This window comes from Prunus mume, linkage group LG3, assembly GCF_029339155.1.
Source record: "Prunus mume cultivar Tortuosa linkage group LG3, ASM2933915v1, whole genome shotgun sequence".
In the NCBI taxonomy this organism is placed as follows: Eukaryota; Viridiplantae; Streptophyta; class Magnoliopsida; order Rosales; family Rosaceae; genus Prunus; species Prunus mume.
This window is the reverse complement of record NC_142700.1, coordinates 4123216-4191994: the sequence shown is the minus strand read 5'-3', so window position 1 is coordinate 4191994 and position 68779 is coordinate 4123216. Positions and strand designations below refer to the sequence as shown.

Genomic DNA, 68779 nt, shown 5'->3' with positions numbered 1-68779 from the left:
TTTAATTCTCAAAAGGCAACTGAGAAAACCTTATTTCACTTTCCAATGTGCAATTTCAAGTTATCAATTTTGATTCTATAATCATTTCAGGGTGAAACGCCATACAATTTCGGTGTTTGTTGGTGATGAGAGTGGAATAATAAACCGAATAGCAGGGGTTTTCGCCAGGAGGGGTTACAATATTGAGTCCCTTGCCGTTGGTTTGAACAAAGATAAGGCTCTCTTTACCATAGTTGTGTCTGGAACTGAAAAGGTTTTGCGGCAGGTTGTTGAACAGCTCAACAAGTTGGTGAATGTGATAAAGGTTATGATTCAAACTTATTTATTTCTAAAAATATTCCTTACAGAACGGCATTACTTTAGTATTTTGTACAAAACCTTCTGGCTGTTAGGTGTTGTTCCAAAATGATATTTGGTAACATATATAAATTTGATGCTGATGTTTGGAATAAATTGAAAGAGATTCAACATATAATTTTTTTTTTTGTGCTTGTATCATAGATAACATAACTATTCATTTTTATTTCTTCTCCTGTGTACCATGAAAGATGTACTGGATGTTTTGACATGATAATCTAATTCAGACAGATCCCAAGGCATTGATTCTACTCGTCAATTATCCTTCCAGTAAGAGTTAGTTCAGTACATATTTGCATCCAAGTGCTGTAGGGTATCATCATATGGTTATGTTCTTCAACATACTACTAGAGTCCATCAGACTAGGGCGAGCTGCCTCTGCTGACCGACCATGAAAGAGAAAATTTTTACACGAGGGCGAATAGAATTTTGTTTACAGTTTATCTGGGTTCTTTATTAACTCTAATAAGTCCCCTTTTTCAAGAGGACGAATAGAATGATGATTTACAAACTTCCAATAAGGTTATCTTCATATAATTGATTCCAGGAATTGTGATCCCTCACATCTGCTCCCTATTCCATGTCCCCAATGTAAATTTTTAAAAAACAGGTGCATGATTGCTTCTGCATTATCTTCGCTTATGGTTCTACTCTATCAGGTTGAAGACATATCAAAGGAGGAACATGTAGAACGTGAATTGATGCTTATCAAACTGAATGCAGATCCAAGTACCCTCGCAGAGGTAAACATTTAAATTAAATCCAACCAATGCTTGAATAAACTGTTTCCTTTTGATACTGTTTACGCATCAGCCTATAGATAATTAAGCATGATTCCTTCCAAGAAACTTTGCCTCACTACTTCATTCTCCAATACAAATTTTCTTCTCATTTGATTTTTGTTTTAGTTTATCTACAAGATTTCTATTTTTCAGGCGTGTATGAGTAAATGCTCGACCCCCAAGATTAATTGTCAGTGATATGTGCTTTCCAAATGATTGTGTACTCTATCTATATGAAATGCCAAAATGTGTTTTTTTTTCCCACAGAACATGATGATATGTTAACAACCTGGCTTGATTTCGATTGTGTGTGTATATATATATCTGATTTTTTGGCCCAATTGCATTTATACTAGGCTGTCATTGTGCTATGCATTGGTGGTGTATTGCAGGCATTCACCAGTGAGGTTACCTTGTATTTGTTGTAGGTGATAATTCTGGGGATAAAACGGAGTTATTTTCTAGTTTGACGGTTATGAGCACTGTTTAAGATGCTCTTTTATTGTTTTTTAGTACATCCTTTTACTTGATCTTGTTTGTCTGCTCTAATTTTTCAGATCATGTGGTTAGTGGACATCTTCAGAGCAAAAATTGTTGATATCTCTGAACATTCACTGACAATTGAGGTGAATTTTGTCAGATTTTTTTTACTCTTATAGTTGTGTGTTGCAGTTTCATTTCCTATGGCTGTGACTCTCAGCTTTAATGTGATCATTTTAGGACATATAGGCTCTAACACCTACCTGTCCCAGTATATATCTTAGGTGCCTAGGCACACAAAAACTTACAGCTCTGATTTATGTGGCAAGAAGATCATTGCAGTATGCCATATTACCAGAAAATTACTAGTTCTTGTCGGTGGTTGTATAATGAAATTATTATTTTTATCTGTTTTCTTATTTTCTCTGAAAAATCTGTTTTCTTATTTTCTCTGAAAAAAGCAAGATACAACTGTTTCAATCCCGATGGAAGTATAAAGTCCACATCATTCAGCATTATATACAGTTTTTTTTTTCTTTTTCTTTTTTGGACTTTCAACATGTTTGTCCACTTCCTCCCCGACCAGCTGAGTGGACATGAGAATATTAGAATCCTTTTACAATTAAAAAGGAGACAAGAAAAAACTTGTTCCATTACATCCAGCAGTGCCAAATCTTTTGTTTATGTTATGATACAATTACATTACAACACATACTAGATTGGTTATTTCACGCATTTTATCAGCACATATTAGATTAGTTAAATTGGTGAAACCATGAATTTTATTTTTGGTGTGAGTTAACCCTACTTCATGAGCATTTGATATCTTTTAGTAGTTTTGTTCACTCAGCCTACATTTGCAGGTCTTGGAAATTTTAAAAATTGTTCTAGCTAATATACTCTATTTAGTGTATGCAATCTTTCATTTGCCTCTGTGGCCTCTTATAGTCTTACTGGTTCCAATTCCACCTACGCTTATAAACTTAGTTCACTCCATGTGGATGTCTCAGGTTACTGGAGACCCTGGGAAGGTGGTTGCTGTTCAAAGAAACTTAAGCAAGTTTGGTATCAAAGAAGTTGCAAGAACTGGAAAGGCAAGTTGTATATTTGCATTCCAATGTTTATGCATATACAAAGATGTACATTTATGTATGTGTTAATGGGTGCACCCTCTAAAACAACGCATGCAAAAGGCTGCATAATTTGATAGGTTGAAACTAGATATCAAATTTGATTCATTAGACCATAGAACTACAAAAAGTGATAATGCCTGTAGGATCCCAATACGAAATGAAATCATATTTAAAATTTGTCAATTCATATGTGTATGATATGCAGTAAGTAAATGGTTTATGAATGGCCAAATAACTTGAACTGCCAGGATGCTCACTATCAATAAAATGAAATAGTATTCCCAATCAGGAAGCTACGTACATGTGCTTCTTTTCAATTTTCAATGATGCAATCAACTTAGGGTGGTAAGTGTCATCTAATTGAGGTTTCAATTTGACTTTACCAACAGATTGCTTTGAGACGAGAAAAGATGGGTGAGACAGCTCCTTTTTGGAGATTCTCTGCAGCTTCTTATCCAGATCTTGAAAAGTCAATGGCTATTGATGATATTGCGGTGAAAGCAAACCGTTCACTCAATGTTGATGCCAGTACTGCCTCAAGGGTATGTATGTTTGTTCTATTGAGGAGATTTTATATGCTGTTAATTTCTCTCCCTGCATGGATAATTATCTTTTTCTTGTTTAGATGGAAACATTTTATAGGGCCAAAAGGGATTCTCCTATAGTGTGTGCCTCGTACACATGTAAATAAATCAAATAATGATATGACTTCAATTAGTTCTTTATTTGTTGCACAAGAAGGTATGCTGTTCTCTGATAACTGTTGTCATTTATGATGATAACATGTATGTGCTGATCTAAAGAAAATTGGCTTGAGCAATCTCCCTTTTCAGTTTTATATACATTGCACAACTTTTACTATTGTCTTGGTCATTTCGGATTGAACATAAGTGAATGTCATTTTATTATTGAAGGGTGATGTTTATCCTGTGGAGCCCTATGATGACTTTCGTTTGAATAAAGTTCTTGATGCTCATTGGGGTGTTCTCTATGATGAAGATGTAAGTTTACAATCCTAAAATGCTTCAAGTTGTATTTCACTTTTAGTCCAAAAATTGCCTTGTACGCGATGTACAAGGTGCACAGATTGATGTAACTACCTAGGAAGTAAGTTTTTAATTTTTAATTCATGTTTGGTGTCTCTACAAATCAGTGCCATTTTGACTTAGCCTTTGTGCCATGCAATTTAATATTTCAGCCAAGTGGGGTTCAATCACACACTTTGTCTATGATTGTGAATGACTGCCCTGGAGTTCTAAACATAGTTACAGGAGTCATGTCTCGAAGAGGTTATAACATTCAGGTTTGTTGCCGGTGATTTGCGCTCATCTTTTTATATTCGGTTTTCCTTGGCCTTTGCTCATGTGATTATTGGCTTTCACTTCATACTCCTAGAGCCTAGCTGTGGGGCCTGCTGAAAAGGAAGGGCTTTCTCGCATTACAACTGTCGTTCCCGGTACTGACGATTCAATTACCAAGTTGGTCCAGCAACTTCACAAGTTAATAGATCTTCACGAGGTGAGGGTTGCACATTGACAAGTTTTTTGAGAATATGCAATATCTGTTTTGGGTGATGATCGACTAATCTCTGAAAGAAAAAAGAAAAAGGAAAATTGTTACAAGGTGGCTATATATATTTGCAAAGTTTGTTTGTAGTTATGGAGTTGACAATCTTCAAACATGCAAATTAAATGCCATTGTTTTGTTGGCAGTCAGGTCAATGTGGTAGGTTGGGGTTGATGCCTAAATATATATAGTAGGTCTATAACCCAGGATATTTTTAATTTTCCTCTCCCTATTTCAACTAATCAAAATCTGCTCCTCTCTATTAATAATATGATCCTTCCCCAATTCAATATTTATGTGCAATGAGTTCAATTTAGAGATGATGAATTTTTTCCGAGGTTATTCACAAAATAAGATTTGTTCATGCCTTGATGGATGATATAAAGCTGGTTGTTTCTGCAGGTTCGGGATATCACACACTTACCATTTGCAGAGCGAGAGTTGATGTTGATAAAGATTGCTGTGAACACTACTGCTAGGAGGGATGTTCTTGATATTGCCAGCATTTTCCGTGCTAAAGCCGTTGATGTATCTGATCATACAATTACCCTTGAGGTTGAAACCTTTTCCTGCATTCCTGTCAACTGTATTTGTGATAGTGTCTTATACTTGAAAATTCTACAAGTAGGATAGAAAGTTCTTTCCCTCTGTTGGTCATTGGAATTTGGACCATAACTCATCTACCTGAGTAAGACTAGTAACAATAGTGGTGACAATAGATGAGTTGTGAACTTTAAAATAAATCTTGGCTTACTAAACTGTTTCATTACACCACATTCGGGATTGCATCTTTGACATAAATAATATTTTGAATTTACCTGCTTTTTGGTTAGTGTAATGGAATCTGTTGAGAAGTGCCACCTTCAAACGGGATCAATGAGAGCATGATTTTGTATTTAGTTGTACTAATCAGTCCACTGAAGTCAAACTATACCTGAGCTTTATCTTTAATCTTACCCAACTACCCGAAGGATTTGGCTTCTGCTATTGCTTTTGTTTCATAATGTCTCGCTAATACTCTCTACTCAATTTGTTTTTCAGCTTACTGGTGATATAAATAAGATGGTTGCACTGCAGAAGTTACTTGAGCCCTATGGGATTTGTGAGGTCTTGTCTTCTCATTCTTTGATCTTGTTCCCAACAATTGATTTGCCTATGAATTTCCTTTTGTTTTTTAGAAAAGAGGTGTTTGAGCTAGTTCAATATTAGTTTAAACTAAATTCTCAATAATTGGACGAAATGCTGTCCTTTCTTACCTCCTTAATCAGACTGTCAGTTTATTGCATTGCATAAAGTTATCGATAAGCAGGGTAGCCGAATGTCGGATGGTGAAATTTGCAATTATAGACACCATTAAGTTTCAATTCAAGTGGGCATTCATATTTTATTGTTCAGCACAATTATGTATTCTAGTCTAAAAAGATCGCATTTTTTCTTGGCTGATTCTTACTTCTCATATCTTAATATCTTTCTTCCACCTTGAAGGTTGCACGAACTGGGAGGGTGGCGTTGGAGCGGGAGTCTGGTGTGGATTCCACTTATCTTCGTGGATACCCCCTTCCAGTATAATTCCTCACTTTTTGCCTGTTGACTTGTCCATCTAGAAAGAGGAATAAAAATCAAGTTTGGCTTCCCATCGTTTGTTTTAGGTCTCAGGGAGAATGAACCGACATGCATGGAAGTTCGAATCTCTGTATTTTTCTTTTCCTTTTTATGTGATGAGGAGGAATCCACCGTCTTCTTTCGGAGGTCATCGATAAACCTTTGATAGATGACCCTACTAACAAGAATTTTGTTGTACTCCGGGAGGGATGTAGGAGTATGGTGCTCATGCAACCATGCAGGTTAAAATTAAGAAATGAGTGTATTAGTGTTTAAAGACTTTAGGTTATCAGCTTCATGTTGTATCAGTGTTTAAGACTTAGGTAATCTCAGCTTTATGTTGTATCAGTTGAACAAGTAGATATATCAAATGAGGGATCGACACGTTGTTATCTAGCCAAAGATAACATGGATTTAATCTTCTCAACTATCCCTTGAAGCTGTCAGAAGGAGAATTAGGACTTGGCATGTATTAATCACAAAATACCATTGATGCACAGAAAGTAGGACAAACCAACAAAATAACTGAACTTTGAATCACAAACCAAAGTGCATGTATTAATCACAAAATTTTGGAAGTACCCAAGAAAAGGAAAACCCAGTTCGCTAAGGTGTGATTTGAGACTCCCAGAGGATGAGCAAAACAGAACCAACTTTCTTGAAAATTGAGAAAAAGGAATGGCCCATGCAGGTCTCGAACCTGCGACCTTCGCGTTATTAGCACGACGCTCTAACCAGCTGAGCTAATAGGCCTGTTGATATATCCTTTGTTGTTTTACTATTTATACGCTCCATTTACGAGAGTAGAAGGCCATTGGTACATGAAATATAATTAGGAAATAACAATAAAAATTTTGTCACATAATAAAATCATACCATTAAAACCCTTTTTACTAGAAATTCTCCTGAAGCTGGCCCACTGGAGAAGATGCTCTTGTTAGGTAGGGTTTACTGCTGCGCTTCGGTTGCATACTCCCCAAAAGCATGTGATGTCATCAACTCATCCCAAAAAAGCATTTGAATTAGCCCTCGTTCTTGAATTTGGTTTCAAAAAAGCCTTCAATCAACTCATACCAAAACCAAAAGCGCATCAATCTTGAAAGTTCAATTAATGTATGAACCAAATCATTTTTGCAATCTGTCCCTACCTTGGATAAAAGAAGTTGGTAGCCAAAAAGCATGTAATTAGAAGGATAACCACACTTTATAACTTTTCCCAAAAGCTGATCTTCTATGAGTTGGCTTTTACCAAAAGTTGAGGCTTATATATATCAAGAAATCCCTTTTCATGAGCACTTTTTTGTGTGAAAATAGTGGGGGCTTAATTTCAATGTCGAAATTATGGTTAGTAGGATTCTTTGAGTAGGCAAAGTGCTATGAAATCTTATCATTGACAAATGACAAAGAAATGCACATTGGGTTAGATTCTTGTAATTGTGAAAGATGAGCTATAATTCCGGCTAAATTCAATGCCTATTGCTAGGATTGCAACAAGAGCATGAAATTCATGGAGGAAAAACAAAACAAAAATAAGCTCGCCGACGAAATTAGATATCTCATAACTCAAATTTTTTTTCAAAAGTGTCATCATTTTTATTCCACGTTAACATATATCCAAAAAGTTTTAGGTCAAGTCACGTAAAGTTTTCTATTTGGCTGGCTCCCATGCATATAAAAGCCACCAAACCATGCTCTCATGTCCTCACTACCCAAAGCCCTTCAAATCTTAATTAATGCCTGCTATCTATCATGTTCTCCTTAAGTCAGAAACCATCTTTCTTCTTCATGACCATCACAATATCTCTCACAATTTTGGCAGGTATAGCATCTGCATCTCGAACCTACCCGGGGCCAAATATACCGGATTCTAAAGGCAAAGGCGCTTCCGAGACGCCTGAAGCTGTGCATAGGGTGGTTCTGTCAGATTTGCATCAGGTGACAGTGGCTAATTCTCATAATGTTGTTCTTAATAAGCGCCCTATCCCACCTTCTGGTCCAAGCCATAAGAGCAACAAGGCACCTAATTCCTCAGGGGATTTGTTAAGGCCATGAATGATTGTAATTAGTTACAGTTTTGTTTTGGGCCTGTGGCCCCATTTACCAAAGACGAACATACCCATGTTCCCGAGGCCCAACATGGTGTCTAAGAAAGGCCCATTTTGTTCAATCCTTTTATAATTTTTTTATTTATAATCTAGATTTTGAACAATTTGAGAGTTTAATTAGGAACTTATATCTAGATTTTGTTCAATTCTTTGCCTCTTTCATTTTTACTTGTAACAAAAGGAAATTTCATATGAAAAAGTAAATTCAATTGAAGTTGCCACGTGACAAAGAACCTTTTTTTTTAGTATAAGCACTAGTGGACTCAGAATTTTTTTCACGGATGTGCAATTTTGGCCAGAATGACTAAAGAGTTTAGAAGCTCAACAGACTAAATTAATGTTTCAATGGTAAAAGCCCACAACTAGTGGCGGAAACATATGCATGGCAGGTTAACTATGTAATCAAATTTGAAAAAAAAAAACTACATAATCTAAAATGAAAAAAAGAACTTTGATTGAGGGAGAGTTTATTTCATCTTTCGCATTACTTCTCTTTACATCACTTCAGACCCAATGTCAGGGCCTCCATTGCTCTCTCCCTCCATCTCTCTTTCTCTCCATTGCTCTCTCTCCTTCCATCTCTCTTCAATAGCCTACACTCGCCCTTAAATGGATCTATCACTGTGCGCCGCACAACAAGCCTTGGTTTTGGTTGAGGCAATTCATCGAACAAGTTGAGTGCACCACCCAACCTCACTAGAGGGGCAAGATGCAAGGTCTACAGAGGCTATTCCGGCAAGGGGAGGTGCAGCACCTGCACCTCATTGCGCTTTAATAGGTTTTTCAGTGAGTATAAGCGATAGTCTAAACTAAAAAAGAAGGAGATTTCTCACACACACACAACTTAATAAGATGCAATGGAGATTCGAACTTAAGACCTTTCGTCTGCAAGTTTTAAATTAGAATTCTTGCACAATTTCACATTATACAGTCACATGATATAGCTTATACATTTACTACAACATGGGTGGACGACATGATTCTATTTCCCCAAATTAAGGAAGAGTTTTTCAATAAAGATCAACTTATATTATAACATATATTCAAATTATACAACGTGGCAGTTCGATTGTACTACTGTATAATTACGACCACACCGACACGTGAGGTCCAACTCCCGATTTAAAAGTCAAACCGTCAAAATATCTTGAGGTGGCGCTGCCGAACGCAGGCCGCTAAGTAACCAGTCAATGGGCATAAGCAGCGGGTGAGTTTGACAAATATTTGGAACCATATTCCTTGCACCCACATTTTTCTTTTGATTTTTTTTCTCTTCTTATTATATATTTTAATTATTTAATTGGAATTGGAAACATAATTAATCTGTAAGCCCAAAACCGCAAACAGAGTCCTGTGAGTTTTAAATTAACGACTGGGCGGTTTGTGGAGCCCTTGAGAGTTGAGTTGGCTTGGAAGAGCCAAAGTTGGTTTCCAGGTTCGATGTTCTTGTGCTTTTGATTAGCGATCACAATTATCAGCCCGACTTTGACAAAGACACAAGATTTGGTCATAGGGGTTAAACTTTTGCTAAGCACAATTAGCATATGCCATTGATCTCTTAAACCAAGTCGGGGTTTTCACATTGAGGGCTAAGAGGATGGTCCAAATGCACTAACTTGGCCCGGTCAATCAAGTAATTTGGTGTCAGTGTTCCAAGTATGTATATGGACTAATACCAAAAGATCCTTTAAAGATTTGAAGTCATTCTCAATATGAATTCCCGGATTTTAATTTCATCAATTTACTCATTTGAGTATATATATATATATGTATGACTGAGATCTTAGCGCCTTAGTCTAATCAAACTGAAATTGAAAGTTAACAGATTTTTCTTGTTTTCCATTTACAAGTGAAGTAGACTTCACACAACATGACCAGAATGAGTCTGCTAAAGTTGGATTTTGACTTGTCAATATTCCTCTTCTTTTGTGGTCATTTTCCAAGAAAGGCGGAAAGGACTTGAGAAGCGACCTACCTTTGATCTTAGAATTTATGATGCCATGAGTTTGAAAGTTATTGTGGGAGAAAATAAGAAAGAGGTGGACTCTGATATCTTGCTTATCTGGTCCTCTAGCTAGCTAGCTAGCTAGTCAATCTTGATGGTTGGAATATATATCTACGTACCTATTTCTCATTCAACGGATGATTTTGTCTTTACAAGTAGGCAACTCTAAAACCTAAATTATATATCTTCCTTCAATTACGGACCTGACTGATGTCTTAAGTTACAAGGACATATGTTTGGTAATCGATCACGTCCTTATAATGTACCCGCAAGTTTTGAGGTCATGCATTGATAGAACATAAACCCCCTTAAATTCCGACAATAATTTGTGGAATAACCTAGCATATACAAATTAAGTTTGAGCAAGAGATAATGATGTTCAGTTTAAATTGTTCTAGATAAAGTGAGAACTAGTGGCGGAGCCAGTAATTTTTCATATCAGCAAAAGGCTAAAAGCTTCAAAATAAAATTTACACAATTAACCAAATACCTTTAGAATTTAAACAATATTAATGTCATTCATAATAATAATAGCCACTTAAAGTTGGCAACATACCACCAATCATCCTTGCTTATTGTTAGTGTCACTTGTAAAGGAGATGTGATTGCTAGGATAGAATTAGGAAAATGGAGAATTTGAGGAATACGTCTAGGAAGAGGAAACGTGCGTCTAGAAAAAGATACTTTGTCAACATATAGTCTATTAAGATAGGTCGCGAATCGAGTTCTTTAAAAGAAGTATGTAATCAATTATAACATACGCCTTTTCAAATGATCTGAAGCATTTAAAAAACGGGTGAAATTATAATTAACATCACATACTCTCAAAAGTATTATAAAATGGTTTTTTTTTTTCATCATTCGCTAGGGAAGGAGAAGGGAGAGTATTATATTAGGTTGCTTTAAGATTGTCTCCTATGTGAATCGAACCCGAATGCACTTGGGGAGTATTATAAAAGGTTAAAGTCACGTTTAAATTGAATTAAGCACATTAAAAGGTTTTGATCAATACCACATTGACGTCACTCCAATTAATATACTTTTGATGTAAAGTGATAATAATTTGTTATACCAATCAGGTGACGAGGTAATTCGACAAAGTTAACCAACTTCATCCTGTCAACAAATCCAAGTACAAAACCCATAAATTTGTGGCCTTAAGTAAACTAGCTAGCTAGCTAGGCACATTTTTCTTTTCTACAAAAATGCTATTTCTGAATTTTCTACTTGCTCATCTCATGAACGTGACCCATATGGATCTCATCTTCCTGGCAAATGCCATTTTTATTATCAGGAGGAGGAGAGCAACCAACAACTAGTCGGCTTGTGACGCTCCCCTAAAACGCGCTTTTGCTTTTGCGGCACCTTTTTTCTTTCACCACCTTGAGCCAAATGGCATGCCATTTCTGCATATCCTACGTTCCTTCCGCCATTCTTTTATTTATTTATTTAAAACAATATCTAAGAATATATTTGATTTTAATTCCAACATTCAACGAAAGCTTCATTGTCTTGTGTACCCACTTAATTTTTTCTTTTTAAAAAAATAAAAAAAAAAAAAAAAACTCTATTTTTGGACGGTTTTTTTTGGATGAACATGCTTAAATTTTTTGCTTTTTAAAGCCTCGAGAGTTAAAGATCCCTAACTCCACCACCAACTTCTGAAGAAAAACAGATACAGCTAGAAAGTTGAAAAATCATCAACAAATCTGGAGAGCTCTTAATTAGATGCCAGGTCAACCAGAGCATACAGGGAAATGTTGTTTAAGACTCTAGAGAGAGAGAGAGAGTAGACCTTTCTTTTTGAAAATTCATAGAACTATTTTCCTTAAACAAAAAGATGAACATATGTTACCAAAAAAAAAAAAAAAGAAACAATCTCATATCTAGCTATGAGAATTCTTGCATCTATATATATAAAGGGATTGTACAGATTGCAAAATGAATCCCAACCATAACTGTCTATACATTTCAAGTTCTGTTCTAAATTCTACATCTAACCCCAAGAAGAACCCAAAATTGTAGAGGGATTATAAAATTATTGAAACTAATGAAAAAATATAAGAATAATATTGCTGGTATATATGCTAGCAATGAATCAATGGCCAACACCGGGGCTGGGAACAGCCTGCGCCAGAATCCGATCGTTGCTGCTGAGATGGCGAGCAATGAGCTTCTCGTTGATGACAACGGCGTGGCCCTTCTTGCTGGGTGTAGAAGCGGGCACTGTGCCCTTCGGAAGGGCACCTAGAAACAGAGAAGCCACTCTCTTCCTGTACTGGCCATCGCCATCCTGCTTCTTCATGTCCAAAAGCTTTCTGCTTTCTGAAGCTGCCGCAAATGAGGCCAAGACCACTAAGAAAATGATTGCCAAAGCGCTTAGACGAGGCATTCTGATTGATTCTCACAGATTAACAATGCAAAACAGAGAGAGAGAGAGAGAGAGAGAGAGAGAGAGTTTGTCCCTTTTGGTAAATGAGAGATTTGGGTTTGTGGGTTTTCACCAGAAAAAAATGGAAGGGGAAGGTTGAAGAATGCTATGGGGGAGTGGGCTCATTGGGTTAGGCCTGTATTTATAGCAAGTGGGGGGGGGAGAGAGAGGGAGACAATATGTGTACCGCGTGGCGGCTAGAGAGAGACAGAGAGAGAGGTGCTTGGGGCTCAAGTTAGAAATAGAGGTGGCCAAGTCAAGATCAAGTTGGAATACAGAGAGGTGATGGGGGGGATGTAGGGTCAGATTAGTCAGAGCAATATGTGACATTAATTTCAAGACTCAAAAAGAGTGTTGAGAGAAGGCCGCGTGGAGGAATTGGAGGCTGGGTTTGGTTTGGTGAGTGTGAGTGTGAGCTAAGCCGCCGGCCACTGTTTCCCCCGTTTTCTTGGCAAGTTTCATCTCATAAAACATATGCACCGTCAAAATCTTCTTTCCTTTCCATTTAATGCGCTTCGACTTGGCTTGTGATTGGCTCATACTTGCGGCTCGCCAGTTTTATTTCTTTGAAATTGAATGAAAAGAGGAGGAATCAAATTTGAAATCTTTATATTTGAATGTGATGTTGATGAATTCAATTCAATTGTATATTTATCTACAGTAAGTATTGAAATTATTTTATCGTTTACTTTTAAACACATAAAGAATAAGAAATTTAGTGAATTTCATTCGAGTTCATATCACCTTTTCTTATATTACTTTAGAGTATTCGTAATTCGATACATGAAAAATTAGATTGACTGATGTAAGTAGTTAATTCTATTTCATATTCCTCACTTCCTCATTTTTCGATATTCCTAACTTCCTCATTTTTCTCCAATATTCTTAACTTCCTCATTTAATAGGAGCGATAATGGAGAAAGAGGAAATCAAACACATGACCTCAAATGCAAGATAACTGCTCTACTTGCTATGAGCCTCTTGCCTAACTTCCCCATTTTGAGTAAGTAAATATGTCAAACTAGTCTTCCTATCTCATTCTTTTGAGTTATTGTGCGTGTAAATAAATAGCCAAGACAGGTTGGCATATTCTATTCATAACTCATCCCAAGTTGAAATCTTAATTAGACACGTACGATCTTATCTCAGGCTATATGAAGAAATGCAAACCTTTATTACCACATATTCACACCAAACCTGATTTTAAAGAGAGAAATAAATAAATATATATTCAACATTTCCCAGCGGCTTGAACTGCGAAGCTCAGACAAGCCATTTTGTTTTGGAAGATGAAGGTGGAGCTGGGACGGTGGGAGGTCGTGGATAGGTAGAGAAAGTCAAAGCCGTGAAGTTGAAGAGTAAGATACAATGCAAGTGAGTGGGTCCCTCACAACGCAAGAAAACCATAATAGTGATAAGGTTTTTACGTGGAAAATGGGAACAACCTTTTCAATGGTCTCTTCACTCACAAGTCACGACTCACATTGCAACCTTTTCAATGGTCACTTCTTTCTCTGTTTCTTTCCAACTGAAGTTTACAAATTATTGCATTTTTCTTTTTAATTCCACAAATACAATTTTAAAATTATTTTCACACAGCAGTAAGTTTTGATAATTTGAAGTCATTCTGATGTGGATGTCTCTTATTTAATATGTGTGATATGTACAAGAACTTGTTCAATATATTTAAGTCGGCAAGATTCGACCAAACTTGGCTAGGTCGCAGCGACCTCCGGTGTACATATGATATTATGTAAGTATTTATGTGTCCTTTATATTTTACAAAATGATAGCCGAACCAATTAGGCACTGAATGAATCATATAGTTGATTAAGACGATCAAATTTAATTAAATATTTTCGATTTAGTTAATTAGCTCTAATCATAGTATAAAATATTGATAATATCGACGAAATATAGAGGATATTATCGTTTTTTCGGATTACGGATATTTCAGAACGTATCCATACACATATCGTATAAATATCGATAATATCGATGTTAATATCGAAAAATATTGGTGTCGATAATTTCTCTTATACTTCAACAATATTTTGTCAAAATATCACTATACTATCAAAAATATTGAAAATATCGATGTAATGAAAAAAAATGGGAAAAACACACAAAGCACACACTCAAAGGGGATTCAAACCCTTGCTATTTCACTCATCTAACACCTTAACCACCATATTGTTTATGTTTTTGTGATAATATGCTAATATGTATATTTATATTGTTTTGTTTTGAACTGTTTTTGCAAGAATCATATTTTCACATGAGAATGTGAGTCTTGAACCTTTCTTTTTGGGAAGGAATCTAGTGGCTCATGGAAAGAATTTGAGATCTAATCTTTAAATGATTTTTCTTATGGACAATGTCAACCAATCTCGAATTCATATGGGTGACATGTTAACAATTACATGCAACACTATTTTGGGAATTTATCATTTGATGACTATTCTTCACAATACACATTCTCTACATATAGAAATGATGAAGATAGTGAAAATTTTGAACCTCATAGGGACTCTATGTGGTACTAAATCACTCATATATCTTACAATGCTATGTATAAAGTGTAAAATATTGTAGTAAATCATTATATTTAAATGATTATGATGTGTTTAATCTTTTTTCATTAATTACTACATATTTTCTACACTCACAATATTTATCAGCTCGCTATATAATCAACTTAAATCAGTTAAACCCATCATGCAATGCATTTCCTTCCATTTTTTTGTGATAAACTAATAAATAACTGACTAAATAAATATCCTCTAAAGTTTCAATAAAAAATTTCAAATTTTTATTACAATTTTCTGGTTTTTATTCAATTTTTATTGATATCGATAATATCCCGATATTTCCATCGAAATATCCGTATTTTTGGACAATCGATATTTACCATCGATATTTTAGACCTTGGCTCTGATACGCAGTTTTGTAAGATGTAGAGGCCATGGAATATAATATGCTTTGGGTAGCTATCATGTTATTATGCAAACCACCATATATAACAAGATTATTTATTTTATAATAAAATTTGTGAATAATAATTGAAAGAAATAATCTAATTCCGTCACTCTGAATCTAATTCCGTCACTCAGTCTGATCTAGCTTTTGTTAGCAGCCTAAGGTCAATGAAATATGCGAGACGTAGACAACAGTCTCTTCAAATTTAGACTCACAAAAGCTAGCTACTTATTATTATAATTTATATTAACGTTGTTAAGAAAACTCGACTTAATTAATTATTAATTAAGAGAATCGTGAGATTTGGATGCATGTAATCTAACAATTAAGTCTTAATTCATTTTTATTAAACTGCACTAACAACTAGGCTATTGAGCAAGAGAGTTGACCTTTCTGTTTAATATTATAATTTAGGAATGATCAATGGTCACGTATTGCATTTGTAATTGGCCCCCACTTTATTTGAGCTACGACAAAGTCAGCAACTACTCTCAAATGAGACACCATTAGATTAGATGGATCATCAAATTAATTAATAATATTACTTTTTTCTTCTTTTGTAACAACCCCTTACGGGTCTAATTAGTATAGCATATCACATGAACCGTTTCTTTGGTTTTTGTAGGACCATTTTTCCTTTGTTAAGTTTCATATATTTAAGTTAATCAAAGTCTTTCTTTTTTTATATACAATCGATTAGTCTAAACTACTATGACCAACTAGCCTAACTCATATTTGCATCTTTCGATCTTATATATGATTTTTCATGCATGCATGATTCACAATAGGAATCAAACAAGAAATTAAAATCAGAACCACCGGCGGCCTCCCATGGCCAGTTTTGATTGTGCCCATTACAGACAAAACCATGTAAATATTGTTGACTTAAATTCTAGCTACCATGCATATATAAAACAATATATGCATGATTTGCCTACACTATGCAAAAACATAAAGCTAAAACGCAAAGAGAAAGAAAGTCACAGTATGTGCTGAATTTTCTGCATTGTCGGCATAGATAGAAGAAGTTGTAGGGCAGAAGGTCAACAAAATGCCCTCAAATCATTCACCCATGTCAGCTGCTCAGGTGTCTTCCATTATCCATAGACAAGATTTATCTGCTGCCAAGGCCGAAAACGCTTATCTTGTCTGGGACCATCCATCATGAAGTTTCAATCCACACGAATATAAAATTAATAGAGTTTTTTTTAGTCATAAGATATGAATGCCATTTATTAATATTCCATTTCCACTTGCAAAAATTCCAAGTATACTTTTTGCCGGCAAACTACTTGTGGGTCGCAGAATTGTACCATTTTGACTCATAATATGACAATATGCGGAAATAGAAGCCAAAATTTATACAATTGTTGCAACAAAAACGTGCCACATTGAGCCATTTGTGAAACGTATTGCTGTTAAAAAGGTCTGTGTGAGAATTTTACAACAAAAAAAGGGAAAAAAAAGAAAGAGAAGTTGATGTTTGTGCTGCATTTTCGAGGAAGGTACGTGCTGGCATTTGAAAATTGAAGAAGATGACATGCGGGTACGGCCGTGAACGCTATGTTGTTTCTTGCTAAATAAAAGCAACCCTTAAGACGTGCATTATTTTCAATTCTACGGTCATTTTTTCTTCTTTGTTTAATTTTTTTGGCTTTAAAGTGCTCACACGTTACGTTTGTTGTCTCTTTTCGGAACATTGAAAACTCTCGGTCAATAAAATAAAAATAAAAATATATTTATTTACTTCATCTTGAAGTCTAAATCTGTATGAATGGGGAAGGGGGCAAAGACTAGCCAGACATCACGTGAAATGGAAAGGTCTCATGCACATTCAACTCAAGTGTCATTCTCATGCACTTTGAATTTGTATCAAGGGAATTGGAAGCCCCTTCGTAGCTGAACTATGCTCTATGGGCTTTGGCCACTGGGTCACCTGGGCTTGTTTTATTTTCATGCAGATGTGGATCACTTGGGCCGTTCCATTTCATGTAGGTGCTTCATTGTACCCTGGGTTACAGGGATGCCATAATGACTGGCTTCTTAATATCAGTTCAATGAAGTGCAAAGTTATTATTCGATTGCTGGAATAAACCCTTATTTTAGTCCTCAACATAGCCTCTCATTTTAGAAGCTAGTGAATTAGGCTAGTTTCAAAAGTTCTCTGGTGTGGGATCGTTGTGGAATGTGAGTGGTAGAAAATCTCTTCATTATAAGGTTACTGTGATTAGAGTAATTAAATAATGTCTCTTACTTGAATGGTTAAAACTATTATTAGTATTTGACACTAACCCGTTGCTCATTGGCATTTTGTATGTGATCGACCGTTAAAATTACCAGCATCACCGCAGAGTATAGCAAGCAACGACCCAACAAAAGTGTGCATAGAATAGGAGGCCACGTCTAAGTTCAGGGACTGTCAGTAGTAGTTTATGCTGTTTACTATTGATCCTTGTGTTGTGTATGTGTGGTCAGTATTCACTCTTACTCAAATATCAGACGTCACTTTATTAAGCAACCAGTTCAGATAAATACCCAGAGAAGAGCCTGGAACTCTGTTTCCAAACTCTTTTTGGCAATGGAATTTGGTGTCATTAGGCTATCTTCGCCTCTGTCTTCTTCAGCTCTCAATCTCCAGGTAACCCCCATGATTTTTCACATGAATTGTTGTTTAACATTATGTTCATAGCCAGTCAGACTACCTAATTTGGGAAGGGGGGTTTTAAAGTTGCAATGGTTTTGTTGTGTGATTTTCTTTCTAAGCAGGGTTTTCCCCAAATGAATTTCAGTTTGTGGTTGGTAAATGAGTAAGTGAAAAATAATTAATTTGTTCTGTCTTGTCTTGATTATGGAATACTTTGGTTCAAGTGCTCAACTAATTCCAATGAGCAATCAAAACCAAATTACACTGTTACTCATTTACTCTGCATTTCTGGGAGAAATAAGTGGGAGTTTCTTTTGTTCAATTGGATGCTAAGCTTCATTTAACTCAGCCAAGCCTTGAATTGTGCTTATAATCCTTTGTGATAAACAAATTTACTGCAGGAGAATTAGCTATTAAATTTTGAATTCTGTTGACTTAATTACTTGATGGCTTGACATTGCAGGATTTTTCATCACCTGTTGGTAGGAATCATTTAAAAAAATCTTTACATCCTCAGTTGCTGTCCTCTCCACTTCCTAAACCCTTTCTTCAACTTAATGACAGACCACACAGCTTTCCCTACCAACAAAACTCTGATCATCTCTCCCCAAGAACGTATCGAAGATCCATATCAGCAGAAGCTGGAAAGCAGAGTTGGGACTTGGGTAGATTTTTGAAAACAATATTTTTCTTCAACGAACCTCCATCTCCTGCTAAGGTTGGAAAGTACTAAAATTTTCGAAATTATCTAAAAGTGAAAAGTGATCATGTCTCAACTAACAACAGTTTGTTATTTGTGAAGTTCTTTGAGTTTGTAAGTGAGAAACTATCCAGCCCATCTCCTAGTAAACCAGAAAAGAAAATGGAAACTTCTGGCATTGTCCTAGTGGCTGGGGCAACTGGTGGTGTAGGTCGAAGGGTGGTCGACGTCTTAAGGAAGAAAGGGCTTCCGGTCCGAGTATTGGTATTCTGCTCTTACCATTTCCCTTTACACTTGTTCCTTTCTCGAATTTCTATGTTTTCATATAAACTTCTCTCAGGTTAGAAATGAAGAGAAAGCAAGGAAAATGTTAGGCCCGGATGTTGACTTGGTAAGCTAGCAACCCATGTATCTTCAATTTCCTTGATGAAAACTAGTTATGTAATTCCTACTTGATTATGCTTCTGTCCATGCCCAAATTATTTGTTTATTAACTGTCACATTTAGATTCCATTTGTTTGTCATAATTGTAAAAGAATTTATGGTGGTTTCATTTCTTATTTTATGTCGTCAATGGTGACCCTGGTTTCTTCCTGGAAAAATTTCAGATTGTTGGAGACATTACTAAGGAGAGTACTCTGGTTCCCGATTACTTCAAAGGAGTGAGGAGAGTGATTAATGCTGTTTCTGTCATTGTTGGTCCAAAGGAGGGTGACACTCCTGACAGGCAAAAATACAGCCAGGTATGTTCAAAACATTTTTAAGTTGAAAAAACTTCATTTTTTAACTTCTATGTTTTGCAAACTTGGACTGCCATGGACTTCCCACGCCTGCAATATATTCCACAATTATTTTTTTCTGTCTTAAGCAGCTTTGACATTCTGTTATGTTTTGTACAGGGAATCAAGTTCTTTGAACCAGAGGTAACGAACTGATTGCTTACATTCTATATCTGGAGTAGCATTTTCTCGAAAGTTTAACTTGGAACTTGAATTTTTACCTCATTTGTTTTGTGTGTGTAATAAAATGTTCTTCTTAGTAATTATGAATCATTGCATTGGTTGATTGATGGAAGCAGATCAAGGGAGATTCACCTGAAAAGGTGGAGTACATTGGAATAAGAAATTTGATCAAGGCTGTAAAAGGAAGCGTTGGACTTCAAAATGGAAAACTACTATTTGGTTTTGAAGGTACACTCTTCTGTATGCTGAAACCACTGATTTCCATCCTTTCTGCTGTGTTATACTTGGTCCAGTCGTTCTTGTACAAATAATTGGGAAATAAATAAAAACTCTTTTGGAAAAGGTAAAAAACGGTGGAGAATTTAGGTTAATATGAAATATAGTATGGAAAGCAAATGCAAAGAACCTTCATAAAAAAACATGTTATTCTGCAGTCCATTATACTTAACATGCTAGGGAACACGCTCGAACTTTTCATACATGGAACCTAACTGAAATCATCAATCCTCATATTCTATTAGGTGAACAATATATACCATTTGAGATTCTTTTCTTTGTTTGTAATTTGCAGATAATAATTATAGGGAATTGGCTTGGGGTGCTTTAGATGATGTTGTGATGGGTGGAGTGAGTGAAAGTACATTTCAGATTGATCCAAACGGTGGTGAAAATGGTGGACCAACTGGAATTTTTAAAGGTATGATATTTTCAAACTTTAGAACTGGTGTCTTTGTACTGCGTTCTCACTGGTGATTCTATTAGAACTATTCATATTTGGATTGGTTTAGTTGAAATTTATTTATTTGGTATGTCTCTTCTCCTTCAGGGGTTGTTTCCACTGCAAACAATGGTGGTTTTACCAGTATCAGAACAAAGGTAAAGAGCAACGTTTTCTAGTGACTTGTAAATATATTGTGCATAGAATTTTTTACTGTTCCCTGTAAGTTGGTCAGTTGCTTATTGTCTAGTGATGAATATGCTTGTATCTAGAATCTATCAACAGCTGAGGATCTCTCTGCATATGATGGTTTGGAGCTGCGCCTTAAAGGTGATGGTCGTCGCTATAAACTAATTGTTCGCACAAGTCGTGATTGGGATACTGTTGGTTACACAGCAGGCTTTGACACTGTTGGAGACCAGTGGCAGACAGTAAGTAACACACTAGCTCCTTGATCGACATTAAAATTGTAGTTACATATCTCAAACTCCATAATAGTAATCTGTCTCATTTTTTCCAGGTACGTGTGCCATTTTCTTCGTTGAAGCCGATATTTCGAGCAAGAACTGTATCAGATGCGCCACCTTTTGACCCCAGCAATATTGTGTCATTGCAGGCACATTTCTGCAGCCACTTTCTTTTAGTCTATTCTTTCACTTCATTTTCTTCTATGTTTATTGATGGGATTCAAAATTATGGCAGCTCATGTTCAGCAAGTTTGAATATGATGGGAAACTGAATCCTACTTTTGTGGAAGGGGCATTTAAGGTCCCATTATCAAGCATAAGAGCATATCTAAAAGAGCCTATTACTCCCAGGTTTCACATTCATTTCATTTTGTTGGATTATCTTCTTATGACTAAACATAATTGATCTGCTAGGTGCACTTTCTGTTTGTCTTTAAAGAATCTCTTTGCTTGTGTTCCGTGTAGGTTCGTACACGTAGGTTCTGCAGGAGTTACCCGACCTGACAGGCCTGGACTTGATCTAAGTAAACAACCTCCTGCTGTTCGCTTAAACAAGGAATTGGATTTTATCCTGACATTCAAGTTGAAGGTTTCATACTAATTCAGTGCAAGCTGTTTGATATTTTTATAAATAATCAGTGTATCAAAATACCACTTCTTAGCTCTTTTCTGTTCTTTTTCTTTTTCTGGGTCAGATTTAGCTCTTTCGATTTTGTACATTGATAAGTTTTGGAGCAGGGGGAGGATTTAATACGGGAAAGTGGAATACCATACACAATTGTGAGGCCTTGTGCATTAACTGAGGAGCCTGCCGGAGCAGATCTCATTTTTGACCAAGGAGACAATATAACGGTATATAATCAAATAGAAGATCACTATTCTCTCTTTGTTGTATGCCTGTGATGACATGTATTGCTCTTTCTTTCCCTTATAATAGTAATAATATCTGAATGTTATGATTTATAGTATTTATATATATGCAGGGTAAGATATCAAGAGAGGAGGTTGCTCAGATTTGTGTTGCTGCGTTGGAAAGCCCCTATGCATCTGGCAAGACATTTGAGGTCACATCCCTACTTATGTCCCTTAATTGTGTGCTGTGTGCTGTGGCTATAATTTGCTATTTTTGGAAGTTAAAAGCTTTTGCAGATTCTAAGATGCTTATAAACTCATTTGCAGGTTAAAAGTGTGGTGCCATTTAGTGAGCCATTTACAGTGGACCCTCAAAATCCACCCCCTGAGAAGGACTACAATGTTTACTTTAAAACTTTGAAAGATGGAATTACAGGAAAGGAAATCCTCGAACAAGATCCTGTACCAGTGTAATGTTTTGCATACATAGAGCTCTAATTTCAACCTTAACTCTGTAAGTATAATGGAGCTTAATATACTTCCATTTTCATCTGAGATAATTCTCTCAGCAATGAGTCAATGACTAATGAGAAGAAAATCTGTCAGCATGTATTAATTCTCTCTCTTTCTCTCTCTCTCTCTCTCATTGCAGGTGTATATACTCATAGCAGATGAAAAGCAGAGGCTTCTACAGGAACATACATAAGCGACCAAGATTATAAAGTTCTGTAGGACAAATCTACATGACTTAAAATGTTTCACCTGAGATGATATGTTCTCACTTTCAAAAGGCTATAGCCTTGATCACGATGAGGTCCAAACCTCCTGATTATGTATAGAGGTTTGAATTTTTTTCAATTCAGCTGTATAATATTATTTTCTTTTCTACATATGAATAGCTTATATAATGTTTTCTAATGATTTTAAAAATATACATACATAAATTATTGTACATATGTTTGGCCTTGAATGTTAAGTTAAAGACATTGGCAGAATCATGGCTTGTAACCATTTCTATGGTAGCGCAGCGCAGAGTTTGCAGCCTCGGCATAAAAGCGAAGATGGAGATCAATGTCATCGTTTTATATCAAATCAAGAAGTAAGTTCCAATGCTGCGGCTTATAAAACTAAGAAGGGTTTTTTTTTTTTTTTTTGGTCAGAACTAAGAAGGGTTCATAGAGCAAGCACTTTCTGTACACTACAGGCAGATTATAGAAGCTTACAGGAAATTGGACTATGACTAGCTATGAGGGTTATTGTAGGTCAATATTTTCATTAAGATATTAGCCATGTCAATCAAGGCTCAAGACCAGTAGAGCAAGTATTCCGGCATTAAGTATACAAGTTCAATGTGAACCTAGAGTAATTTGACCCCAATTAGTGCGCGAGATTCATTTTGGAATGAAAAGTGGTAAATCAAAGTGGCTGACAATAAAGAAACAGTTAAAAGTAGTGTTCTTAAAAGTAAATTATTAATCAAAGTTGAAAAAATAGAAAAACTGAGGTTTAAACATATAAAACCACAACCGATCACCACCAAAACCTTCACAAAATTAAGGTATCAACCTCAACACTATGCTTGGCCTTGTTGTGTGACTCAAGTTCAGACCTGGAAACATCAACATAACACAAACATTAAAAAAAAATAGAAAAAATAGAAAAAATATTTTTAGATCTTTAACTAGCTCACCACCACCACCAGCCTTTTGTGCTCATTGCTTGGGCTAATCACCTATAGTAGCAGTCTTATCACCATCATCCTCGTCTCCACCATCACATTTCTACAATCACATACGCAATTTATAAATGTGTGATTACAACATAGAACTCGGAAAGCACAATTTGGTATTTACCTTTACTTGTAGGTGGCATCGGAAGAGAAATTTGTCATATGTATTTATTGTCATTTTACAGTTCTGAAACATATCCTGAGTTACGGTCCCGGAACATTCCATCTTTTTCAAAGCAGAATCAGACTTCCCAAACAAAACATTCCATTATAACACTTTATATTAACGTCAAGCATCTTTGTCACATTAACGTCTTCATAAAACTTGAATGCTAAATTGAAGTAGTCTTCAGCAAGCAGATATCACAGAATTTACCATGGTCTTTCCACTGATTTTTCCAAAATTTTATAGTCTCAATCAAATCCTTATGTTGGATCTAACCAGTACTTCTTTCAGCTTGACAGAACAAGCTATCAGAATTCTAAAGGAGAGTAAATGAAAACCTGTCCCAAGATACCAGAACTTAATGCACAGGTAAAGAACCCTAAAGCAGGTTAGTTAAAGAGTAAGAAAGAGTCAATTACTTATTTAGTCACTGAGAACATCTAAAAAGAAAATAAACAAAAAATTGCTAATTTTGATTATGAAAGAAGAAAACTTCATAAGTCACTAAATCTAAGGTATATTGAAGGAGAAGATGAAGGTAGGGGTGAATGACTTTCCATGTTGGAAGGGATTAGTTATAAGGTGTTATTATCCTACCATTTTGTAGGGATTAGACGGGATAAGTTTTCTTCATGAGTAATCCATCTTCTACCTTCAATGATAAAAAATATTGAGAGATTTTCTATTTAAACCCCACTATTTGGAGAAATTATAGAGTAGTACCGTACTACCACATCAGTTAGTGATACTCCCACTCAAAATATGCCATATGTAATTTTTTAAATAAACAAATTATTCTTTGTTACAGCTGGACTTAATTTTTATCCGCTGAAATAAATTAGAAAAATAAAAAACTTAAGAAAAAATTAAAAAAGAAAGGAGAATATCCCAGCAATTCTACCCGCACGCCACCCCTCTGTCGTCTTCTTCCGACTGCCATCAACAGTCATTAGTAACACAAGTAAGAGAACCAAATCCCAATAGCCTAATAAATTGCTGCAACCAGGAAACTTCGTCATCATTTTCAATGAATCTTAATATCTTGATGGAGATATTAGATCCAATAACAATCAACCCTTTCCATATCAATTTCATGCTAGTCGATTTGTAGCCTGTTTGTTACAGACCCACCTCCCATCCCAACCTTCTTCACATATGCTAGTGAGACCTTCATCAATGATAAAATATACATGGATCTTGGGGTAGTCACCAAAAGGTTGAGAAAATTGCAGAACAGCAACACAGAGAGAGAGAGAGAGAGAGAGAGAGAGATGGAGGGAGGAGGATAAAAGAGAGGGAGCCCTAAACCAGAGCGGCGATGCTGGGTAGGCTTGTTGGGGTGGGCTGTGGCTATTTTTTTTTTCCATTGTTTATTTTCTTAATTTTATTTTAAAGGGTAAAAATTAGGTTAAAGTCCAGTCGTAAAATAAAATTTGAGTTGTTAAAAAATAAAGACACACAACATATTTTGAATGTGAGTATCATTAGCTGATGTGGTAATACGGTACTACTCTATAATTTCTCCACTATTTGAAGTGGGATAGATTTTCTATTGAGAGATTTTCTTTAAATACAGGGATCCAATCCAATGAAGGCATGTTCAATATTGAGAGATTTTCTTCATAAGATAGATTTTCGATTAGACGGGATATATTTTCTATTTAAACCCCACTATTGAGTAATCCATCTTCTTCCTTAAACATGCTTTAAATACAGGGATCCAATCCAATCCAATATTTGTGAAACTGAAAACCATTAATTGTTTGTTCTATCCATAACTAAAGCAACGATCAAGACAAAAGTCTCAAAAACCAAGCTTGTTTACACACACAGAGAGACCAACAGATAGGAATGGAGGCCTGGGTGTTGTAATCAGTCGTTTCTTGCCTCCTCTGATACCATACCAAGTAAAAGAGTCCTGACTCTAGCCCTAAACCATGACATTCAGCCACTAACCATGACTCCATGACAACTTGGACTCTCCTATTAACTAGCAACTAAACAACCAAGTCCCTAAACAATAGGACTTCCACAACTTAACAAGATAATCATAAACCTAATAAAGAGAATAATAAATATTCTTTACAAAGCAGCGGCAAAGCACCCAAGTGGCCGTAGTTGCAGGCTTGCAGCAACCACACCAAGTAAGAAGCATTGAATTTCCATCTATATGTTATTGTCTTTAAAATTCAAATAAAATTATACCAAAACAAAATGGCATTAAATATATGTCATAGGATAGGATCCATTAATTGAAGCGCTGAACAAGAAGGCGGTTTATTTGGGAAGCGCTAGGCGGGTCTGGGAGGAGCTAGGCGGGTCTAGGCGGCGCTAGGCGGCGCTAGGCGGGTCTGGCTGCCAGGTTGGGTTTGGTTATTTTCTTTTGTTCTTCTGCCTAGCCATTTTTCAAACTTATGCACTGCAGGGCTGGTCTAGGCGGCGTTGGGAGGGTCTGGGCGGAGTCTAGGCTGGTCTAGGCGGAGCTGGGAGGGTCTGGGAGGACCTAGGCGGGTCTGGGTGGAGCTAGGCGGATCTAGGCGGCGCTAGGCGGCGCTAGGCGGCGCTAGGCGGCGCTAGGCGGGCTAGGCGGGTCTAGGTGGGTCTAGGCTGGTCTAGGCGGAGCTAGGCGGCGCTAGGCGGGTCTGGGCGCCAGGGTGGGTCTGGTTCTTTAGGGTTTAGGCTCTGGTTCTTTTCTTTTCTTCTTTTATCCTACCGCCTGGCCATTTTTCAAACTTCATCTATCTTTGCTGAGGCCTTGTGCATTAACTGAGGAGCCCGACTTATGTCCCTTAATTGTGTACTGTGTGCTGTGGCTGTAATTTCAAAACTGGGGATAGCTCCACTGAGCTTATTATCTCCTACAAGAAGTTGTTGCTGGTCTGGAACCCCAGTGCCTATGTCTGCTGGGAGGCTACCTGAGAGCTGATTACTAGATAGAGAAATAAATTTTATCATGGATAAATTAAAGATTTGGATGGGATGACACCATTGAGATTATTAACATGGAGTGCCAAACCCATTTCTCTTGGTATGATGCCTGTTAAACATGTGTACATGCCACAGAAAAAGAAGAGAGAAGGAAAAACAAAAGAATTAACGAATGTTAAATGGTAATAATCAATTCCTAGATGGCTGTTTGTTGGCTCGTACCTGATATGTCGTTATTGCCCAAATCAATTGTTTGCAATGCAGATAAGTTGAAGATAGCAGTGGGTATGGAACCTAAGAATTGATAATCATACAAGTCGAATGTTTGAAGTCGTGAATTATGTGGAATATCAGTAGTTCTTGTCTTTAGAGTGGAATATCAGTACTAATATGAGTACTAATACTAAACATGTTGGCCATAAATTAGTAGTTCTTGTCTTTAGAGTGATAACCAACCAATAAAGTATAAATTCTTGAGATGGTAAACAATATTTTCTGTGTATTCAAGATAGTAGTAACTAATAAAGTAGAAGTTATTGGTTGATTTGCATTGCTCTGATTTCTAAGGATATTAAACATCAGAAGCCAGAGAGTTTGACTATTAGACAGAGATAGGTAATCAGCTAAGCTCTCCAGCATGTACACACCTTGGAGTTCCGCAATGCATGTTCTCATTTTAATTAGTTGGATAGATCCATACAATTTTGGGGGGAAAAAACCCAAGTATAGCCGTGCGGCTATACTAATAAAAAGGCCCCGCCTAGCTCCTTGGCGCCCACGCGTGACCTTAGCCGCGCGGCTATACTAACAACAAAAACCTTCCTCCATGGGCACTCTGCTTGGCCTCCTTTGTGTGACTAAAGTTCTGACTAGCAAGGAGCAACATAATACACACATAAAAACCAGCATAAAAGCCAAAGAAAAAGCATATTCTTAGAGCTTTAACGTACTCGTCACCACACCACCAGACTTTAGTGCTCATTGCTTGCTTGGGCTTAATCAGCTACAGTATGAATTTTACCAGCTTCATCCGCATCTCCACCATCACATTTCTACAATCACAGAGGCAAGTTATAAAGTATTATTACAACATAGAACTTGGAAAGCACAATTTGGTATTACCTCTGCCTTTATTGTAGGTGGCATCGCAGGAAGAGAAATTTTGTGATATACATTTTGTGTCCTTTTACAACCCAAAAACATATCCTCAATTCTCATCTTACAATCCCGAAACATTCCATATTTTCCGAAGCAGATTCGGGCTCCCCACAACATTCCCTTATAACACTTGATATTTGTGAAGCTTTTCGTCTTCTTCCCTATCACTTGATCACAATAGGATCAGAATCCATCCCAATTGAAATTCCAGCATCCTCAAGCATCTTCGTCACATTAACGTCTTCATAAAACTTAAATGCTAAGTTGAAATAGTCTTCAGCAAGCAGATCAGTGTATTTATTTACCATGCTCTTTCCACTGTCTTTCCCAAAAAAAATTTATTCTCAGTCAAATCCTTCGCTGTTGGATTTGGCCAGTACTCTTTCATCTTGACAACACAAGTTGTCTCCTGCAAAAATTAAGACAGAGGTGTAAAACTGAAAAAATAAAATGATGAACAAAAATAAAAAATGAGAAATAGTGCTCAAGGTTATTGTCTCCTGCAACAATACCGCAATTTTGAACTGTTCGCCATCAAACTCTCTTTGGGCATTCGAAGCTGATCCGCACTTTGGACGCGCATTAAAATCATTATATATTGGCCATAGATCATTGATGATAAATTTCTGTGCGACGGGCTCATAGCAATTACGTCTAGGAAGGTCTTTCATTCGCATGCAGTGGGTATTAGGCCAAGTCATCAATAAGGTGTAAAATTCGAAATCATAGTAGTTGCCGTATTTGTCAGCAGCGGCGGCGGCAGCCATGGAGAGCACGATTAAACAAAGAAAAATGATGTGCGTCATACTTGGGCTTGTTAGCAAGAATCACCATTAAACTTTCAATGTTTCTTTAAGGGCATCAACTATCCATCATGAAAAGGCGACATAATAATATATATATATATATATATATATATATATATGGAAACTAAAATTTCTTTTATTTTGGGTTTGTTTGGGAGTGCTTCTGGAACAGTTAAAAGTGCTTTTAACAACCAAAATCGTTTTTGACAGCGTTTGTGAAAAAAGTTTAGAAGCGCTTTTGGGCCATAGAAGCGATTTTTGGAGAAGCACTGTCATGTGCTTCTTCAAGCAATCTCAAGTGCTTTTCCAAGAAGCAATCTCAAGTGCTTTTCCAAGAAGCACTTCGATTTTTTATGAAAATTTCAACATCTTTATAATAAAAGTGCTTTTAGTAGACCGCTTTAAGTAAAAGTGCTTCTTAGAGAAGCACTCCCAAACGATACAAAAACTAAAAAACTAAAGTGCTCAAGGTTAGAGATGTTAAAGTCAATTACGTTTATTATTTTTTTGCCTATTTCATCTCCTTAATTTAGATGATTAGTCAACTAAGTCTCCTATTTTATATGCTGTAATTTAGAGCTATGTTTCAACAATGTAATTAGTCATCTTTAGGATTGTATACATACATGCGTTCTCACCGAAGTAAATATATTGAATTATTATAATCAGAAACTCGTTAAAAAAGACCTCGTCAGAATTCGGTGGCCATAATCCAATTATAATTTTGAACTGTTCGCCATTGAACTGGGTTTGGGCATTTCAATATGGTGTAAAATTTGAAATCATCGTAGTCACCATATTTGTCAACAACAGTGGCGGTGGCGGCTGATATGGAGAGCACAATTAAACAAACGAAACTTATGTGCACCACACTTGGGGTGGGTTAGGAGGCAAGGCAACTATATCAATTTCGCAAGAATCAGCATTAAACTTTCAAATGCTTTGCACCCATGATACCAGTTGTTTCTTGGAGAGCATCAACTATATCCATCATGAAAGAGAAAGATCACATAATAAATATAGAGATTTTCTATTTAAACCCCGCACTTCTCTTTGTTCACCCCAATACTTAAATCATTAAGATGTAAGTTTTATTATTGTGTAAAAAGACAAAAAAAGTCATCCAATTTAATAATTAACCTTAGTACATCTATACACCCCACACCCCACAACTCTTCATATTAAGTTTTAGAAACCTCCTTCTAACTTCCTGTTTACAAACTCTCTCTCTATCTCTCTCTCTCTCTCTCTCTCTCTCTCTCAACAATACCCAAGTGTTAGAATTCCAGTTACAGTTCTTGGAGAAAGGTAAAACTGTTTTCTTTCTTAAAAGTTTCTGATTTGGGGTTTCATTTGTTTGTGTTTTTTTTTTGCTAGGAACAAAGAAAATTGTGGGTTTAAATAGAAAATCTATTTTAGTTCTTATTTTTAGTTTGGGAAGATAGTGGAGTTTTCTTAGAAATTGTGAAAATTTAAATTAAAAATTGGAGTGAACTTAGAACACGGGGTGAACTAAGAGAAGTGTGGGGTTTAAATAGAAAATCTCTAAATATATTGTAGGACCTTGCAAGAACTCGGTGGCTACAATTCAATTAACATTGTAAATACCTCTAAAATAGAACAGACAGACTGAACGATGAGAGCTAGTTTACTACTAAATGCACTGGTCTGTAGCCCAACCTAAACATCAACATTATATTCAGGGGTTTTTCCCAGCAATAGTCCCTCAATTATACCCGTAGTTGCATTTGGGTTACTAAACTCAATTATTAGTTGCAGAGGTCACTCAACTATGTGTTTCGTTGCATCAGTAGTCCTTCCGTCAACTGTTAGTTTTTTCCGTTTAAAATGATGACGTAGCAAGCATCTGTGAGAATCTCATAGATTCGTGATGGGCAAATCTGACTTTTCAGTTAGCCTTCTTCAACACCTGACTTTTGCAATTTGAGAACAACCAATACGGGCTCTACCTTTTTTTGCAATTCAACACCAGGAGGCTTGATAACATGTTTGAGCTTACCTTCCTGGTTCAATATCAAGAGCTGGGTGTACGAAATTCGATTAGAGACGATGGGGAGGCCTTGGGACCAAGACTCGAGCTCTTGATGAGATAAAGCTTCGGATTTTTTGAGCGTGGACTTCTTGGGCACTCGCTTTTTCTCTTTGATGGCGGCTATGCGGTTGGGATTTGGGGGAGAGCGGTGGAGATTAGTAGAGTTACAGAAAGCTTGAGGAAATCGAAATTGGGTTTATGGGTTTTATCGTTTTCATCATTATCATCCGTGGTTGAGAGGTAGGAGGAAATGGAGGATGGAGCGAGAGGTTTTGGGGGTTTTGGGTTTGGGGATAGAGAAGAAGATGAGCAAGAGCCCAGAAGGCATTGGCAAGCCATGGAGTTTGGGTTTGATGTGAAAATATTGGAAGGTTGGACATTGTAGACTTGGAAAGACAAATTTGCCCATGAAATTGACACCACGTTAGCCAGACTTGACGGAAGGACTACTGAAAACCATTAATTATTTGTTCTATCCATAACTTAAGTAACGATCAAGACAAAAGTCTCAAAAACCAAGCTTGTTTACACACACACAGAGACCAATAGATTGGAAGGGTGGCTTGCAGCAACCACACCAAGTAAGAAGCATTGAATTTCCATCTATATATTATTGTCTTTAAAATTTAAATAAAATTATACCAAAACAAAACGGCATGAAATATATGTCATAGGATAGGATCCATAAATTAAAGCGCTGAACAAGAGGGCGGTTTATTTGGGCAGCGCTAGGTGGGTCTGGTTCTTCTCTTTTGTTATTTAAGCCTACTGCCTAGCGATTTTTCAAACTTATGCACTGCAGGGCTGGTCTAGGCGGCGCTAGGACGGTCTGGGCGGGTCTGGGAGGCGCTGGCGGGTCTGGGCTGAGCTAGACGGGTCTAGGCGGCGCTAGGCAGGTCTAGGCGGCGCTAGGCAGGTCTAGGCGGCCCTCGGTGGCGCTAGGCGGGTCTGGGTGCCAGGGTGGGTCTGGTTCTTTAGGGTTTAGGGTCTGGGTGCTAGGTTGGGTCTGGTTCTTTTCTTTTCTTCTTTTATCCTACCGCCTGGCCATTTTTCAAACTTCATCAATCTTTGCTGAGGCCTTGTGCATTAACTGAGGAGCCCAACTTATGTCCCTTAATTGTACTGTGTGCTGTGGCTGTAATTTCAAAACTGTACACATCCCCCCTTGTTGAAAACATTCCCTCATGTTGAAGTTGCCTAAATCAACAATTTCAAGCTCTGCATCAGTACAACTGGAAAGAGAAGGGGTAGTACAACTCTGATATAATCAATGGGTTTTGCCTCCTTCACAAGATCTGCATCAGTAATCTGGAAAGAGAAAAAGGTAATCAGTTTACAAAATTGCTTCACAAATTAAAGTAATCATATAGGAGAACGACATACAAGGCTACCGATTGCTTCAAGGTCTAGTGATTTCAAGTGAGATGGGAGTTCCTTGGCAACTTTTACTTCATCCTTCAGTACATCCATAAAATGTTCTTCTTGGTAAATATCACCAAATTGGCTGCACTTACAATGAATAAACCAAACTTAATATTCTGTACAAATCACTGAATCTATGCATGCATCAATAATTATTTCAAAGCCGCAACATCAACATAGGCTTACTGAGACACATCAAATTGAAGCTTTAATGATATATAAAAATGATCAGAAAATTATCTCAAACCTCGGATCATTCCATACACTGCTGTAAAGAAATCTTGGAAGAACAAGGGTAGCATTAAGAAGAGATGCCACAGCAACAGCATTGCAAATCTGTGAGCAATTGAAATAGCCTGGTCAGCCCTGTTAGCATACATAAGGCAATCATATCGCAAGTTGAATACTTACAGCAACTCGTTGTTGATTGAGACCACCATTTGCACTGACTACTATGTAACCATTACCTTTCTTGTATTTCCCTGAGGGAAGAGCATAAAAGCAATTGACTAAGTAACAGGAAGAAGGGTTTAATTATAGAAATATTTTACCACTAAATAATTTAAGACTTAATACAGTCATTATTAGTTATCTGATCAGTGGTAGTACTTGAAAAAGAAGTTGGGATGAGAATAATCAGGTACCTAGGCTTGGTGAAACTTTTCTGTCTGCACAAGGTTTCCATGCAGCAACCTGCCTATATGGTTCTTTCCATAAAGTTGACAACTCTGGCTTAAACTCTTTCTAAAGCAAAAGATTTAGGTGAGGAAAAAAAGGAAGATCCAACAATCAAAATATAACAAAATCCGAGTCAAAATTCTATAAAGTTATGAAGCAAACCTCTGCGAGGGCGCCTTTTGCCAACTTTAGAAGTCGGTCATACATCTGTACTGGTGCTTTTTCTTTCATAAGGTAGGCATCCCTGTTCTCCTCCTTTGGAAACAATTGTAACGGATTAAAAATGATGATAAATGGCATCCGATTGCATATTCATGAGTTGGTAAACAGAAAAGCTAGAAATATGAATAATGGAGGAAACGGGACTCATCCTTGAACCTGTGAATGAAGATATATATTTGTAGCTTTAACCAATACTCACAACATATATGGAAGTATGCTTAGAGTGATTGCTGCTAATTTTGACTCCTAATTAGTAAAAGGAGCATGCATACAGTATGATCAAATGTCGTACCTTAAGGACAGGAAGTTTTCTTATAGCTGAACTATTCTGAAGAACCATAGAATCAAAAATGGACACCAGAAAAGAATCAAGCAGGAGAAGGAAACCCATCAGAGCAAACACAAAAATGATTGAACGGACGTCCTTTAGAAGCCACAAATGCTTTTTCCCCACAAAACTCCCCTTACAAGTAGTATATTTCACAGAATCATTTCTCAGACCATGAAGCAACAACATTTTGGAATTCAAATGGTTATCTCCCCCTGGCATTCTCCTCCCAACATTAGAAGGATCATAGTCTTTAGTCCCTGACGATAAGTCGTCATCAATCTGTGGCTCAGGACGTGGACTTCTTGGGGACCCTTGCTTCCCCATTAGATTGTTTATCTTTCAACAATGCTTCATGAGCACACCATTACCGTTCTGGTTTCCAAAATGTGTCAAGAAATATCAGCCAGTGATGAAACCAAGAGCAGAAGATCACTTCTAGCAACAAGCACAAGAAACAACTCTAGAAGGTTGCACCACACTCTAAATCCATGATATTTTTGTTCTCTAAAATCGACCTGCCAACCCATTAGATCATGTGAGGAAAATTGGCATCCACAACTTCATCTATCATTGCATCTTGTAATAGTGAGTTTGCAATCCATTGCTTTAAATTCATTTCCCCAACAAACATCTCATCTGTTGGCTTCCTTCTTGTGAATGTTTCCATCACTACGATTCCAAAACTGTACACATTCCCTCTTGTTGAAACCATTCCTTCCAATCCGTACTCTGCATTACAAAAAATCGGCCTAGGTGGTCAGGGCGGCGCTAGGCGGGTCTAGGTGAGTCTAGGCGGCGCTAGGTGAGTCTATAGGCGGAGCTAGGCAGGTCTGGTTCTTTTCTTTTGTTCTTTAAGCCTACTGCCTAGCGATTTTTCAAACTTATGCACTACAGGGCTGGTCTAGGCGTCGCTGGGAGGGTCTAGGCGGTGCTAGGCGGGTCTAGGCGGCGCTAGGCGGGTCTGGTTCTTTTCTTTTGTTCTTTTAGCCTACCTCATAGCGATTTTTCAAACTTCATCTATCTTTGCTGAGGAGCCTGCTGGAGCAGATCTCATTTTTGACCAAGGAGACAATGTAACGGTATATAATCAAATAGAAGATCACTATTCTCTCTTTATTGTGATGGTATGTATTGCTCTTTCTTTCCTTTATAATAGTAATAATATCTGAATGTTATGATTTATAATATATATATATATATATATATATATATATATATATATGCAGGGTAAGATATCAAGAGAGCAGACTGCTCAGATATGTGTTGCTGCGTTGGAAAGCCCCTATGCATCTGGCAAGACATTTGAGGTCACAGCCCGACTTATATCCCTTAATTGTGTGCAGTGTGCTGTGGCTGTAATTTGCTATTTTTGGAAGTTAAAAGCTTTTGCAGATTCTGAGATGCTTATAAACTCATTTGCAGGTTAAAAGTGTTGTGCCATTTAGTGAGCCATTTACAGTGGACCCTCAAAATCCATCCCCCGAGAAGGACTACAATGTATACTTTAAAACTTTGAAAGATGGAATTACAGGAAAGGAAATCCTCGAACAAGATCCTGTACCAGTGTAATGTTTTGTATACATAGAGCTCTAATTTCAACCTAACTCTGTAAGTATAATGGAGCTTAATATACTTCCATTTTCATCTGAGATAATTCTCTCATCAATGAGTCAATGACTAATGAGAAGAAAATCTGTGAACATATATTATTTCTCTCACTCTCTCTCTCTCTCTCTCTCTCATTGCAGGTGTATATACTCATAGCAGATGAAAAGCAGAGGCTTCTACAGGAACATACATAAGCGACCAAGAATATAAACTTCTCTAGGACAAATCCACATGACTTAAAATGTTTCACCTGAGATGATAGGTTCTCACTTTCAAAGGCTATAGCCTTGATCACGATGAGGTCCAAACCTCCTGATTATGTATAGAGGTTTGAATTTTTTTTTCAATTCAGCTGTATAATATTATTTTCGTTTCTACATATGAGTAGCTTATATAATGTTTTCTAATGATTTTAAATATACATACATAAATTATTGTACATGTGTTTGGCCTTGAATGTTAAGTTAATGACAGTGGCAGAATCATGGCTTGAACAAGAGGGCAGTTTATTTGAGCAGCAGCAGCGTCCTTCATAAACTTTATCTTAATTTTCTTGAGTGTGACTACAGCTTCTTCCATACTTATCCGCTCTTCAGGTGATTCTGCACAGCAAGCAAGAGCTAATCTCATAATGGCTGATATGCAATCCCTTTTCCTCACATGATCATCATCTTCCTGTTCTGTCCCAATCCCAAGCAAATTGGCATCCAACACTTCATCTATCTTTGCATCTGGTAATACTAGTGAGTTTGCAATCCATTGCTTTATATTCATTTCCCCATCAAACATCTCATTTGTTGGCTTCCTTCTTGTGAATGTTTCCATCACTACAATTCCAAAACTGTACACATCCCCACTTGTTGAAACCATTCCTTCCAATCCATACTCTGCATTATGAATTATACTTGTATATTCATGTGTATGATGAAATGAAAATTATGCATAATTACGGACAACATGTATAGAATTAAAAGATATTAAATTAGCAATTACATCACCTGGAGCCATGTACCCAACTGTGGCTAAGGTCATGGTTTGGGTCATAGAATCTCCTCCACCCAAGAGTTTTGCAATTCCAAAATCAGCAACATGTGCAACCATATCATCATCTAGTAGTATATTACTTGGCTTCATATCACAATGCACTACAGGTATTGAATAACCATGGTGAAGGTATTCCAATGCTGACGCAACGTCTATCATTATGTTGATCCTCTGTAAGATATTCAAAGAATAGTTTTGAGAGTACAACCACTTCTCAAGGCTCCCATTTGGCATGTAATTCAATACCAAGGCTTTGAAATCAAGTTCACAGCAGCAGCTGATGATTTTGATAAGGTTTCGATGACGAATATTGCTTAGCATTTCACATTCTGTATCAAAACTCCTGAAAGCCCCTTCTAGCTGTAAACTGAAAACTTTTACTGCAACATCTATTCCTTCTGAAAGTGTCCCCTTATATACTGAGCCAAAACCCCCACTTCCAAGTAAGTTGTTTTCGTTAAGTCCATTCGTTGCCCTTAGAAGTTCTAGGTGTGAAAATCTTCTCCAAAGAAGTTGGGGCAACGAGGTAGCCTCTGTTGGAACTTCCACATTCCTTTTCCTGCATAGTACAAATAGAGATATGGAGGCCACTAGGAAAATTACTAATATGATCCCTGGGATAATATATTTAGGTTTCCTCCAATTTGGTTCACGTTTACTAATTCTGCATTGTGGAACATGGAGTCGGGCTGCACCACATAGTGCACTATTTGAGACAAATGATTGAGCGGAGAAGTTTTGGAATGGTCCACCAGTTGGAATTTCTCCTTGGAGCCTGTTGAAAGACAAATCCAGATACTTGAGAACTAAGAGGGCTTCTAAAGACTTGGGGATCACTCCAGACAGATTGTTTTTGGATAAATTCAAGAATTGCAGGCTGAGCAAGTCTTGAAATGAACTTGGAATAGGGCCTTCCAAATCATTATTTGCCAAGGAGAGTGTAACCAAATCACGAAGAGCCCCAATGGTGCTTGGTAGAATACCAAATAAATGGTTATTTGATAAATCTACGTCTATCACAACTTTCAAGTTTCCAATATCTTGTGAGAGAGGTCCAATTAGAGAATTGGATGATAAGTTTAGATGCAAGATATACGCAAGTCTCCAAAAAGTAGATGGTATTGTGAAACTCAACGAATTGGACTCTAGTGAGAGAGTTCTTAGAGATGTGGCTAGACTGCCCAAGCATGAAGGTATAGAACCAGAGAGCTGATTACTACCCAAATATAATTCAACTAGTTTATCAAGTTGACAAAGTTGATATGGGATGTATCCTTGCAACTTGTTATCATCCAACCACAAACCTTGGAGATTCCCTAGTCTTCCCAGTGAAGTTGGAATTGATCCACTCAATTGATTCTTTTCCAGGTCTAAGGTTAGCAAGCTGCTCAAGTTGGCAATACAAATGGGAATGTTGCCCCTCATGTTGCAATTAGATAAATAAATATATTGAAGGGACGATGTAGAAGAGCAATTCCGAAAGGAATCATCAAGTCTGATATTTAACGGATTTTTTCCCAAGTCTAGTGTTTTCAAACTTCCAAGATTAGCCAAACAAGAGAGAGTGGAAGTCTGAATCATCAAATTATTCGTGTTTAATCTAAGCCCCTGAAGGTTTGTCAAGGCACAGAGCGTGCTTGGAATAAACCCTGTAAATGAGTTTTCGCCCAAGTCTATCCTCGTGAGCATAGAAGCATTGGAGAGGTTGGGGATTACTCCGCTGAGGTCATTCATTGCTATAAGAAGGAGTTGTAGCTTTGGAACCCCAAGGCCTATGTTTGCTGGGAGGGTACCTGATAGCTGATTAAAACTAAGCGATAGTTGTGTTATCGTGGACATATTGAAGATTGAGGATGGGATGAGGCCATTCAGATTATTATGATCGATTGCCAAAAACTCTATATTTTGAAGATCAGCGATTTCATCTGGTATAGTGCCTGCAAATGTCCCAGCATTAGTCTACGACATATTTAACCCTATCTACATGTTCATGACTTTTAGTCATCGATTGGCTGCATATCTTTATGCTTCTTTTTTTTCTGACTTTGGTTTGAACAGTTAAACATCAAATATTCATGATTAACCATCTCCCTCATTTACTAACTATGAAATAATGTTGTCTAGTTTCAAAGCTACGACATAGTTTAATTATGATAAATGATGCAACAACAACAAAAAAACAGAAATAAAGCATAGTTATTGGATCAACATAAACATAATGAAATATCATATTACCTGTCAAATTGTTGATACCAAGTGCAATCACTTGCAACTGCGTTAAGTTCCCAATATCTCTGGGTATGCTTCCACTGAAATTGTTATTCTCCAATGATAATATAAGAAGCTCTTTGCATTGCCATAATTTGGATGGAAGTAGACCATCAAACTGGTTGCGACCCAAATTGACCACCTGAACACTAGGAAGATGTTGGCATATATTGTCTGGAAGACCACCACTCAAGTTGTTCCCATATAGATTCAAAATAATCAAAGAAGACAAGTTGAAAACAGTCACAGGAACATGCCCTTTTAGGGCATTCATCCGCACAGTCAACATCCCCAGTTGATCTAAAGAGCCAATCTCATTTGGAATTTCTGAAAAATCATTAAGATATTCAAATATATATGTTAAACTCATGAGTTATGTATATGTAATGCACTGCAACAAAAGCCAAATCATATTCATATATATAACTGTATCACATACAAACGCGCGAGAGCAGACACATATATAATTAGGCCGTCTGTGCATACAATACAAGGCAATGGATGAAACAATATACCGTTGAAATTGTTGTGGCCCAAGTTTATCTCCTTCAGCATTGTTAAATTTCCTATTTCTCTTGGTATTCCACCTGTCTTGTATGCCAAAGACCCAAGAAACATTAAATATAATCTAATCCCCTGCAACTAAAATAATGCAGACGCAAATTCATGTACTTTTTAGTACTAGCTGCAACTAAAATAAAAAAACAAAACACAAATTACATAACAATTCTTTAAAGAATTGTATTGGATGCACTGCAAGTAATAAAAAAATGAGCCTAATTTTTTAAAGAAAAATGAATAACAGGGATAGTTTAGCCTATCTTATAGATCAATGACAAGATATTAAAAAGTACAGATCGATCAATAGTGGAGTCTAGATAGCTTGTTGACACATACGTACCTGATAACTGGTTATTGTTTAGATAAATTATTTGTAGTGTAGATAAGTTGAAGATAGTCGACGGTATGAAACCTGAAAATTGATTGCCATACAAATAGAAGCTTTGAAGTTTGGGGAAGGACCCAAACCACAATGGAATGGATCCCATAAAGTTGTTGTATCCGAAGTTAATAAACTTCAGTCGACGCAAATAAGACAATTCATGGGGCAAAGTACCATGGAAGCTATTATTGTTGAAGCTTAGTGCAACCAGGAATGAGAGGTTGCCCAAGTGTGGTGGAATTGTGCCAATAAAACCCATGTATGAGAGATTCAATGATGCTACTCTGAGATGGCGAGCACCACAAGTAACGCCAAACCAGTTACAGACGGAGGTGGTGGTTGACCAGTTGACCAAGATGTTGTGAGGGTCACTGGTGATATGGGATCTCAGAGTAAGAAGAGCAGACTGGTCCGTTGTGATGTTGGTTTGTGTTGCATCTGTGCTGATAGTTAATTCAGCCATATATAGAGAACTGTACTGCACCACCAGCAAGAACGTGATTGACAAGAGGAAATGACTTCTCTCCTCCATTTTTTGGGTCAAAGACTTCTCTCCTCTATGAGCCTCCATGAGCACCGAAAACAGAGAAGTTTTCCTTCCAACTGCAGTGTGTTTCTTTTTCCTTTTTGTTGTTGTTGTTGTTGTAAAGTCTTTGAGTGCAGCCCACACATTTGGAAATAATGAAGAATATCATGATGAAAGTGTTGTGGAAGTGGAATCCACATATTGGAAGAGGTGATTGCACATCCACAGGAAGCCAAAAGACTTTGCCTATAGTGGACTTCCTCCCTTCATTGTAAGAGACAGAACAAAGAAGACATGATTGTCAAGGACAAAAAGGGGATTAGAAGAATTAAATAGAATCAGTAACAGCAAAACACTCACCTCGATCCATTGATTGAAATAGGCATGAATCAAGTCATCACTGCGTTCTGCTTTTCTATGGCTTCTCTTCCCTGTGAAATTAGCTTGTATTCTCTCTAAATTCTAAAGAGGATTGCTACAGAATCCCAACAAAAGATAAAATAATATAACATTTTAGAAATTCACAAACCCAATATCATAGCCAGCTGGTATTAAACAATATATACTTAATATCTATGTTTTGTATTGTTAAATAAACATAATTCCTTTCGTTAAACAAATTACTCAATTTCTTCCTGGTTCCCCCACATTTTCTCAGCAACCAAACAAGAGAAACCACACTCACCGAAATGTAGTCGTCCACGTCACCAGGAACGTCGGTGCCGAACCCGGAGGACGGAGGCTCTGCTTCGGCAGACATTGAGAGAGCCCAATCCAATCGAATCAACGCAGCAGCCGAAACCGAAGAGAAAAAATCGAACCTTGAGTTGAGAGAGAGGCTCAAGATGGCTGACTGCGAGACTGCGAGACTGCGAGTGCAAGCTTCGTGTGCGTTTCCCTTATTTCACTGCGGACCACATTCCTCTGTGACTGCAAGTTCGTGTTTGTTAGCATACGTCTGGAGAAAGCGTATAGCCGTGCGGCTATACTCTAAAAAAATTCGCGAGGTATAGCCGTTCGGCTATACTCAAAAAAGTATAGCCGCGGCTATACTCTAAAAAATTCGCGGGGTATAGCCGTACGGCTATACGCAAAAAAAGTATAGCCACGGCTATACTCTAAAAAATTCGCGAGGTATAGCCGTTCGGCTATACTAAAAAAATAGTATAGCCGCGGCTATACGCTAAAAATATTCGCGAAGTATAGCCGTTCGGCTATACTCTTAAAAATAGTATAGCCGCGCGGCTATACTATTAAAATAGTCGAATATAATACAAGAGTATAGCCGAGCGGCTAGATGTTTAAAATATTTGAATTATTAGAGGGGTATATCTCCGCGGCAATACCATTTAAATATACAATTTTGTCATATTATTTCAGCTCATACAATGCAACAACAACATCCCATGATTCAAAATTTCAGCTCCTCACATTTTGTCAGCAACCCAGTTGTCACATAATACTTATTCTTCTTTTGATCCAGCAATATACAGCGTAAGATATCAAGAGAGGAGGTTGCCCAGTCAGATTTGTGTCGCTGCGTTGGAAAGCCTCTATGCATCTGGCAAGACATTTGAGGTCACAGCCTGACTTATGTCCATTAATTGTGCGCTGTGTACTGTGGCTGTAATTTGTTTTTTTCTGGAAGTTAAAAGCTTTTGCAGATTCTGAGATGCTTATAAACTCCTTTGCAGGTTCAAAGTGAGCCATTTTCAGTGGACCCTCAAAATCCACCCCCCGAGGACTACAATGTTTAAAACTTTGAAAGATGGAATTATAGGGAAGGAAATCCTGGAGCAAGATCTTGTACCAGTGTAATGTTATGCATACTTAGAGCTCTAATTTCAACCTTAACTCTGTAAGTATAATGGAAATTAATATACTTCCATTTTCATCTATAGATATTAATTCTATCAGCAATGACTAGTAATGAGAAGAAAATCTGTCAACATATATTAACTCTCTCTCTCTCTCTCTCTCTCTCTCATTGCAGGTGTACATACTCCTTGCATATGAAAAGCAGAGGCTTCTATAGGAACATATATAAGCGATCAAGATCATAGGGTTCTGTTGGAAAAAATTTACTTTGCTTAAAAGGTTTACCTGAGATAATAGGTTCCCCACTTTCAAAAGGCTATAGCCTTCCCACATTGAACTTTTTTCAATTCGTCTGTACGATATTATTTTATTTTCTACAAATGAGTAGCTTCTATAATGTTTTCTAATTATTTGAAAATTTATATATTGAATGAGATTGTAAGTATATACAAAAAGTAGTCTTTTTTTTTTCATGTCAGACCCTAAAATGTCAGGACCACCCCACATTGTAGATGTAAAACTCAATGTGCAAAGGTGTGAATGGGAATAGCCGCATAGTTTGGAAGTAGCTATCTTTCCCTGTGTTTGATGAAGGCTCTGCCTTTGAAGTTTCCTGACCTTGTCACACTAAAACAAAGAATCTGTTTTTACAAGTGGAATTCTTCAAAGCTTGCTCAAACAGAGCTGCAGCAGGTAATCTTGGAAGTCTGTGAAGCTCGAGAAGAACTTGCATATCAAGGGTATAACACTGTTTTGCTATTCCCAACCAATCATACTTGTGATAAGGATTCTACATGGTGGAACGTGATTGGATGAAGATAGCAGAACAGTGATATCTGCGTAACATGCAAGTTTTTCTTCTCTGGCATGACATTGTTCCCTTCGTTCTTGAATGCAAATACTGCAATTAGAGGACCCACAACCACAAGAAGTCTCTGTCTGAATGAGCTGTGATTTTGGGATATGTTTCTCACAAGTCTGTCAAATATGGTGCATGACCTCACTAATTACAGCATGTTAATTAATGCATCTTCCTCCACAGAAAGATTAAGGGATCTTCCTTCTAGTAGAAAAACTAGCAATGACAAATTTTTCCCCTTTTCTTTTTTGGGGGTTTGAACCTGTCCTGATGTTTACAAGTCATTATCAGAATTCAGGCCTGGTCATGGATCCATCATAAAAACATCATGAAACTGACACATTTGCAAAAGTTTACCATAGGCTATAAATTCCACTGCCAGAACCCAGCTCTATTTTTTCTTCTTCATTTATATAATACACCTCCTGCAGTAAAAATCTCTGTGGCTAGTCAATACCCAGTTTTTGCCTTCTGCTAATAGATAATTCTAAATGGCTTCCACTAATGAATCACTAGCTAATTGAACAACTGAGCATATGCAGATTACAGAACTTCTCAGTTTTGCAAATGCAATTAAAGAAAGACCAAGGACAAGGCAAAAACTCAAAGAACTAAAGGGGTCGATGACAACATATTTCTTATATTTAAAAATTCTTTTCATTTTCTTAAAGGAGAGGAGAACTACAAATGGGGTTCTCTGTTTCTTCATCCTTGTTTGCTCAGTATTTGTTTCTTGACCTGCAATCCTCACGAATATACTGTAAGAATGGCTTCAAGGCATCCTTCAAAAGCACCAGAAAGCCTACAAAAGATCACACGGAAACATACATAAAAATATCCTTAAAGGAAGAAAGAAACGAGTACACAAACACATATTAAACAGGTAGCTAGCAACTTACTCTGCAGCAAGCTTTGTGTGTTGAAGTAGGAGCATCCATTAGAGTTGAAAGTTTAGCTAGCATTTCTTGCTCAGTGAAAATTCTACCTTGTGAGCTCAAGAACACGGTGCGCTTTACGGGAGGAGACCACAATCCACTCTGCTCATAATCAAAGTCAAACTCTGCGGCATCAAAGAATTTCTGAAGCAGTCGATCAGAAGTGGATTTTGGGACCAATTGCACCATTGGCGCAGTTGGAGGAGGACACTTGTTAGGCAATCCAGGTGAAGGAGAAGAGGAAGAAGAGGCCTCAGACTCAGAACCAGACATTTGGACAAATTAGAATCAAGAATGGAACTGAAAAGAGAATAAGATAATGGATAAACGAAAAAAAGGTTGGGTGTGGCATATATCATATGTGGGATTGAAAATGGACAAATTTAATGTGTGTGTATAAAAGGAACTGTGACAAGGACGTGTATGGCTGTATGCAATCATATAGGGAGGTCGTGGCTACCATAATACTTGATTCTTTATGTGTTTCTCCAATCTGAGGTAGCACTCATTTTTCAGCTAAAGAGTCATTGGAACTTTGAAAAGTTTAATAAACTTTAGAGTTATGGGGAGAGAGAGAGAGAGAGAGAGAGAGAGAGAGAGTTGACATCACAGCTGCTTATATTTAAAATGATTAGTACCACATCAATCAAAAAAATTTGAACTAGGGCATAATGCATGGACTTGGTGACACAAAATAATTTGTGGAGAGTTGACATCACAGCTGCTTATATTTAAAATGATTAGTACCACATCAATCAAAAAAATTTGAATTAGGGCATAATACATGGACTTGGTGACACAAAATAATTTGTGGGTCTACTTCATGGGACACTCCAACTAATTTCTCAATGTTTTGTATAATTCATGGTTGGTGGTGAATCTTTTGGTTGGTGAGAAAGATCTTTAATTAAAATGTGGGGGCGGATTAAGGCAAAAGCAGTTGTGTTTATGTAACATATATAATCCCATTCCTGATTATCCCTGTTAAGCTTTTGAAAGAAAGCAGGAAACAGTACTTGCTTAAGAATCTGAAAAGTACTTTTATGAATTTTTCTGGGAAACTGATGGGGGCCTTATGTGTCAGAAATGAAATTGATCAGATCCCTGGTGCAAAATCTGTGGACTGCGTTTACCTACTTATCCACCATCTTCCTGCATCAAGATTACTGTATATTATCCACTCTATGAATAAGACACTGATAGGAAGCAAAACATTAGAGTTATAAGGGCCAAAGGAGGAAAAGAATGAATCAAGTTTGTCAACTCAGTTTGTCTTCTGTTGGTATTTGTAAGTGAGTTTTTATATGGATATAACCCCAATGGTGGTGCCTTCAGTTAGCTTTTTTTAAGAGACACATGATGGGTGGATTGGTCGTTTAATTAACTCAAACATGCCTTTCCCCCAACTTGTTTCAAACTTTTTATCATGCTTCATGATTGCCAGAAATGATGCTTATCGAATGTTAATTAAGAGCTAACATGGGCTATGATATTTATCATGAGTCAAAACCATAAACCAATTGCAGTGAACATGATATATGTTTTATCAAAAGGTCTTATTATAAGAAGATGTAGCCATATAAAATTAAAAAAATCAACCAATAGACGACAAATTAAGGGACCGAAAATCTAATTAATTATACATGGGTAGATGCTACTTTGCTATAAGAAGAAGGTATATATTGTTGCCAATGAAAGGCTAAGCTGTGGTGTTCTTTGTGTGCGGATTGGGATATTTATTGAATAGATAAGTGCATGTTACAAATGAGAAGAGTTTCATTCAGTGGTGTTAGGTAAGAACTGAGAAGTTCATGTTCTTGAACAAGTTGTGGTTGATGGATTGTTTATAAAAAAAAATTTTGATAAAAGAGCGATAGTATTTATTGATAAAATTCCATAATTAGCAACCATAAGCATAGTACTCAAACCTGCAATAAAAATTTGTCAACGACATAAATGACAAATCTGCATTGAAAGCCAAAAGTCAAAAGGAAATCAAATATCCTAAACAAAAAAACAAAAGTGCTGCTAAATGAACCCTAAAATTAACCAAGTGCACCATACTATCAAATTATTTATTGAATTACTAATTTACTCTAATATAAAATGACCAAAAAAAATATATTGAATTGTGAAACAAATATAATTTTAATAAGTACACTTTACTCACCATATCCAAACCTAATCAAACATAGAGAAGTTTTCGTTTTTGCTTAATGCCGACGGCAAACAACGCAATGAGCATTGGCGGGAAAGATGTGTCATTGAATGTTTGTTTGCTTGCCCCTTCCTTTGCCAACCAACAGCCCTCCATTGCTGCCCAACAACTCCTCCATTAGACATGAAGGTTAAAGAAATTATTAAGAGACCAAATCTAAAAGTGGAAGACCATCTAACTATTCATAACAATCATTGAAGATATTAGTTGGATCTAAAGTTCAAATATAAGAAGGCATTTGGGAATTAGTTTTCAAGTTTTCATTTGAATCAAGTTTGCAGTAGCTATTAGACCCATATGGCGTGTTGTCGAACTAGTTTGATCAAATTCGTTATTTGAAGACTAAATCAAAAACCCATTAAGATGAGGAAAAAAAAAAGGAATTTGCAGAACAAATAAAAACCCAAATTTGTTCAAATTGACACATTTTAATGTGAAGAACAAAAGCTTTAGAAGAAATTAAAATATGACGTGGCAAATTAGATGTGATATAGTGTATTAGGGTCTACATAGGGTATTTTTGGTAGTTAAATAAGGTGTACTTAGTTAATTTTACATTTTAATTTAAATGTTAGGCTATACTTAGATCATATGGTGTACTCAGTTAATTTTAGGGTTTTTTAGCATCACTCAAAAACAAACCACATCAAACTCCTAAAGAGTTCATGAGAATATTAAACTAAAACAAACTAAGAAACAAGACCACCGTTTCACATCCTCTCAGGCAACCTGAAGAGAGTCATAGTGTCATATCGGCTAAACTCGAACTCAACGCAACCCGACATCACATTATCCCAGCTTCGTAGCTCCAAATCTATATCGAAGATTGACAACTGGAGCCAAATCCTTGTATGCGTGGGCCAAAAAACGACAACTACATCATGGCAATGACAACGTTACACACCGGCAGCTTCTACATCATCACAAAATAAAACAAACCCAAAAACTAAAAACAAAGAATCCGTAGGGAAAAAGAAGAGAATAAGGAGGTGACTGCCGACCTCCAAAAAGAGCGCTATGGGTTTTTCTTTAAGGTTTTCTCATAGAGCAGCTGGATAGACAAAATAAAATGCAAGCTTCAAACCAAAAAAAACATATAACAAATTTTCTTATACGAGCAATAATTATGAGGAGGATGATTCGATTCGAACTTAGTTACAAATAGCATATATACTGTTTTAGTCAACTAACCTAACTATAAATAAATATAAATAAAAAGGAAATTCTTAATATCTCACTCAGAATCCGCTAAATTCACTCCTTTCTTGCTTCACTATTTATTATCATTCATTAAGATTTAAGGACCACCGAACGTTTTGACCAAAAAGGACCACCGAGCATCATTCACAATTTTATTCTTAAATCAGTTTTTTTTGTCACATACAGCCCACTAAATAGTTTAGCCCAAGACCAGAAATGAGAAAACCCGAGATTAGAAAATGAATCATATCTTAAAATGTCAAAAACACCCTCATGCTTTTTTACTTCCTTTTAATCCAAATGGCTTCAGCAAGGGCACAAATGTCATTTGAAGTTCCCCGAGACACCTCCACGCCACCCCCTCTTCTCTCTTTACAGACAGCAGTCTTTCACAGGTCTGACACGCCTCCGAAAAGCCGAAAGGTTGAAAAAAGAAACACCGAAAACTTACAAGCAAACAAATTTTCAGAGGGAAACAAAATAGGGGAAGAGATCTAAAGAACAAGATCACCATTTTCTCTTCAGCTTCTTCTTGGAAGCCGAAAGAACGTAGCTTTGTCTGTGTTGCAATGGCTGGGTACAGAGCTGAAGATGACTACGATTATCTCTTCAAAGTGGTGCTGATCGGAGACTCGGGCGTGGGCAAGTCCAACTTGCTCTCCAGGTTCACCAGGAACGAGTTCAGCCTCGAGTCCAAGTCCACCATCGGCGTTGAGTTCGCCACCCGGAGCTTGGATGTCGATGGAAAAGTCATTAAGGCCCAGATTTGGGACACTGCTGGTCAAGAAAGGTTGGTCAGATTTCTTGCTTTTTTCTTCATGTTTCTGCTGCTTTATGATCTGGGTCTTGCTCAATTTCTTGAGTTTTTATCTGGTTTGAAACTTTTAGCTGATGATCATGAGACATAGAAACTCTTTGTAACTGCATGTGTTTGGCTTGGTTGAATGGAGGGTCAAGGTTTGTTGGTTTTAAGTCATGAAAGATTTAAGCTTTTGCAATTTGGTTGGTGTCTCTAGATTTGGTGCATTAATTGGGGTTTCTTCAGTAGATCTGAAGAGCTTGGAATTAAATCAGATGTACGCAAATATTTTTCTGGGTTTTTATATGAGAGATTTCTCACATAAGATATGCTTTATAACAATCCAAGTTTTGCACGGATCAAACTTGATTCAGTCTAAGCAAAATTTTGCATTATATTGTGATTGTTATGCGTATTCTCTTTTGCAGTCACATTAAGTATACATGAGTTAGACGTGAACTGAAATGTGCAAGAAGTGTCTTTAGGTCTCTATAATGTTTACTTCCTGGTTGATGTGAATGGGTACTATATCGGAAAGCCCAGTTGCTGCAACATTAAAAATCTGATACAATGCTTAAAAAACCTTATGTCTATCATATGCTCAAAAGAATTTATTGCAATTACCAATGTTCGACAATATAGATGACCTTATTTTTGTTACTCCCGAAGGTACGTAGTTTTAAGAAGGGTGTTGCTGATTTAGAGTGAAATGCTGTTTGTTAAATACTATTATTTGTGAAGCTTGGTTGATGTGCTGTTTGGCTTTTGTTGAAGTGGCCTATAGCTGCTTGCATGCCTCTCACTATATGATGCTAGTCAAAACAACCTTAACATCAGTTTCAAAGTCATTGTTTTGAGCTAGTTTGTCGGTAGATTTCAGTGGAGTTCATTCATTGTATCGGCTTTCAAGTTGTCCTATGGGATTCATATTCAATATGGTTGTCACCCCCTTGATATTCTTACATTTACTTATGAGGAGAAAAGTTACTGTCTGTTGGTAGAAGAAAGATGAATTGGAATACAATACAGCTATGTGTTTTCACAAGAATCTTAGTAGAACGTGATTGTTTCATCAGAACTACCTTTGAATTATTACAGAGATCTATAATCTAACTGTTGATTCATGTACATAATGAGTTTGAGAAACTGAACTGATTTTCTCGAAGTGCATAGTTTGAATTATGACATGGTTTTCAACAGAAGTATATAATTTATGCTTGGTTTCACAGTGTTCTTACAGTTCAATTTTATTTATTTATTTATTATTATTATTGTTTTAAATGTGACATTACTTGTGACGCATATAACTTAAGCATAATATTATGCTTTCTTGACTGAATTACTGGTGGGAATTACTCATGCAAAGTAACCCTGGTTTCTGGTCTGTATTGTAAGCATTATAAGGTAGCTATGTTATAGTGTTATGGTCCCTTTAAATCGCATACTTCCTTGAAAGCTTTGTTAATTTATTGCTGTTAAAACCATCACTGCCACTAGAAGTACAACCTCACTATCCTGATCAGTGATTTTATTACCGTTCACATGCCTTTTCACTTTGAACATTAGTCAGTGGGCAGGGCATTCTGCATATCTGTTTAGCCAGTATTATGCTCTTATATTAAGTGTTTGTGCAAATGGAGGCATATCCAATCATGGATGATAGTTTGAGCACCCTGAAAACCAGCTTCTGAGGATTATCTTGTCTACTTTACTGTTCTGTGAGACAGTTCAATTACCCTTGAACTAAAATCTCATATGATTTTTTTATTTGAGCCAGAGTTGTGCAGTGTGTGTGCAACCTACCAGGTCTACTTCCTTATACAGCATTCAGAGGAAGAAAATAATGAATGTTTTAATATAACAACAAACTTGCTGCAAATTCTAATGAAATGTTATGCCTAAACTTACTAGATAATTATAAAATCTCTTTATTGAATTCTACATGTTCTCCTGGTAAGAATTGAGGTCAGTGCATTGAAACAAATTTTCTGAAGTATGTTGAGAGTCCTTTAATTTCTAAGCTATTGTGTACTTCTTATGTAGTGTATGAAAATTCCGTTGAAATCAATATTTACAAGGATCCTATCTAAATGAAAACTTACGTCTCAAGTGTTCGCATGTTCAGAATATATACCCCAAGTAATCTTATGCATACTTCTAAACATGACTACCTCCTCTCTCCTAAAAAAAGTCAAAAGTCAAAAGATTTGCCCTATTTTTTGCAACATTAAGGTTTTGAATGACACACCAAATATCCGGTCTTAGATATGCACGCGGGATTGGGATAGGGTACATAAAATCATCCAACTGACCCGCCTTTTCCCACTACAGTTGGAACTATTTAACCCATGGAGGATGGGAGATAATTAATCCCCTCACTATGTTATTCAGTATGCACAAAAACATGTCTGTTCTTCTCAAACATAGCAAAACCACCATCCGACTTTAAGTCCGTATCTGAGACTAGATACCCCAAGCCACCCTCCTCAATCCAGCCATCGCTAACAACATTTGTTGTCTGTATACCGAAGGTACCATTATGAATAGAAAAATTGATGAATTGTTGGCTCTGTTCAGATGGGTTGTGCATGGTTGTATCATATTCTGATTCAAATGTATGATTTGACAGAATTTCTTTTATGTGCTGATGTTAACACTTTTGCTGGGACAGCTACCTGTAATTCAATATGCTTATTCTAGATAGTTTTTTGTTAATTGATTTCAACAGCTATTACCAGGATGGTTTGGTAAATTGTTTCTTTCTGATGATGTGGTATATGGGATTTTGATTTTGTTTACTGGTAGTTTATCTTCTTTGGATAATATCTTGTTATTATTATAATCGTTATTTGGTATTGGTAAATTACTGCAATTTTGGGAACTTGACGTGAAAGTCTCTACTTTTTTATTCCTTTCACAATAGAGAATGTATTTCCTTTTTGTATCTGTAGGTACCGAGCGATAACTAGTGCTTACTATCGAGGGGCTGTGGGTGCACTACTTGTGTACGATGTCACTCGGAATTCGACATTTGAAAGTGTGGAAAGGTGGTTAAAGGAGTTGAGAGACCATACTGATCCCAACATTGTTGTCATGCTTGTTGGTAACAAATCAGATCTTCGTCACCTTGTTGCGGTCTCAACAGAGGATGGAAAATCCTTTGCTGAGAGGGAGTCTCTCTACTTCATGGAAACTTCTGCACTCGAAGCAACCAATGTGGACAATGCATTTGCTGAAGTCCTTACCCAGATCTTTCGTGTCGTGAGCAGGAAGGCCATGGAGGCTGGAGATGAAGCTGCTGCTTCAGCTGTTCCTTCCCAGGGAGAGAAAATCGATATCAGTAAAGATGTTTCGGCTGTGAAGAAAGGTGGCTGTTGCTCAAGCTAGAGTTTGAATCTGCACCAGATGTAGCTGGGTTTATGTTTGCCGCATCTGTTTCTCTGTATACCGTATTTGTGTAGAATTTTTTCTAGATCTCGGAGATGTCTTTACTTCCATTGTCATTATCATTAATTACCCAAGACAGATGTTTAGCTGGTGAAGATAAGCTTGTTTAGAAACAGATGTTACATGTCTTACTTTCACATAGGTGTTGAATGGGGCACATTTGCACCAGAATTCTGTACTTCAAGAATTATTCTTCAGAACACCAATTAATTGAAATTGTTTATTCGACCCCATCGTATATAGTCTCTCGTATTTCGCGTATGTTTCATGGTGGTTGTTGGCTGCTTAATACTTTGGCTGTGTGCCTGTGCTGCAGTCTAGTTCCCTCAAGACAGGCTGTCGTGCTGGTTGATGCCTAGCAAACAAAACAGTTGGTGAAGGTGGTGTGTATGCCAACAGAAAGGCATGTCGTTTTTTGAATTTCTTTTTCGTATTTTTGATAAAAACACAATTTAAAAATCTAGTTTGGACGTCGTTTAAATGATCTGTTCATAATATTCATTGGCACATATGAATTAACCAACCCTTTCCTCAGCCACAGGCGCCGCCTGGAATCCAGTAGCCTAGGCTGCTATCCACAAATTAGCCTAGTACTCATCACAAAATACGTTCTATAAAATTATGCTAGCATGGGCCACGCTCACGCTCACTTCAGTAACTATGAATTGTTGATGCATGTGGATCCCACAATGTACCACCAGTTGCATTATAACATTCTCTCACGTTTTATATATATATTTCGTCAGTTTAATACATAATATCTAAATTAATTATCTAATATGATATAAAAGTATTTTCCGCTCTATTATCGTTACGCGTGTTTGTCATTTTTAAACTCGAAATCCAGCAATACTAGCGGAAGGTATTAATGTAAGCATGTTACATAGAGAGACAAAAGGTTGCAGGGTTTGCAGGTTATGCTTATAAAAATGGTGAATCTTCATGGCTAAGCTGTCATTTGCCTTAATTTAATTACGAATCTAAACGGATAAGGAAGAAGTAGATCCGATCCAAATATCCAAGGATTATTTGATTACGTGAGCAGTGACTGTCCACAATGTATGTGACGCACCATGCTCTGTGCAGGTGTTGCAAAATAAAAGGCCAACAAAACAGGAGAGGGGTCTCATCTCATCTCATCTCATCTCATGTTGTTTTAATAATATTTATTTATTTATTCACTTGGGTCCTCTTCTTTAGTCTTTAACCACTCTTATATTATGTCAACACTTCCAGCCAATTTTAGGGTTAGAATTGAATTGGGGTTGGGGTGTAAACAAGATATTATTTGTGTTTTTTTTAATGGACCACCAAATAATGGCTGAAGAAGTCAAATCCAGCTATCATCACCTACAAGTCAAACACTTTTTCGGTGGTTTGACTTTTGAATGATTTGATCTGCTTGTCTATAAAGACATTTCAATTCCACGTCTAATCGAACAATGAGAATGTTACTCGGTTCCTTAGCAATTCCCAATTCCGATAGTGTGGTCTAGTCTGGTTTTAGCTAATTAAGGGAGAACTTAAAATCTAAATTATCTTATAAAACATTAGGGTTAATGATTTAAATGGTCCATCAATTATCGCGAAATTATCATTTTGGTCCACCAACTAAAATTTTCAATTCAAACGTCCTTAAACTTTTTATAATATACCAAAATCGTCATTCCGTCAAAGTCTGTGTATTATTCCGTTAAATATACTCACCTAAAAATACGGTTTTGTCCCTCGATTTAACGGAATAATACACAGATTTTGACGGAAGGACGATTTTGGTACATTATAAAAAGTTTAAGGACGTTTGAATTGAAAATTTTAGTTGATTGACCAAAATGATAATCGCGCGATAGTTGGGGAACTATTTAGGTCATTAACCTAAAACATTATTAAGTGTACGTGAATTAAGGGAGAACTTAAAACCTAAATTATCTTATAAAATATTATTAAGTGTACGTGAAAATAATGAACACTTAATAATTAGACTTGTATTCAATAATATGTTTATTTCTTCGTTAAGTTTAATGAAAAAGATATACAAATGATTGTATAATACGACCGATATGAAAACCCAAAATCAGTAAGTTTAGGAATCATTTCAATAGTATATCACTCAAAATTACAAGGAACGATTTAAAAATGTATGGTTGATTGCTTCCAGCAATCAAAAGTTCTCAAATTATACAAATAAACTAGCCAAGGGGCCAAGGGCTAGCTAACAGTCTGAGTTAATGCATTTGGTCAAATTAGATCTCTCCCTAATCCTATTTACACACTAATTAATTTGAGCATGAGAAGACCAAAAAAAAAAAAAAAGCATTTTCATAATTTTGAATTACGTTACATGCATAATTTTGTACAAAATTATTCTATAATTGGATTGGTGAGACCCACTTGAGAATATTCTATCTATCTATTTTATACACAAATTGAAAACAGACGGCCAAATATGCTAATTACACACACATCACGACAGATTCAGATTAACAGTTTGTTTATTCATTAATCACTACGCTAAAATCAAGGCAAAAATAATTTTATTGCTACAAAATAAAAAACTAAAATCAGAAAAATGTTGACAAGAAAAAAAAAAAAAAAAAAAAAGGGGTTTCGGGTATCTTATGGCGCACGATACGCGTTTGAATGACAGAAATGACAAAACTCTTGTATATACGGAGGGAGAGAGAGTGTGTGAAAAAGGACAGAGAAAAAATTGGAGGCCTTCTAGAGGATGACACGTGTCAACAGATCTGAACTTGTGGTCCCACTCCCCGGTGCCGAAAAACGAGAGAGCACTCCGGCAGCTCACCCAGATCAGCGAAGAGAGACTCGTCCTCTTCCCCCATCGGGAAAACCATCGCTGCCATGTCAGCGGAGTCGGCCCCACCAGCGCAGCCGCTCTCGGCGAAAATTGGGCTCTCGAGCACCGTCGACGACGTCGTTTCCATGTCGGCGAACCAGCCGAACTCGTCGTGTGTGAGGAGCGACTCGTCGTTGAGATCCGCGAATGTCGGGTCGTGGTCTTGGTGCTCGGGTTGCTGGGCCTCCGGGGCTTCGGTCTTGTTGGAGCCGGGTTTGGTTGTGGCGGCGGCGGCTGCGGCGGAGCTCGAGCTGTTGCTCTGGTGATGGTTGTGGTGGTTGCGAGAAGCGGGCCAGGGGTGGTTGTGTTCGGAGGAGTAGGTGATGACGAGCATGGAGGGGTCCACGCGGCTTCTCTCTACTTGCTTCCTTGCCGGGCAGCCCTTTGAGCTACTGCACCTGTAATATCCTCTGCCCAATTTGGTAAATTAACCAAATCCCAGAAACAAAAAAGGAAAACAAAAAACAGAGCACAAAATTAGTCACTGATCAAAAACACCAGCTCTGCAAAATTGGAGCTTGGGTTGAAATTCGAATTGGGTTATGGATTTGATGATCAAATTACCTGGGGTAAGGCGAGCCCTTGATGGGTTTTTGGCCGTACTTTCTCCAAGCCCAAGAATCGGATGGAGGCGGAGTGTTGCTGTTGTCGCCTTTGATGGGTATCGACACCACTCGTTTCTGTATGGCTCGCCGAGCACTGTAACAATTGAATTAACGTAAATATTAATTGAATAAATAATTAATTCCCATTATTGAACACTGGGTCGAATTAATTTGGTGAATTGAGGATAAAGTTGAGACCTTTTCTTGGGGGAGGAGGTGGAAGTGATCTTGGAGAAGTCACTGAAATTGGTAGAAGGTGGAGGAGGAGAGCCTGAGCTATTTTCTGGTGTGGAGCTGGTAGTATTGTCGTTCTCTTCTTGATCGCTCATAAACTGCTTGCTTCTGCCGTTGCTGTTGCTGCTGTTGAAGAATGTAGAGTCCATTGCTGGAATTTGGAACTGCTGAATTTGATGGTGATTTGCAGAAAACACAAAGTGGGCTGCTTAGCGCAGAGAGGAAGAGAGAGAGAGAGAGAGATGGGGAGAGTGGTTTGGTTGATGGGTTCAGAAGAAGAAGAAGAAACAAAGGGAGGGAGGGAGGGGAGGCATTAGAGGAGGAGGGTGGGTCCTTTAAAAATTGGCCGCCACATTGACAAATGGGCTTTTGGATTTATTTATTTATTCAAAGGACGTGCAACCAAATGTGTGTTCTTTAATTTAGACCCCCAATAATGGATTTATGAATTATTATCCCTTTTGTTTGCCCAAACTAATCACTTTGCAAGCTGAGAGCGACCCCCCTCTCCTTTTTTCCAAATTTGAACCTTTGCTTCACGTAAGCCTCAGCGGACTGCATTCTCATATTTCACTGTCCCATACTCCCCTCACTCAAAAAGAAAAGTCCATCTTATGAATGTTCACGGTGGTATGTTTATCAAAATCAAGAATTAAGAATGTTTCAACCTTTTAGATTCTTTTTTTCCATAGATCTAGATGAAGTTACTTTGATTTGATTTGAAATGGGGTTTATTGTGAAACCACAATTCGCGGGTATAATCTTTTATTTGAAATTTATTTGACTAGTCTCTCGCAAGAGTCTATTTTTTATAAAATCGATAAGCATTATTAAGGATCCAATATACTTACTACCGAAACCCATATGCTCACCTACTTCTTACTATAAATTTACAAATTTATATTGCAATTTCGTGGCGAGAGTTCTTATTACAAAAAGTTAATTTAGGCAAATCAAAATTTGGAATGGCTTCATAATAATAGAGATATTGAGTAGCCTTGCCGTAATAGTGATACATATTTTGGGGCTGCGAAGCCATAGAGCTCATTTAATGCTTAATATTCAGTCACATTGCTAATAAATTGTTGTCTATATTATTTTGCAAGCATGCCAAAACCTACTCCTTTGGTAATTAATGATAAACAAGTATATTAAATTTGTTCTGCCCCCGTCATATTCATTGGAACCCAGTTTGATTTAGTTCACACGGACTTTTCAGCCCAACCAGGGTAGAAGGAGAAGTATGGTTCAATTTTTTTAAAAAAAATCGGCTCAATTAATTTTTCTAATCCAAATTATAACAGGATGATGTCATCAATTTTGTCTTCATACCCTTTTCTCAAGGGCTCCTACCCCTATCTATCTAATCGAAATCAAGTTTCCCTTAAATAATGAGAAAAGTCAAATACACCTAAATTCTTTATTAAACTTCGATGAGCTTAGCTTAACCAAGCCCTCAATGACGTTCTCATGTTGTTGGTTTTTTTTTAATACAAGTGGTATTCTACTCTAATCTAATCTAAACTACAGAGAGGGAGATTCAAACTCGAGTGTAGAGTGCGATATTATACCTCAGTTTTCAGAGAAATTTTTATTTTGAATATTATGTTTATAATTCTCAAAACTATTAAAAAGGAATTAAAGGGAAGTTGTTTTGGGGTGCCATAGATAGGTATAGAGTAATCCCAAAAGGTGGAAGATAATACTATTTTGAAGGGCATGACTAAAGACAAAGCCAAAAATAATATCTCTCACATTTGGATAATTGGATCGATAACTTACATTTAATGGCATCTGGGATGGTTCCAAATTTAAAACATTTGTCGTGGCCCTAAGTTTTTAGCCTCAGAATTTGACCAAGTCAGTTTATATTACTATTGCAGCAGTCTCCGTCTTCCCCCTCTCAAGGGAAGAAGAGGGATGGAAAATGCCATTCGTCAGTCAGTTTGTTTGTTACATCAAATATATCAAAAACCCTAAATATATATATATATATATATACACACACACAGAAGTCTTCTTCTAGAGCCCCATGAGTGCCGTGAAGCAATGTATATGTTCGAGATTTTAATTATTGTTACCCTACATGATTAAATCATTAAACTATTAATATAATTATTTATTTTAGTATCTCCTTCACCCACTCTCGTACGCATGTCACAGCTCACATTCAAGGAAGGGAAACTTCCCATTGCCCTTCCTCTTTCACATTTGAATTTCTTTACTTTAATTTTCCTAGGAGCCAAACATATGCTTTCTAAGCACGACATGAAATGAAATATTCAATATTAATATATATTATTTATATGTGTTGATATTTCTGACTACGATGTGATCAGAATTGGAGGCATATCTGGAGAGTAGATGTCGCTTTAAAGCTTTTCTGATCGCAACCAATGGAATTGCAACCCACATGTTCTGATCCGTGTAACACTCTGGGTCTGGGGTCAGATCAAAACTTTGTCTAATTAGGGTGGGGTACGAGGTGGATTTACCCTCTTTAATTTGTTCCCCATGCAATCAGAAACAGTCGCGTTTTCTTGATTACATTATTGATTACATTTCTCCTATATACAAAAATTCATGTTTGAGTTTAAATACTTATGCAAGGAAATCTTAATTACATTATACGTTTGAGATTGATAAATGTAGTTTGAAATGTGAATAGTAAATATGTCAATTGCAGCAATTCCATAAACGAGTCATTGATTTGGATAGATGATCAATACTCCCCTTATAAATAGTTTTATTGTGAGATGTGACATGAATTTGCTTAAAGATATGCGAATTAATCTTGTTGCATCGAAATATATAAGAATAGTTATATTCTTCTAGTGGGACAAAAAATATTGGAGCTACTTCCTCAAACCACGGAAAGGACTCTAATCTAAACGGTTGACTTTAGGTTTTCTGGGGGTGTGATATACGTTGCTCTTTTCGACCAATCACATGTAGTTAGAATATGGCTTTTCAACTATTCACAGATCCCACTTAACTCACATTAATTTAATTTTTACTGTATGATCATGAACTGTGTGTTCATGAGAATTGTAAAATGATCCTATTTCACTGATTGGCCCTCCGTGAACGAAAAAAAACTTACATGTAACAAGTATATAAGTGATATGAAAGAAAAAAAAAATATAGAGAAAAGGAATATGTGCCGTGTGCAAGTTTCTCTCCCTTTCGAGCTCCAATGAGAGTGCACCTTCCTTGTCTTTCTAACAGTAAAGAAGAAATCTATGATTTCATCATCAAGCGGGTCAGCATCAGTGTGAATGTGATAAAACTAATTAAACTAATTAAACTAATAATTGATGATGGTAAGTAAGAAGCTGCAGGCTGCAGGCTGCAGGGTGCAGGCCTTGCTTGTGTAATTATCAATGGGGGTGCAATTTAAAAGTACAAAGCTTCGGCAATTACAACAGCTGCGTACTTTACTTGTTAAAGTTATATATATTTATAGAAGAAGCTTCTATTGATGGATACCATGCACATTGCGAATGTGCTAATATGGGACTGTTTCTAGTGAAAAAGTTGGATCGGCTTGGATCAGAGTACGAAAATCTATTGAAAATTGATAAGCCTTTGCAGCTAAAAAGGTGAGACTTTAAATTGACAGAAAAATAAACACCAACAAAATCTATAACATTATTATTTAATAGCCCAATTAGTAAGATTATTATCATTATTTACAAGAAATAATGATTAATAAGCAAATAAGACATCACGATCTAAAAAATCTATGTATTGCCATGGTTGCCCAATTGTGTCAAGAAAAGAAAAGCTCTGAGCATGAGAACAAAAAAGACTTATCAAATGTCAAGCGGGGTTATCACAATGGTTGTGGCTCTCCTCGTTCCCCCTGCTTGACACCCAAGGTTTCTTTCCTCCCAATATAATAATAATAATAATAGTAATAATTATAACTTATCAAATATAAATGAAGATTAGGTAGTCACAAGACCAAAGGCTCACCAGAAATACATTTGAACTACTACAGTTAAACCCTTTCAAAATTCTAAGTTGCCCCCAGAGCCTATGGTAAATATATAAGACAGTTTGCTAGTACTACTTTGAATGCCCCAAAGGCCAAAACGACATATCTTAATACACAATCAAAACCTCAGGTGGCTAGACAAGAAATACAAGTCTTCAACAAATATCTTTTTTAATTTTATTTATTTTATAGATGCTGGGGTATATAGCTCACTCAGTCTTTGGCTTTGATAGATAATTGGACAATTTCTAGGGTTACATGAGACGGAATCGAACATGACCAATACTCATTACTAATAAGTAAACATGTGATAAATTATTTTATGGGTGGGCGATATTACTCATTTACAGTTTGCCAACAAGTTTATACCTTAAATCTTGGTAGTACCAACCTATCAAATATCATACAGACCAAACCTAAATTCAGAAAGCACCTATACGTGGACCCAACTCCAAAGATAAGCCCTGCCTGGACCATAGTACCCTATAACACCTCCGTCTCCTCCATGTCCCATTCAAAGCATTTATTTTGCGTACCTATTTTTCTGCAACCGAGCCAGTTCAGTTGCTTTGCTTGGCCAACCCTAATTATATGTAACCAAATCAACTTTAAACACCACCTTCAATGGAACATTCTCTCCACCTGCAACCACCACCACCTACCACTTCTATTTAGGCCAGCAAGCCTTTCTTTCGGCCTTCTTTTCGAGCAAAGGCCCAAGCTTATAAGTTAGTCCTAAATTTTGAATAGGCCCAATCAGATTCTTCTATTCTTTACTATTTTAAAGTCAAATCTTTTTTGGAATCAATGTGCCAAAAGCAAACCATGATTTAACAGGGGTTACCGAAAATTTCCATATCAATAATGTGCCCAGACTGGAAAAAAAATTAATTAAAAAAAAGTACTTTTTGTTTTGTTTGGATAAAAAAAATTGCAGTTCTAAAGTACTTCATTTGTTCAGTCCCATTTTATTTTCGCAAGTATACTATTTGCATTTAGTTGTTTTTTTTTTAAATGGAAAGATTCGAACTTGGAATCTCTTCACGATTGAGAAGAGAAATACTAATGGATCAACAGTTAGTTGGTCATTTAGTTGGGTTTTCACATGCCACATATCATGAGACACACACAAACAAAAGAAAAAAAAGGGTGAAGAAATTCCAAATTGGAAAAAAGAAAAAGAAAAAGAAAAAGTCTGAGATCTCATTTTCACATACCACATTTGAATGCCCTTTTTTCTTCCTTTTCTTTTTGGGTCAACCTTTCCATTTTCAATTCAAAAAGGAAGTCAGTGACACAAATACATTACGTTATATTACATACTGAGATACGCATCAATCAATCAATAATCATAATTAAATTGATCAACAGCACTTATTAAGAGTTATCAATTTGAGGAACCACAAAGCATCATATGCATCTCTTTTCAATGACCATTAAACTCGGTTGCCCTAGTAATTGCTTGCGTGATATCTCTAACATCCAACTGGTCTTGGTTTTGGTTTTCAGTTACAGCGATGGCCTCCATGGAAAAATTATTGTTGCTTGAAATTCTAGCTTGCAGAACAGTAAGACCCATTTCTTCAAAAGCTTCCAAAACTGAAACCAGAGTGTCTCCTGCATTCTCGCACTTCACTCTTACAAGAAACCCTTCCTCAATCTTCTCTACCTTCACTTCCTGTCAATCCATGCATATACATTAAATTATATACTGAAAAAAGAAGAAGATAGAATGGCTAAATATATAAATAAAAAGAAGAAAATGGTTGAGAGGGAGACCTTGGGGACCTGAGAATGTTTGATTAGGTTTAAGTATTCTGTTTTAAGAGCCATGAGATGCAGGTACTCTCTTTGGACTGCTTCAAGCTTGAGTTTCAACATGTAAATCTGGAGCAAAGCCTCCATGAAAATGGAGCTCCTCTTGACCTTAAATCATACAACCACCAATTTAAAAAGGTTAAGGCAAGCTAATAGAAGAAAACAAAGCATATAAATGCTATAAGAAACTAAAAATCAGGTTTTTTTTTTGGTTGGTAATATTACAGATTTCATCTTGGTAAGGCTGCTTAGATTTTTAAGCTTTCGGCGCAATGGTGCTCTCTTCTGAAGCCAGGAAACCATAGCTTTCTCTCTCTCTCTCTCTCTCTCTCTCTCTCTCTCTCTCTCTCTCTCTAGGTTTTAACTCTTAAACGAACAGTAGATAGATTTTGAAGCTTGTTTGCATGGGGCTTTATATATAGTGCAGGGAAGGGTGTGTGCATATTGTATGGGTTGCCCTGGCTTTTATAGCTTGCGAAGAACAAGGAGAGCTTTAGTTGATTAGTGGGTATATGTCTTGGAGTTTTGAATTTCCAAGCTTTTCTTCTCTTGTCTTTTGTGATTTGGCAAAAGTACTGCAAATTGTATATTTACCCAAAGTTTAAAAAATAAAAAAGGTAAAGTGCGGTTTTGCCCCTTGAATTATTTCATCTGCTGATTTAGTCCTTCTATTTGTTTAAAATAGCCCATATGGGACTTGTCGTTAGTTTTTTTGACGATTTCATCCACATTACCGTTGAAGCACATGCCCCTCACATGTCCATTTAGACGGAAATATGGATGAAATATCCAGAAATCTAGCGACAGGTCCCATATTGACTATTTTAAATGAATAGAAGGACTAAATCGGAAGACAAAATAATTCAGGGGGTAAATTCGAATTGTCTAATAGTTTAGGGGGCAAAACGGCTAAAAATTCAAATAAAAAATTAGATATAAATCCACAAACATTAGGGTTTATTAAGAATAACCCACATTCAAAATAAAGAAAAAGATAAATGATGTAATAAATACAAGGAAAATACTTCCTTCCTTATTATGTAAGTAGGAGCTCCTATATTCCTATCAATAACAGTGTGACATGTATGCATAAATTTTTATTTATATGTTTCTGATGAATTATTTTTACATATATGTCAAATTGTGATTCGCATGAAGGAAGGGTATCTCTTTATAGGGAATGAGGTAAACAATATCCTAAATACAAAATCAATAGAACAAGTTCTAGTTTTGCATGCATGTGACTTTGTAGTTGGCTATCCACTCACATCAATCATGTCAAAAGTACATATTAGACAAGACGCTTTAGAGAATCTCATTTTCACTTAACTTTCTATAATTTTGATCCTATTTATCGACATGATTGAATGTTTTAAAGTGTAAAAATATTATTTAGGGCTTTAGATTTGAATTGGAATTACATGAGGAGGTATAAACATTCAGTAATATTGGATTGGATTGGAATATGGAAGTATTGTGAAGCTTATATGGGATAGGGTGTCTAGTAATTTACACTTAAAAATGAATGAACGGTGTCGGAAGGAATGAAGGAAAAGCCAAAAAAAAGGAAAAGCCAAGGAGTGCAAGACATGAAGATTAAGACAAAAATTCTTCACTGTTGGGATTGAAAGAGTTGGGAGGTGCACAGAAGGCAGGTGGGGACTTAAACTGAGACAAAAATGAGAACGGTACATATGTACTTGTCCCATTCACCTACTTCTCCTAATGAAATTTGCATTTTGAGAGAGAGAGATAGAGAGGGTGGGTTTTAATTTTATCTGTCAGAACAAATAGATACACATCATGAGGGCACTCAGTGAGGCAGTCAACAATGAAAGAGGAGGAGGTTAGAGACATAAGACATGCATTAACAACAGTACTATAGCTAGACTTGTTCACGGGCCTCTCGTTTGGTTTCGTTTTGTCTCCCCTTGCCTTCTCTAAAGGCCATACCCTGCATATGCTAGCTGCTCATCCATATATAATTATTGAGCTGTGCTGCTGGCAGCTGCAGCTGGTTGGCTATTGCTTTGCCACTGGCCCTAAGTCACATGCTCTGACACCTTCTAATTCTGTTTTATTCTTTATCGTCCTTTCTCCTTTAGCAGGGGTCACCAAATTCCCTTTATAATTCAGTTAAACTCTACTTCCCATTCATTTTAAATATGTTGTTAAGGTTTTAGAGGGTTGGACTCACGACCACTCTTGTAAATATTGATATTGTCATCTCTATAGTCCGACATGTGTGAGATTTTATACAAAATGTATTGATGCTATTAGTAGTTGAACCACCCACCCATTATACATGTTGTACTTTATTTTGTCAAATTTATGATGTGAGATTTTACATTCTTCAACATGTATATATCAACATGTTTTTAAATACATATATCGTTTTTAACACATGAAAAATAATTTATTATTGCAAGAGAAAAAAAGCATGAGACAAGTTGTAAACTCAAACTTTTAAATGCGAAATCTCACAAACGAATAATAGTAGAAACTTAAATTGACCACCCAAGTGTAAGATTCACAAATACTAGTTGCAAGTATTCAAAATTTATCCTAATATTTTTTTAAAAAAAAAAAAAACCAAATCCTAATACTTTATATCTGAAAAAGAAGAGAAGTGAGCTGCGTAAACTTCCCTCAATCAATACACAAAAAGAAAGAAGAACATAGAATTTTTTTGGGTTCCATTTTCATTCAAAGCCGTTTGTTGTAAACAGTGCACTGATATATCTCATTCTTTTGTGCATGCAATGCATGCTATTAAATTCCAAGCATATACTGTGAAAAGACAAGTCCATCGACCTCTCAACATATTAAATTTCTCATTCTTCATAAGATCTAATGCAGAGTGCATGTGTACAACACAACACACTAGGCAAAGCAAAGCTTCCCAAACGAAAAGGCAAAGAGACACTTTGGATTTACCATGCCATGCATGCAGCTGCAAATAATGTATAACTACTCTGAATCACCCTCTTAATATATGCATTCCTATTGGCTGATATTTTCTATCGGCTATCTTAATTTGTTTGTTGTATGAGCTAGCGACATCTGCTCTGCTCTGTTCTTTAGGTCCTTATCTCTGTCTGTCTGGCTGTCTCCTTATTTTTGTGATATTTGTTTGTCCATGTGTTGAGCTTTGAGCTCGGCTTCCCATATCCCACATCTATATTTACTTTGTCTCTTTCTTCTTGACATATCTCTCTCAACTCTCAACTGGTATACGGTAGAGGGAGGCTCAATTGCTCATGCATTATTATCTTTTCATTTTCTAAGCTTTCTTGTGAAGCATTTTGCTTTTTACCTGTTCGTCCATGGAATCCAGACTCACATGATGACCAAAAGCGCATCCAATTTCTGCAAGTTGGTACCTAGGTATTTTCTTTTACACTAGTACTTTTATATATATGAGACTCTATTAGATTTGTTTATTGATAATCATGTCTCAAAACATGGTCTTATTTGGTGTTTGTTTCTTCCAAACGGATTATAATAAAGTATAGAATTCTATGTCACGTGAATTAAGATGTTGATTAATTTGTGGGAAGTATCAGGTCGGTTGCATTGTACTTGAAAAGCTAGCCTAGCTTATGGTATGAACAATAGAGCACTGCTTAGTGTTCAAAATTTTTTTATTGACTGAAATTCTACAGACATATAAGTGAAAGTTCGAGTTCTGACTCCATCTCATATCTTAACTGTTGGATCAAAATTAACCAATTTAATCGAACGGTTAAAAGATGACGCATCATCTAAGAGCATTAGTCTATACAGAGCCTCCGTTAAACAATTTATTCATATTTGGGCTTTAGGGGAGTTGAGAGCTTGAGTTTTTTTATGTGGGTAACAGTCCATTGGACTTGTGGCAAGTGTGTAATTCAAAGTGCAGAGCTCAATCAAAGGCCCACTCAATATTTGCTTGGGACCGTCCAACAAGCTGAAGATTGGATTAATGGCATTAGTCAGGCTATTGAGTTATTTTATTTGCATCTAATACTAGTCAGCAACAACAAAAAAGCATTATGTTGAAATAATGGGATGCAAAAAGAACAAAACAATTGTCAATGACAGTGTCAAACTTCCGCATATAATATGATATCATTTTCTACTTTTGTAGATCCCCCCTCTACTTAATTTCTTTCTCGAGAAAAGAAGCTCAGCTAACAGATATTGGGTTTTGAATCAGTGGCGGATCTAGAAATTTTCATTTCAGGGGTCAGTGTGTAAAAGGTTAAAAAAATTTCTATACAAAATAAACCTATCAAAATGAAACGATAATACTTTAATTCATAGTTAATAGATAAAACCATACAAAATAGTATACTCATGTTCATTATCAAAGAGAACTGCATCAACTTCAAAAAAATAGACACACATTGCAATACACCATAAATATCTCTAAGAATGAGATAATAAACCAAAAAATTAGCACAATCCTCTAAGCCTCCTAAGGCGTCTCGTCCTATTCGACATAAGAACTGGCATACATTAGTGCATTTACATCATTTTTGAGGTCCATCATTGTTTTGATTTTGGGCATTATCTGCATTTCTTTTGTGTTCTAGCTCTCAAACTTTGGACCCTTATTAGTACTATCTTAGGGGGAGCTTATTCAAGCAAATATTTCTTCAATACGTAAGAGTTAGGTTATTCTTGTAAAACTCTTTGTGGATTGAACACATAAGCCTTAGATTGATCTTAGGTCCCTTCATGCATTCATATCATACATGAAAAATTGTATTGTGTAAAAATATTGGCTAGGTTTGAAAAATGGTTTTTCGGAATAATTATTTTCTCAAGATAATTTTTGGCGGTTTTTATTCCTTACACATCAGATAAGAAACTTGATTTTATGGGATTAGTATGAAGTATATATTGACTTAATGAGCCATCATTTTTAGCCTAAATAGTATTTTGCACTAAAACCAATTTTTCATATTTTGATTTGGTGGAATTTGATTTTCTAGTATTTTTTTATTTGAATCCAAATGGGGGGTACTTATTTATTTACATTGTAAACTTAAGCAAATGAAGTAATATAAAAATAAATGAAAGTAAAAAGACGAAGACATTTACTTAAATGTTGAAAGTGGAAGTAAGGTAATCTGCATGTTGTACTGGTGTGCTGCGCCCTTTGGAATATTCCATCAAACAGTTTGTGGGCAATTTGAAGGAGTCAACATCTTCGCCTCCAATGGTGGATTCCAGGCTTACAGGGGTCAATTGACCACTCTTACCCTTATGTGGATCCGCCCCTATTTCGAATAGAATATTATGAGAGTTGAAAAAAAAAAAACATTAAGAATATATTAACATTGAGAACACAAACATATATGCTCCTTTAGCTTTCATCTTTCTCTAGTTCATAAGGTATTGTCTTGTCTTCAAGGATATACTTGAGTTCTGGGCATATCCTGTTGCAGCTTTCTAAAATCATGACTTTTTCTGCCAAAATTATATAACCCTAAGAGCACTTCCACCCCTAAGGCCATCTCCAACTCTTGGACTCAAACTCAAAATATCTCCCCAAACCTCTCCCAACCCAAGAAAATGAGGGACCCAAAATTTGGGAAAACCCAAATTGGACCCAAATATGGGTCCAAGTATTGCCCAAACCCAAATTTTTTCATGGAGCCCACTTTTATGTCAAACAGCCCCATGTGCAAAGATTCCTCCGTGGGCCCCACCTTTTTTTTTGCTGCTGCCATCTTGTCTTCCACAAGCGCCACTTGTCAAAGCCCCATTGAGTTGCCATTGGATTTGAAATTATTTGCTGTTTGTTTTTTATTTATTTATATATACATATAACTTAAATCAATGATGGTGATTAAATCTAAGCTATTTTAACGGTAAAAAAAAAATTTCAAAGGCTGAAATTTAAATCCAACAGTCAAAATAATATTTTAAATTAATCTAAATCAGATCCAACCCCAAAACTCACTCCAAACTCTATAAATACCCATCCATTTCTCAAATAATCTACCAAAAATATTTTATCTATTTCTCAATTTATTTTTCCTTTGTCAATCTCATCAATCTCCTTTCATTCTTGTTGAAGATGTCCACAAAATCTCATTTCATTCTTCTTTTAGAATTATGTTGGTGTTTTCTTTTGGAACAAAATTATATTTATGAAATTTTAATTTTTTTAGGTCAAATTGTTCAAAAAATTTAATTATGAAGTTATTTAAAAAGATTGAATGAAGAAAAGTTATCCATAAAAAAACAAAAAAATTAGACTTAAACCATTCTTAAACAATTTAATAAAGTTGTGGACCTAAAATTTGAGTCCGTAGGGTTGGGAGTAAAAATAATTTGAGTTCGGGCAAAACCCAAATAGTCACCTTTTGGAGGGGGGAAATTTGGGTTTAACCCCTCATGGGTTGGAAAAGGCCTAAGGGCAAGACAATGGCTGTCATTATTCACATAAATAGTGGCAACCCTTGCAATTTTGTCTATGGGCAATGGGAATGACAATTACTATTTACTTTAATTTATTTTCTATTTTTTATATTTAAATGATTAATTTTGATAAGATTTTTGGTTGCCACGTGTCACTATTTATTATAAAATTCTCATATCAAATTTCAGATAAAATTTTCAGATAAGATTTTTGAATAAAATTTTAGGATAATATTTTTGGTTGTCACGTATCACTATTTATTATAAAATTCTCATCTCAAATTTCAGATAAGATTTTCGAATAAAATTTTAGGATTAAATTTTCGGATAATATTTTTGGTTGCCACATGTCCATATTTATTATAAAATTCACATCTCACTCATCATACAATTGAAATACCTACTCACTCATCATACAATTGAAATACTCCCAGTCTTCATAGTTTGACATAATTGTATACAAGGACAACTCAATCATTGGCAGAGACGGCTCCATCGGAGCACGATGTAGGGAGTATTTTCTTCGGAGGACATAATAGTGCCATTATTTCTGACACGGAACACAACAAGGGAACTCCCCGTGGGCTTGCCCAAACTCGTGGGTCCCATGCCTTGCCCGGGCTAGGTCTTCCACGCTGGAGCTTCCTTTTGGGCCTAGGGCCCCCTCTTGCCTGGGCTAAACCCTTGCGGTGGAATAGCTATAAAAAGTCATACATGTTGAGGAGTCTAAACTTCCTAGGCAATAGATTTGTCCTGAAATTTAGTGCAACTCTCAAAATAAAGGTTTTAGGGTAGTCGTCTGAATTCCCAAGAGTGTGATATTGGTGATCATAATATAATTTTATGGAAAATAAAAATAAATGAATCAGTACGTTGCTGCAAATAAATAATAGAACTATATATAATATTATATATGTGTGTGTGTATCCATCACATGAGTTTAATTCATGAATACAGCCACGAGTTTTTTCTCGAACAAAATCAACTTTTCTTAGGTCCATTTGGCTGGTCCTGAAAGAAAGCAATGAAGGTGACATTACCAAGTAGAAGAAAAAGATAGATTGAGAACATGCTCTGAATCTTCCTTCTTATATATTTAGAATGTTTTCCATATTTTCTTTTCAAGATTTTCAACAATAATGACTGGCTTATATTGTTTCACGTCCTAGCAAGCTATAGTAAAACTGGATGTTTGTTAAACCACAGTGACTCATTAGTTGATGTAATTAAGCAAGAACCCGAGTCAACAACGAATTAGAGAATTAATTTCTCATTTATGGTACTGATTAGCACTGAGAAGTCGATTAAATTACAGTCACATTTTTTTAAAATCATCTTCATGAGGAAGTCTGTACAGCTAAAGTTTTTTTACCATGAAAAAGTGGGACGGGATTTATGAATAAAGTTGTACTTTTCAACACACAAACGAAAGCATTTTTCCTTAGGATCCTTGGGATATGCTTCCTCTGGGTTAGCATAAATAAGGGTCTCTCCGGTGCATCTCTCTGCAACTTTCAACTTCGGTTGTGCAGTTAGATCAATTACAGGGCAAAGTCTCCTCTGGCATGTGGCCACTTATAATTATAAATGCTTCCGGCTGAGCCTCAGTGAGCAAAGCCTTGCATTATTCTTGTAGTGTGCTTTATGCCAAAGGAGATTTGCTCGGCAATTCTTCTGCACTGGTCTTTTGCTTGCTTAGGGAACAAGGCGGTTTGCAATCACAATTGGTCAATTTTAGTTAGTGTTTTTTTTCTTCTTCTTTTAAATCCACTATTATGTCAGATTTCATTTTTCCATTGGAGTTGGCAGTTGGTATATATACATATATATGTTAGGGTTAGTGTAAATGACAACTACAGCCTTAATTTTGGCTTTGTTACCACTTGCATGATCCAATCCAAGCATGGCTA

At 36.5% G+C, this 68779-nt stretch overlaps 9 protein-coding genes and 1 non-coding gene across 18 annotated transcripts in view; 3 read left to right on the top strand and 7 right to left on the bottom strand.

The window, feature by feature from the left end:
• LOC103324893 (acetolactate synthase small subunit 2, chloroplastic-like) overlaps window positions 1-6347 on the top strand; it is a 7384-nt gene extending 1037 nt beyond the window's left edge. Inside the window, exons 2-12 of the mRNA XM_008227005.2 lie at window positions 91-304; window positions 1017-1100; window positions 1697-1765; window positions 2630-2713; window positions 3142-3294; window positions 3667-3753; window positions 3951-4055; window positions 4148-4270; window positions 4721-4873; window positions 5360-5425; window positions 5804-6347. Coding sequence (XP_008225227.1) covers window positions 91-304; window positions 1017-1100; window positions 1697-1765; window positions 2630-2713; window positions 3142-3294; window positions 3667-3753; window positions 3951-4055; window positions 4148-4270; window positions 4721-4873; window positions 5360-5425; window positions 5804-5887 — 1222 coding nt within the window. The 3' untranslated portion in view covers window positions 5888-6347. The remainder of the gene's footprint in view (window positions 1-90; window positions 305-1016; window positions 1101-1696; window positions 1766-2629; window positions 2714-3141; window positions 3295-3666; window positions 3754-3950; window positions 4056-4147; window positions 4271-4720; window positions 4874-5359; window positions 5426-5803) is intronic.
• A 252-nt stretch (window positions 6348-6599) lies between these two features.
• On the bottom strand, window positions 6600-6673 carry TRNAI-AAU (transfer RNA isoleucine (anticodon AAU)). The gene has a single exon. It is a non-coding gene; the product is annotated as a tRNA-Ile (tRNA).
• Window positions 6674-11917: 5244 nt separating this feature from the next.
• Window positions 11918-12586, bottom strand: LOC103324892 (B-cell lymphoma 6 protein). The gene has a single exon (XM_008227004.3). The coding sequence runs from the start codon at window positions 12420-12422 to the stop codon at window positions 12129-12131; it is 294 nt and encodes a 97-aa protein (XP_008225226.1). The 5' UTR covers window positions 12423-12586; the 3' UTR covers window positions 11918-12128.
• Window positions 12587-17804: 5218 nt separating this feature from the next.
• On the top strand, window positions 17805-35301 carry LOC103324919 (NAD(P)-binding Rossmann-fold superfamily protein). Of its 5 annotated transcripts, none has more exons than XR_016125657.1 (18): window positions 17805-18078; window positions 18548-18802; window positions 18887-19048; window positions 19125-19175; window positions 19393-19527; window positions 19684-19707; window positions 19863-19974; window positions 20318-20443; window positions 20573-20622; window positions 20737-20895; window positions 20985-21080; window positions 21167-21282; window positions 21397-21520; window positions 21670-21783; window positions 21915-21995; window positions 22111-22297; window positions 22436-22624; window positions 35213-35301. XR_016125657.1 is itself a non-coding variant. In XM_089049402.1 (17 exons), exons 1-16 carry the CDS (start codon window positions 18019-18021, stop codon window positions 22255-22257), a joined length of 1812 nt encoding a protein of 603 aa, XP_088905528.1. In that variant the 5' UTR covers window positions 17805-18018; the 3' UTR covers window positions 22258-22297; window positions 22436-22778. The 5 variants fall into 5 exon arrangements, 1 of the variants encoding a protein (XP_088905528.1); XR_016125659.1 differs by lacking the exon at window positions 35213-35301 and adding an exon at window positions 22817-22932; XR_016125658.1 differs by lacking the exon at window positions 35213-35301 and adding an exon at window positions 22812-22932.
• LOC148918466 (O-fucosyltransferase 8-like) lies at window positions 31206-34479 on the bottom strand. 2 transcript variants are annotated; one of them, XM_089049403.1, is made up of 8 exons: window positions 33902-34479; window positions 33238-33736; window positions 32886-32978; window positions 32690-32789; window positions 32457-32527; window positions 32293-32381; window positions 32007-32127; window positions 31206-31931 (listed from the first exon to the last, which is right to left on the bottom strand). In XM_089049403.1, exons 2-8 carry the CDS (start codon window positions 33598-33600, stop codon window positions 31821-31823), a joined length of 948 nt encoding a protein of 315 aa, XP_088905529.1. In that variant the 5' UTR covers window positions 33601-33736; window positions 33902-34479; the 3' UTR covers window positions 31206-31820. The 2 variants fall into 2 exon arrangements, with proteins under 2 accessions (XP_088905529.1, XP_088905530.1); XM_089049404.1 differs by lacking the exon at window positions 33902-34479 and having other exon boundaries at window positions 33238-33793.
• On the bottom strand, window positions 35117-40568 carry LOC103324916 (uncharacterized). 4 transcript variants are annotated; one of them, XM_089049399.1, is made up of 7 exons: window positions 40351-40568; window positions 40026-40140; window positions 39098-39929; window positions 38712-38783; window positions 38164-38523; window positions 35883-37865; window positions 35117-35771 (listed from the first exon to the last, which is right to left on the bottom strand). In XM_089049399.1, the coding sequence occupies exons 3-7, from the start codon at window positions 39708-39710 to the stop codon at window positions 35344-35346; spliced, it is 3456 nt and encodes a 1151-aa protein (XP_088905525.1). In that variant the 5' UTR covers window positions 39711-39929; window positions 40026-40140; window positions 40351-40568; the 3' UTR covers window positions 35117-35343. The 4 variants fall into 4 exon arrangements, with proteins under 4 accessions (XP_088905525.1, XP_088905526.1, XP_016648665.2 ...); XM_089049400.1 differs by having other exon boundaries at window positions 40026-40127; XM_016793179.2 differs by having other exon boundaries at window positions 40026-40568.
• A 2256-nt stretch (window positions 40569-42824) lies between these two features.
• Window positions 42825-43807, bottom strand: LOC103324891 (uncharacterized). The gene is made up of 2 exons (XM_008227003.3): window positions 43242-43807; window positions 42825-43144 (listed from the first exon to the last, which is right to left on the bottom strand). The coding sequence occupies exons 1-2, from the start codon at window positions 43548-43550 to the stop codon at window positions 43127-43129; spliced, it is 327 nt and encodes a 108-aa protein (XP_008225225.2). The 5' UTR covers window positions 43551-43807; the 3' UTR covers window positions 42825-43126.
• A 3265-nt stretch (window positions 43808-47072) lies between these two features.
• RABA1C (RAB GTPase homolog A1C) lies at window positions 47073-51174 on the top strand. The gene is made up of 2 exons (XM_008227002.2): window positions 47073-47485; window positions 50446-51174. The coding sequence occupies exons 1-2, from the start codon at window positions 47265-47267 to the stop codon at window positions 50879-50881; spliced, it is 657 nt and encodes a 218-aa protein (XP_008225224.1). The 5' UTR covers window positions 47073-47264; the 3' UTR covers window positions 50882-51174.
• Window positions 51175-53415: 2241 nt separating this feature from the next.
• On the bottom strand, window positions 53416-54928 carry WRKY65 (WRKY DNA-binding protein 65). Its single transcript, XM_008227001.3, has 3 exons — window positions 54602-54928; window positions 54363-54497; window positions 53416-54208 (listed from the first exon to the last, which is right to left on the bottom strand). Exons 1-3 carry the CDS (start codon window positions 54784-54786, stop codon window positions 53680-53682), a joined length of 849 nt encoding a protein of 282 aa, XP_008225223.2. The 5' UTR covers window positions 54787-54928; the 3' UTR covers window positions 53416-53679.
• A 4915-nt stretch (window positions 54929-59843) lies between these two features.
• Window positions 59844-60921, bottom strand: LOC103324915 (transcription factor bHLH35-like protein). The gene is made up of 3 exons (XM_008227028.2): window positions 60681-60921; window positions 60417-60563; window positions 59844-60315 (listed from the first exon to the last, which is right to left on the bottom strand). Exons 1-3 carry the CDS (start codon window positions 60756-60758, stop codon window positions 60064-60066), a joined length of 477 nt encoding a protein of 158 aa, XP_008225250.2. The 5' UTR covers window positions 60759-60921; the 3' UTR covers window positions 59844-60063.
• Between the last annotated feature and the right edge of the window lie 7858 nt (window positions 60922-68779).

Bases quoted from the DNA above. Each gene is read 5' to 3' on its own strand.
- LOC103324892 (XM_008227004.3), bottom strand. From the start codon at position 12,422: ATGCCTCGTCTAAGCGCTTTGGCAATCATTTTCTTAGTGGTCTTGGCC.
- LOC103324919 (XM_089049402.1), top strand. From the start codon at position 18,019: ATGGAATTTGGTGTCATTAGGCTATCTTCGCCTCTGTCTTCTTCAGCT. The intron at 19,975-20,317 runs GTACACTCTTCT...TGTAATTTGCAG, and splicing joins ACTACTATTTGGTTTTGAAG to ATAATAATTATAGGGAATTG. The intron at 20,896-20,984 runs GTAAGTAACACA...CATTTTTTCCAG, and splicing joins TTGGAGACCAGTGGCAGACA to GTACGTGTGCCATTTTCTTC.
- LOC148918466 (XM_089049403.1), bottom strand. From the start codon at position 33,600: ATGGGGAAGCAAGGGTCCCCAAGAAGTCCACGTCCTGAGCCACAGATT. The intron at 32,979-33,237 runs GTACGACATTTG...TTGTTTCCAAAG, and splicing joins GAAAACTTCCTGTCCTTAAG to GAGGAGAACAGGGATGCCTA. The intron at 31,932-32,006 runs GTATGTCGTTCT...TTCTCTTTCCAG, and splicing joins TTGAAGCAATCGGTAGCCTT to ATTACTGATGCAGATCTTGT.
- LOC103324916 (XM_016793179.2), bottom strand. From the start codon at position 39,710: ATGGAGGCTCATAGAGGAGAGAAGTCTTTGACCCAAAAAATGGAGGAG. The intron at 38,784-39,097 runs GTACGTATGTGT...CATACAAGACAG, and splicing joins AAACAATAACCAGTTATCAG to GTGGAATACCAAGAGAAATA. The intron at 35,772-35,882 runs GTGATGTAATTG...TTCATAATGCAG, and splicing joins AGTTGGGTACATGGCTCCAG to AGTATGGATTGGAAGGAATG.
- LOC103324891 (XM_008227003.3), bottom strand. From the start codon at position 43,550: ATGTCTGGTTCTGAGTCTGAGGCCTCTTCTTCCTCTTCTCCTTCACCT.
- RABA1C (XM_008227002.2), top strand. From the start codon at position 47,265: ATGGCTGGGTACAGAGCTGAAGATGACTACGATTATCTCTTCAAAGTG. The intron at 47,486-50,445 runs GTTGGTCAGATT...TTGTATCTGTAG, and splicing joins GACACTGCTGGTCAAGAAAG to GTACCGAGCGATAACTAGTG.
- WRKY65 (XM_008227001.3), bottom strand. From the start codon at position 54,786: ATGGACTCTACATTCTTCAACAGCAGCAACAGCAACGGCAGAAGCAAG. The intron at 54,498-54,601 runs GTCTCAACTTTA...CAATTGTTACAG, and splicing joins ACCTCCTCCCCCAAGAAAAG to TGCTCGGCGAGCCATACAGA. The intron at 54,209-54,362 runs GTAATTTGATCA...CAAATTGGGCAG, and splicing joins AAGGGCTCGCCTTACCCCAG to AGGATATTACAGGTGCAGTA.
- LOC103324915 (XM_008227028.2), bottom strand. From the start codon at position 60,758: ATGGTTTCCTGGCTTCAGAAGAGAGCACCATTGCGCCGAAAGCTTAAA. The intron at 60,564-60,680 runs GTAATATTACCA...GTATGATTTAAG, and splicing joins GCCTTACCAAGATGAAATCT to GTCAAGAGGAGCTCCATTTT. The intron at 60,316-60,416 runs GTCTCCCTCTCA...ATGGATTGACAG, and splicing joins AACATTCTCAGGTCCCCAAG to GAAGTGAAGGTAGAGAAGAT.